Source organism: Cervus canadensis, chromosome 1, assembly GCF_019320065.1.
Source record: "Cervus canadensis isolate Bull #8, Minnesota chromosome 1, ASM1932006v1, whole genome shotgun sequence".
Classification (NCBI taxonomy): domain Eukaryota; kingdom Metazoa; phylum Chordata; class Mammalia; order Artiodactyla; family Cervidae; genus Cervus; species Cervus canadensis.
The window spans coordinates 90,642,974-90,715,062 of record NC_057386.1 but is presented as its reverse complement, the minus strand read 5'-3'; the positions used below and the strand labels follow the sequence as shown (position 1 = coordinate 90,715,062).

The window sequence follows — 72,089 nt, the reverse complement described above, 5'->3', positions numbered from 1 at the left end:
AGTTAACTGCATCCAATCCATTTAGCACACAGCCAGACATAAAAACACTTGGTAAACAGTATACTCTCCATAGCTCCTAAGCTGAGGAAGAGAGTGCCCGGAGACTCCATAACTTACAAGATATTTCTCTTTTTTAGAAGAAAGAAAACCACTAAAAGAACCTGTAACCAAAATTCATGAATTCCCAAGGAAAAGATCTTCTCTTTGTTCTGGTCACTTCCCAAGTGTTGCCTGTCCTCTAACTATCCACTGTGAATCTGAGGTTCACTGGGCAGAGGCTGTGTTTCAGGCTTTGACTACTGGCCTTGTCCAAAGTAGGCTATTTCTTTGCAAATTTGTCCTCTGATTGCTTTAACACCCATGTGTTCGCCTGCTGTTCTCATTTCCCCAACTCCTAAACTGATGTTACTATTCTTCAAATTGAGGGCATCCTGAGGATGGAAACCTACAGGGCAGCAGAATGAATTTAATCCTATTGTTAGTTTCTGTTCTCAACTGCTCAGCAAGCAAAGAGCAACTCCTTATAGAATGTGTTGCTCCTGGGAGTGAAAGCGTAATGAACTGTAAAACCAGATGGTTCCATCCCCTGAAGCCATTACAGGGTTAACTCCCCACAATCATGGGAGCAGCAAGGGTGCCATCTCCTGCCAATTAGCTCTTCAAATTCCTGGGATAACCAACTCACCCTGTGTCTTCAAAAGAACTCGCCTTTGATTGGGAAAAATATTAAAATTTGTTGCAATGAAGAAGGAAAAGAAAAATGCTCAGTTCCTTGCTGTAGAAAACTGATAGGTACTGTTTAATTTTCCTCCCAGTGATTCCAAAGGGTTAACATTTTAATCTGGGAAGGTGGATGGTGGTTTTTTGCTTTCAGATCGAAAGAAAATACAAATACAAGTGATGCTTACAACTATCTACTCTGGAAGAGACTTCATGCTTCTTACATGATTTTTACTGTGATGTTTTTTCCCCTCTTTTACTCTGGCTTTTCTGTTTGTAATTTGAATAAAGAATTCACCTTCACTGCAGGCACAAGTTCCCTATAAAAGGCTAATAAGAATGGTAAATGCACATCAAGGGAAGGCTGTTTTCATGGGAAAAAAAAAAATGAAGCTTTTACTGCAAATAAAATTGAAAATAATAACCCTGGTCCTTTCTGCTTTCTATATATCCTATTTTTAAATAATTTTTTTAGGGACAATAAGTGGGACATTTATGATCTTATTATCAGTTAATGTGGTTCTAAAGACACTTTTTTTTCCTCAGAACTTGAGAAAGTGCGTTCATCCAACAAAGGCAAGATGAGGAAAAGAAAGAGAAATCTCAAGTTTGTTCATTTGGTCTATATTACAACCTGCATTGCCCTTTGGCTTTTTCAAATTGTGGTACTGTGCTAAACCAAACACAAATCTTACAGTATTATTTTCCTTAGAGATTGTTCTCAAAGGTAACTATTCACTTATGACTTAAAATTTCAAAATACTTCAGAAATTTAACTGGGGGAGCAAGTGCCATCACTTTGAAGAAGTGTGTACCTATGTCTCATCTGCAAATCTCAACCTAACAGCTGTAAGTTTCATCACTAGTCTCTACAAGTCTCAGCAATCTGTTCATGGGGATTCCCAAATAAATCACAGGTTCCCACTGAAGGACCTAACCTGAGGTTTCATTTTCCTAAGTAGAATATTTCAGAATATTTATTAGTCTTTGAAGAGAAAGCTTATTGCTAATGCCACTTTGGCTTTTAATCTGCTTTTGTCTATTTCTTATTTATCTCTACTTTACCTTCATTATTAACATGACATTTATGAGTTATAACATTTTGTGCTGCCCTAGTCACTAAATCAAAGTCCACAGCTGTATACACTACAATTAATCCTGATTAGTCAGGGGGAAAAAGAGTCTGCACACAAAAGTCCATTTAGCTATTTTGATGGAATTAACTTGTCCTACGAAATCCATAAACTAGCAATCAGTCAACATTTCGTGAAGGAATATGCTGTTTATTTCAATTAGTTACCAAGACTGAACATGCATAGGCTCTATCTCTAGTCTTAGTCACAATACCAGAAAAAGCAAAAATCTGATATGGCTAAGGGTTAAATCAGAACTATTCACACTCAGTCGTCATCAGTCACAGTAAAAGTTTTTAATGAATGCACTAGGGACAGTTATTTGATTCAAGCCAGTTAATTTAGAATATCATTTGTTAAATTTGGCAAGTCCTATGGGGAAAAAAAAGGAAAAAACAACTCACATTTGTTTGGTGCCTTAGCAAGGGTTTTACATATTAACTCCTTTAATCTTTCCAACCTTCTAGTGAAGGTATTATTATCTTCTTTTTGGGAAAAGGAAATGAAAGCTACAAGAGGTTAAGTAATTTGCCTACAGTCATACTGCTAGGAAATAGTAGCTTCTGGATTTGAAATTAAGGCCAACTTGAAAAGTTCACACCTTTCTCCAGGCCTGAAGCCCAGGCAGGAAACTGTTTCATATCCTTAGCTAATTCATGGGGTTGCAACCAGGGTACACTGAAGTGATGTCCTAATGAGTCATCATGGCATGGTTCCTTCTGATGTACAACTTGGCAAATGGAGCCTACTTACTTGCAGGAAAGAGAAGAGATGGTCTTATGGTGAATGAATAATATTTTAAAATATTGACCTAAAGAATAAGTTAAACGTATTTTTTATTTCCTTGGCTTTTCTTTTTGAATTGAGAATAAGCTCACTTGGTGAATAACTAAAAGGTATTACAGGGCTTCCCAGATGTCACAGTGGTAAAGAATCCTTCTGCCAAGCGGGAAATGCCAGTTTGATCCCTGAGTTGGGAAGATCCCCTGGAGAAATGTCAGCCCCCGCCAGTATTGTTGCCTGGGAAATCTCATGGACAGAGGGGCCTGGCGGCTGACAGTCCATGGGGTTGCAAAAAAGCTGGACGTGACTTAGAGACCAAACAACAACAAAGCAGGCACATTGTTCAGCACCAAGTTTTTTCCTCACAGGACAAAATATCTTGGCGATTCCTTAGTGTTATGTTAGTATATAGAACTGGCTCATTCTTAGTTGCAGTGTTCATTATATGGATAGGCAATAATTTAGTATTTATTCTACTGATGGACATGGTTTCCAAACTTCTTTTTCATTTCAATGTTCATTTCTTTGCTTTCATTTTTGTCTGCCAACTCTCTTTTATTCAAACCATGCTTCTTCATTGAATAAACTTGTACCTTCATCATTTCAAACATGTATAGGCATATCTGCAGATAGAAGTGGGATTGCTGGATCAAAGAGTAAAAGAGGTTGCAGTTTTCTTATCTAGGAAACTGCTTTCTGTAGGGACTGCCACAAGTTTATGCCTATCTGTGATACAGGAGCATGCCTACGTTCTCATGGACTTAAAAAGATTTTTAAAATATCAAATTGGGGGATTTCAGCCATTCTGAAAGATCAAAAAAATGCCATTTTAGTGCACTTCTTTCATTATTTGTTCCTCTTGGTTATTTTGTGTGTGTGTGAAAGCTACTGAAAGTATGTTTTAATTGTGTCCCTCATTGCTTTAAAGAAATCTCTAATTGTCTGTGGTAGATTTTCCAGTTGATTCACTTGAGTATTTCCAAGCATATGACATTCTCTGCACACAGTAATAGCTTTACCTTCTTTAAACTCAACTCTTTCTTTTTTCTTTTTCTAATTGTGTTGGCTACTAACATCAGAATAACTTTTATAATGGTGGTGGTAGTGAATTTTATTGACTTATTCTGACTTTAATGGCAAAGTAACTCATATTTATTAAGCATAAAGCTGACTTGTATACTAAGAAACAAATTTTATTCTATTTTTGTAGTGTTCTTCTAAAGAACTATTGTTGTCATGAGTCATCTGCCTTTTCAGTAGCCGTGAAATATACATGCTTTTCTTTTTAGATATGTAATGAAATGAACTACTAAGTTAATAACTTTCTGGATATTAAGTCTTGCTCGAATTCCTGGAATAACTCTACTGGTTATAATAAAATATTTTTTAATGTGGTGCAGGCTTCTGATTGCTAATATTTACTTAAGGTCTTTTGCATCAAAAATTCATAAGTGAGATCAGTTTATTGGTCTGTTAATTTCTTTTTTGCATAAGCTTTGCCATGATTTGAGATAAGTTTATACATGCAGTCCTCACTTTATGCTGCAGTGTGAAGCTGTAAAAATTACCATGCATACTGAAACCTTACACAGTGATGGTAATAATTCTTGGAATCTGGGTGCAAGTTTCACAGCAGTGTAAATATTTGTGTTAACAGTTTCACCAGATAACTTCACATAAGTAAATTCACACTGACTGCTGAGAATGACCAAAACAAGCCTTTACTGACTGTGAAAGGTCTTTTTTCAGTCTCCTCATGATCCCTGTTTTCTTTCAATGCAGCAACTAATTTTAGCTTTTTCGTTTGAATCCTAGCTAAACTGTTTGGAATTTTCTATACAGTCTCCACTTAAAAGTAGATGCAAATGCTGTTTAAATCATAGTGGCTTTCTGTGTGCTTAGTACATTTTATCCCAATTGTGTGTGTGTGTGTGTGTGTGTGTGTGTGTGTGTGTGTGTGTGTGAAGGAGTGGAATTTGGGATCTTAGTTCCCCAACCAGAATCAAATGCTGTTTAAATCATAGTGGCTTTCTGTGTGCTTAGTACATTTTATCCCAATTGTGTGTGTGTGTGTGTGTGTGTGTGTGTGTGTGTCTGTGTGTGTGTGTGTGTGAAGGAGTGGAATTTGGGATCTTAGTTCCCCAACCAGAATCAAACCCATGCCCCCTACAGTGGAAGCACAGAATCTTAACCACTGGACCACCGGGGAAGTCCCTAGTACCTTTTAGACCAAAGGATGTTAAAGAGAGTTTAGCTTGGTTTGTATCATTATCAAACTTTTTCAACATGGTATGTTCCATAACATCATGCAGATCTAGATCTCATCCTATCTTTGCTTTAATGTTGCCATTTTCACATCTTCTAATTACATCCAACCCACTCTAGCATCATCAATTCCCATGGTGTGACTTTGCCACACTTAAATCTTTTTTCACAAATTTCTTCTTTCCATAATCCAGTTTTGAAAAATGTCTCATAGATTTATCACTGGGAGATAAGGAAGCAACACAATTGCATGTGTTGCTGTCTGTGAATGAAATGAGTAACAGACCAACTGACCAACTGACTACCAACAGACTTTGAAAGAGAGGATATGCTGGTCACTGACATATCTGTTATGTGCATGTTGATTTGTGGACTAAAGTCTTATCCACGAAGTTTCTACCTATATAATTACTCATAGTTAATACACCATGGTGACTGAAAGTTTAACCCTGCTGTTGAGGAACTTGTATTATTTAACTAAACTGTAATAACTGAAATTCATGTATATTGGAAACATGTAGTGTGAAGACTACATGTAAAGTAAATGGAAGTATTTTTAAATAGCATTTTTAGAACAGTTTTAAAAACATTAGACTTTTCTGCTTAGTATCAGATAGAATTCCTCTGTAAAACCATCTATTCTTGCCTCCTTTTTGTTTTCTTTCCCAAGATAGCTAAATTTATTCTATGGAAATCAGATATTTAGATTTTAAAAAATCTTTCTGGGGTCATTAAAGAAGGCTGAAGCACCAAAGAATTGATGCTTTCAAATTGTGGTGCTGTAGAAGATTCTTGAGAGTCGCTTGGACTGCGAGGAGATCAAGCCAGTCAATTCTAAAGGAAATCAACCCTGAGTATTCATTGGAAGGACTGATGCTGAAGCTGAAGCTGAAACTCCGATACTTTGGCCACCTGATGCAAAGAGCCAACTCATTGAAAAAGACCCTGATGCTGGGAAAGAGGAGAAGGGGGCAACAGAGCATGACACGGTTGGATGGCATCACTGACTCAATGGACATAAATTTGAGCAAACTCCAGGAGATTGTGAAGGACAGGAACTCTGGCGTGCTGCAGTGCATGGAGTCACAAAGAGTCGGAGACAAATTAGCAACTGAACAACAACAACAAAGGAAATGACTAATTGCATCCAGGTTTCTAAATTTTTTAAAATAGCATTAAACATTTCCTCTCCGGGTATACAGCAGATATAAGTTGACTGCCTCCATTTGATCCCTTACCTTAAGAAAGTGCACTTTTGCTGTTTTTTGTTATTATTGTTGTTGTTGTTATCTGGGATCTGTTGTCATTAGACCATCCTGCTATCTACTTTTCCTGAAACAATATTTACTGCTGTTCATTGCAGAACAATTGGAGGCAGTCTCACCTATCATGGCAGACCTTACCTTTTTAAAGGAGTCTGAATTATCTGTCTTCTAATTTCACTGAAAATGAAGCATGCAGATTTTGTTAGTGTTCATCTTGTAACTTTTGCATAATATTCAGAAGAGAAAAGGGAAATTGCTGCCTTACATTTCATGATTACACTAAAAGTAGTCACTGGCTTTTTTCAATACAAAGCTAGATAATTTCATTAATTAATATATACATCTAATCAATGACATTGAGTTTTTAAATTGAAATTCTTTATGAATTCTTTTGTCATTGTAGCAACTAGGGGCTTGGTTTGTGGGAAAAGTGTGGTTATAAAAGGAGAGTAGGTAACAGTTTTAGGTGGGGGAGTGGTGGGGGGGTGATGAAACAGTTCTGTATGCTGATTGTGGTGGTGGTTATATGAATCTATGTGTATGAAAAAGTTTCATAGAACTATTAAAACATGGAGAGTGTATGAAAAACTTGTGAAATACAAAGAGGTTCTATAGCTTTTTATAACTATCCCCATATCAACTTCCTGGTTTTAGTAAGTATACTATGGCTATGTAATATGTTATCATTGGAAGAATCCAGATAAAGAATACAAAGGAACTCTGAACCATTTTTGCAAGCAAAATAGAAAGCTTGCTTGCATTTGAGCAAATTCTTGCTCTAATTCTTTGATCGATTTCTTCATACAGAAACATAAACTTTTTAGATAGATATGATTGTAGATAGTAGGAAACTCAATAATATTGTTTAGTCTATGCTCATTCAAGGTTTATAATGTGTTTCATATGTGTCATGGTTGTATTTTCATATAGCATGGTTGTCTCTCTTCACTTGAAAAATTGGATAAAAAAACAGATTGCAAACAATTGGGTTATACACTGCTGTTTTCTATACTGATCTCTGACAAGAAAACAGGAGCATCTCTGTTCATAGCATAACAGGTTGAGAAAGGAAATATGATTCACTGTCCTTTGGAATTATCCAAGTTCACAGTGGATTCCCTGTGGAAATGGAAGTATGTCAGAACAATCAACATGAAAAGGGGAACAAAAAAGTCTTAGAGGTTGGGGCGGGGATGGGAAACTATTCAGCTTGGCTTAAGAAGATTTGTCATATGACTGAGACCAAGTTTTCTGAGTCATTCTGTTACAGGAGGAAGCTGAACTAGATGACCCAAGGCAGTGCTTCACAAGCAAGGCTGAAATCCAGAAAATACTGTTGCTAAAGTGATTCTGATGGCCAGCTGGGTTTGGAAAGCCTTTGATCCAAGATAAATTTTACATTAAAAAGTATTGTTTTAAGCAGGACTATAACAACTTTCATTGCAGAGATAATGTTCCCAACTAATAACCAATTAATTGAAAAAATGTGACAGTTTTTAAACCAATCCATATGTGCATTTCCAGACTTATTTAAAAATTGTTTTTTATCCATTGGAAATTCTGGATCACCTTCGAATCTTCATTCTTAAATGAAGAGTGTATTTGACTGAAATATAAGTAGCAGCTTTATTGCAAGGAAGTCAAATTCTTTTTGATATATTATAAAGTACTGTGAGTAACTCATTACTCAAGATTTGAATAGGGTCACTACCAAAAAAGGAGAAAATACTTTAATAAAGCTTCTATATGTCTTTATGAGTGATTACACATTTCTTGCTTAACATGTTTTATTTTATATTCTCATTAACTCTTCATTGCCTCATTTTCAACATTGACTGAGAAGTTGGTTTTTTCCCTAAAAATATATGTTTTATATTGTTCGTTGTGTTGTTGTGTTAATAGCTTTGTCACATCTGACTCTTTGTGACCCCATGGACTGTAACTCGCCAAGCCTCTCAGTCCATGGAATTCTCTAGGCAAGAATACTGGAGTGGGCTGCATTCCCTTCTCCGGGGGATCTTCCCAACCCAGGAATTGAACCCTCATCTCCTGCATTGCAAGCAGATTCTTTACCATCTGAGCCACTAGGGAAGCCCCTTATACTGTTTAACTAGAACAATTTTAAATAGTTTAGGTAGAAGGATCTACCTACACAGGGTTAACTGCTTTAAATCCTGACTCTTTACTTCAATCTATATTACTGCTCACTTCAGTTTAAAAACGTTTACCTTCAAATTGTTTTTTCTTTAATACTATATTTTACCCTTAAGCCATTGACATATTTTAAAAATAGAAACCAAGAGCTGTTTCTTCAAACATTCCTAAGGGGCACAGTACAAGAGAGACAATGGGCAGGCTAGCGAGAGACGTTGCCCACACTTGCCCATCTTCTCCCCTGGCTCAAGGCCCACACTGTACTCTCATCACTGCCCGTGGGAAGGACTGAGATCTGCACTGCAGAGAATGGCTTTTTTCCTCCCAGGAACCTGTAAGCCTTGACCGAGAAGGCATCTGCATCATATACAGTTAGGCTCCAGGAGGAAAACATCTCAAAGCACAATGACCACAGTCTTCTTTCTTAGGAAATGATGAAAGGCCCAAATGTTACTCTGGGAATTAATACCAAAGAAGAGTTCATTCAGTGCAGCATCACGGGCAAGTGATCTGTCATTAGGCAACGGCAGAAAGCTGATCTCTTGCTTGAATCCCAAACTGAGCTCTGGCTGATCTCAACATGTTCCTGTATATTCTTCATCTGTGCTGTGCTGAGTCGTTCAGGCATGTCTGACTCTTTGTGACCCCATGGACTGTAGCCCGCCAGGCTCCTCCGTCCATGGAATTCTCCAGGCAAGAATACTGGAATGGGTTGCCATGCCCTCCTCCAGGGGACCTTCCCAACCCAGAAATTGAACCGGCATCTCCTGCATTGCAGGTGGATTCTTTACCAGCTGAGCTATTAGGGAAGCCCTTATAGTCTTCATAAATACATGGGTATAATTCTTCAAGCACTACCAAATAGGTGGAGGCACAAACTGACAAAATGTCCACCAAGGATATGAACAGACATGACTCCCAGCATCTCCCTTCCCTCTTACAAAAGCAAGACTGATGAGGCTTGTGTAGCTCACAGGGAGGAGGGTGTTTTGCACTATCAGTGGTGCCCAGAGCCACACAAGTTTCACAATATTGGTCTAAGAGAGAGTCACACCCTCAGCCAGTGTTCTACCTTAGTATAAGGAACTTCTTGCTATGCCATTTATTTCCAGGTGATAATTCTTATAATGTCTGGGCATGGCCTATCTTTACTACAGAGCGGTGATAATAGCCAAAATCTAAAAATCTTTTAGCGTTACATGCATGTCTAACTCCTCATAACTTTTATCACAAATGGGATTTTGACTAAGTCTATAAACACTCCTTACACTTTCCCCCCACAAAGTATGTTATTGTCTTTAACATAGTACATTATTAAATAGCACATTTAAATATAAGTATTTTCATAGAAGTTAAAATTAGACTCATTATATTAAGATAATTGGATAACTGAATGGAATCTTTAGGACATTTTAAATAGATTGCAGCATGCAAGTTATTAGACAATTATTTATTAAGAATTTTAACCTAATACACTAAGAAAACTAACATACAATACTCCATTTGCTATAATGATGCATTTATCAAGTGTTTTTGGTAGTTGTTAAAAATCTTAGGTCTAGAGTGTCCTTTGAGTTAGCATTTGGACATTTCATAATACATAAAGATAGAGCTACTTTTCAGTCACAGCAGGAGAGTCACAGTGATTAGTCATATAGGTACTAAAGCTAGACTGCTGATGTTCACTCCTAGCTTTTTGACTCATCTACTATATGCTCTTAGGCAAATTACTCAAATTTCAGTACAAACCGTGGGTGTCTCACTCGTAAAATGATGATGATACTAATGCTTACCTTTATTGTGAAACTAAATGAGTATATAATATAAAATATCCAAGCCAAGTAACAAGTTGAAATTTCACATTTAATATTTCAAAACCTGTAAGATCCTCCTGAAATAAAAACTATAATTAGAAATGAACAATTCTTTCAATAAGATTATCAGCAGACTGTACACTGCACAAGAAAGTTAATGAACTTGAAGATGGTTCAATAGAAATTATCCAAACTATAAACGTACAGAAAAAAATTAGTGAAAATAAACTCACAGAATAGAGCATCCAACTCTGGGACAATATCAAACAGTCTAATATGTATATAAAATTGGAGCCTCAAAAGGAGAAGAGAGAAGGGGGAAAGAAGTAATTTGAAGGTGGTATAGTCAAGAATTTTCTAAAAGTAATGAAGAAAATCAAATCATATATGCAAAAATCTCAGAAAGTTCCAAGTAACAAGAAAGGAAAACACATCTAGAGACATTCTCCTAGGCAATCTTCCCAACCTAGTGATCGAACCCATGTCTCTTATGTCTTCTGCATTGGAGAGCAGGTTCTTTACCACCTGAAAGTGCCACCTAGAAAGCCCACTAAAAGTAATACACAAAAAGGAAATCTTGAAGGCAGCCAGAGGTTGTGGGGGGTGGGGGAGAACAGTAGGGGAGGTCAGAGGTGGGATTAAATACAAAGAATGACAGCGTTGATCTCACTAGAAACTTTGGAATCCAGAGAACAATGGAGGAACATAAAAAAACACCACCACAGGTGTATATACTCAGGAAAAATGCTTTAAAAAATTGAATAAAAGTGAAATAATAACTTTTCAAGCAAACAAAAGTTGAAAGAAATCACTGCCAGAAAATATGGGCTATAAGAATTGTTAAAGGATTTCTTGATCAGAAGAGAGATGGCAAAAGATAGGAAACTGGATCTGAAAACAGAGAAATGAAGAGTGCTAGATATGAAAAAGGACTTCCCTGGTGGCTCAAATGGTAAAGAATCTGCCTGAAATGTGGGAGACCTGAATTCGATCCGTGGGTTGGAAAGATCCCCTGGAGAAAGGAATGGCTACCCACTCCAGTATTCTTGCCTGGAGAATTCTATCGCAGAGGAGCCTGGTGGACTACAGTCCATGGCGTCGCAAAGAGTTGGACATGACTGAGTGACTAACACCACCACCAGAAATGAAATAAAGGCGGGAGGGGAGTAAATATAAAGGCTTCATTTTAAAAAAGATCTTTAAAAATAATTGAATGTCTAGAGGGAAAATATTTAAGAATATGTTGTGAGATTTACATCATGTTTAGATAGAAAACTATGATAACAATAAGAGGATGGGAAAGAGAAAATGGAAATATGTTATATGTAAAGTGTAATCTTATCTGAAGAAACACAGTGATAAGGTAAAGATATGTACAGTAGACCCTAGAGCAATCATTAAGAAACAAAATTAAGAGCTATAAATAGTAACCAATAGTTGGAATAACATGGAACCATAAAATAATACTCCAAAATTTATTTAGCTCTAGTCTAGCTAAAATTTCCTAGGAGGCACAGGCCCTAGAAAAGCTGGAAAAGGTAATATGGGAGGAAACATGCTATTTCATATTAAGGTTTACTGTAAATCTACCACAATCAAGGTTGGGCAGTATTGGCAGAGTAAGATTTACAAAGATCAAAAGACAGAGAACCCACAGATAGACCCACACAAAGATGCAGAACTGATTTATGACAAAGGTGCAGAAGTGGTGAAGAAAGAATAAACTTTTCAACAAAACTGCTGAAGTAATTGGATTTCATAGGTAAAAAAAAAAAAAGAACCTAACCTAAACCTGAATATGAAATGTAAAAATTGTAAAACATTTAAAAAAAAGGACAAAAATCTTTAGGGTCTCAGACTAAGAAAAGGGTTCTTAGATTTGACCAAAAAAAGCACAAACTATAATTTAAAAAATGATAAACTGAAATGCATCAAAATTTACAACTTTCACTCTGCAAAAGAGCATATGAAGAAAATGCATACAAGCTACAAACAGAAAATATTTGCAAACCATGTACCTGGCAAAGGATTAGTATCTACAACAAATGAAAAGCTCAAAACACTACATTAAAAAAAAAACACCACCACCCAAAATCCAATTGGAAAATAGGCAATCGACACAAACATTTCACTGAACAGAATATTCAGATGGCAAATAGACACATGAAGAGATGTTCCACATCATTAGTTATTAGGAAAATTCAAATTGAAACATGAGTTACTCCTATATACTTATCAAAATGGTTGAAAGAGAAAAACAGTGACAATACCAAATGCTGGCAAGGATGTGAGGAACTGAAGCACTCACATTGCTGACGAAAATGTAAAATGATATAGTTACTTCGGGGGCTTCCCTGGTACCTCAATTGGTAAAGAATCTGCCTGCAATGCAGGAGACCAGGGTTCGATCCCTGGGTCAAGAAGATCCCCTGGAGAAGAAAATGGCTACCCACTCCAGTATTCTTGCCTGGAAAATCCGATGGACAGAGAGCCTGATGTGCTATAGTTCACGAGGTCACAGGAATCGAATATGACTTAGTGACTAAACCACCACCACTAGTTACTCTGGAAGTTTGGCTGTTTCTTATAATATCAAATATGTAATTACCATGTGACCCAACAATGGAAGTCTGGGCATTTATTCCAGAGAAATGATACTCTATCTTTACAAAGAATCTATACACAAATATTAATAGCAGCTTCATTTATAACAACTCAAAACTGGAAGCAACAGCCCACATGCCAAATTGTGAGATGTAGATACCATGAAATGTTATTCAGTAGTAAAAAGAAAATCTACTGACATACACAACTTAGATAAACCTCAAGGGAATTCTGTTGCGTGAAAAACAGCCAATCCCTAAACATTCTATACTCTGATTCTATTTATATAACAATTTTAAAATAATAAATTTATGAAAATGGAGCTTAGATTAGTGGTTGCCAGGAATTAAGAATGGAGGGACTTGGAAGAAAGCAGGTCACACAAGGGAGGCATGGAACTGTTTTGTATTGTGACTGTTATACGGGATACAAGAACCTATGAAAATTAATGTTAGTCACTCAGTCATATCCGACTCTTTGAAACTCCATGGACTGTAACACGCCAGGCTCCTCTGTCCATGGGATTCTCCAGGCAAGAATACTGGAGTGAGTAGCCATTCCCTTCTCCAGAGGATCGTCCAGACACAGGGAACTAACCTGGGTCTCCTCCATTGCAGGCAGACTCTTTATCATCTGAGCCACCAGGGAAACTATTACCAGTGATAAAATTGAATAGAACTAAATGTCCACATGCCTGGACTTACGGGCACACACATGAGAACATGAAAACCTGGGATGAAATCAAGTGAGCACAAGTAAAATGGGAGAAATTGGGATGATTAGTGGATAATCACTATCAATGATAATATCTTGCTTGTGATATTAGTCTACAGTTTCTCAAGATTCTACAGTGGGAGGAAATTAGAGAAAGGGTACATAGGATATCTATTATTTTTTTACAATTGCATATGACTCTACAATCATCTCAATAAAAACTTTAGTCAAAAAGATTGACAATTCCAAGTGTGGGTGAAAATGTGGGAAAACTAGAAATCTCATCCATTGCTGATGAGAATGTAAAATGGCATAACCAACTTGTAAAGATTTTATTAGTTTATTATAAATGCAAAGGTATACTTACCTTGCAACTCAGCAATACCACTCCTAGATATTTACCCAAGACCAATTAAATCAGGTGAAGTGAAGTTGCTCAGTCGTGTCTGACTCTTTGCGATCCCGTGGACTGTAGCCTACCAGGATCCTCAGTCCATAGGATTTTTCAGGCAAGAATACTGGAGTGGGTTGTCATTTACTTCTCCAGGGGATCTTCCCAACCCAGGGATCGAACCCCGGTCTCCCGCATTGTAGGCAGATGCTTTAATTTACCATCTGAGCTACCAGGGAAGCCCATAATTAAATCATATCTTGACACAAATATCTAAATGCAGATACTCATAAGAGCATTATTCATAATAGCTAACAGGTGGAAACAACTCAAAAGTCTGTCAACTAGTGAGTGAATAATAAAAAAAAAAAAATGTGGTATAGCCTTACAGCGGAATACAGCTTAGCATTAAAAGTCATGCTACTTGACATTAAAAGCCAGGCTACATACTACAACATGGATGAACTGCAAACCATTATGTTAAGTGAAACAAGCCAGGCACAACTGCACCTATGTGATTTTATTTATATTTCTAAAAAGGCAAAACTTAAGAAATCAGACCAGTGGTTGTCAGAGGTTGGTAGGTGAAAGGAGAAAGTTGATTTCCAAAGGGCATGTACAAAGGAACTTTTTGAGATGATGGACATATTCTATACCTTAATTGTGGTGGTATTGATATTGTATATGTACGTCAAAACTCATCAATCTATCCTTGAGAAAGGATGAATTTTATTGTATGTAGGTTACACCCCACATAAAAAAATCCAGTAAGACTTATAAATACATGATCAATGTACTGAAATAAACTATTTCTATATATAGCAAAAAATAGAAAAAAACACCATTCGAGGCAGCATCAAGAAGCAACAAATTACCTAAGAATAATAGGTGCACACACGTCTGCACAGAAAACTGTGAGACATTACGGCAAATAAAGATCTAAACAAATGAAAGATATACAGGTTCATTGATTGGAAGACTAAATGTGTAAACAAATCAATTCATCCAACTCCAAATTGATCTGCAGATTCAATGCAATCTGTCAAAATCTCCACAAGTTTCTTTTTAAAATGACAACTGAGAAGCCAATTTTAAAAGTTCTATGAAAATGCAAAACACTAAGAAGAGCCAAGGCAGTCTTGAAGAAATGAGTGTGAAGATTCACACTACTGTTTATTAAAACTTATAAAGTCATAGTAATGAAGTGTGTGTGATATTGGCTCAAGGATGAACAAAAAGATCCAGCCATGTAAGAATATCTGATTTATGATGAAGTGATACTAAAATACAGGGAGAGAAATAGATGATGCTGGGTTAATTTGATATTTCATCAAGGTAAAACAAAAACCGATTAGAAGGAAACATAGGAGACTATCATCATGACTTTGAACCAGGCAAATACTTATACAACAGGACACAAAAAGCATAACATCTAAAAAATATTAAACAAGAACCTCTATTAAATTGTGCCATTATGAGTGAAAGGGCAAAGCACAGAATCAGATATTTGCATTGTGTATATTATAAAAAGAATTTATATCTAAAATACAAAAAAATTCTCTGAACCAAGAAAACCAAGGAGGAAAAACAGCAAAGTTCTTCAGGAGAATCCTGCCTGCAGGTCAAGACGCAACATTTAGAATGGGACATTGAACAACAGATTGGTTCAAAACTGGGAAAGGAGTAGCCCGTTTGTAATTGTCACCCTGCTTAGTTAACTTATAAGCAGAGTACATCATGAGAAACACTGGGCTGGATGAAGCACAAGCTGGAATCAAAATTGCCAGAAGAAATACCAATAACCTCAGATAAGCAGATGACACCACCCTTAGGCAGAATGCAAAGAGGAACTAAAGAGCCTCTGAATGAAGGTGAACGAGGAGAGTGAAAAAGCTGGCTTAAAACTCAACATTCAAAAAACTAAGATCATGGCATCCAGTCTCATTGATAAATGGTAAATAGACGGGGGTAAAATGGAAACAAAGACATTATATTCTTGGGCTCCAAAATCACTGCAGATGGTGACTGCAGCTGTGAAATTAAGACACTTGCTCTTTGGAAGAAAAGCTACAACAAACCTAGACAGTGTATTAAAGGGCAGAGACATCAGTTTGCTGTCAAAGGTCCATCTAGTCGAAGCTATGGTTTTTCCAGTAGTCATGTATGGATGTGAGAGTTGGACCATAAAGAAGGCTGAGCACTGAAGAACTGATGCTTTCAAACTGTGGTGCTGGAGAAGACTTTTGAGAGTCCCGCGGACAGCAAGATCAAACCAGTCAATCCTAAAGGACATCAGCCCTGAATATTCATTGGAAGGACTGATGCTGAAGCTGAAGCTCCAATATTTTGGCCACCTGATGTGAAGAGCTGACTCACTGGAAAAGATCCTAATGATGGGAAAGATTGAGGGCAGGAGGAGAAGGTGGTGACAGAGGGTGAGATGGTTGGATGGCATCATTGACTCAAGGATGAGTTTGAGCAAACTCCAGGAGATAGTGAAGGACAGAGAAGTCTGGCATGCTGCAGTCTATGGAGTCGCAGTCGTACACAACTGAGTGACTGAATGACAACTTCACAAGACAGCATACACAAATAAATGAAATTCATATGTAAAGTGTCTACTTTCTTTAATCATCTGAGGAATGCAAATTCAAACCTCAAATGCAATACTAGTATACAACCAAACACAATGACCACAAAAGAAAACAACTAAACAATACCAAGTATTGACAAAGATGAAGAACAATAAGGGACTATTGTATATGGCTGGAGTGCATAAAAATGGATACAACCACTTAGGAAAATTGTGTGACATTATCTATTAAAGCTAATCATACACATAAGACCCAGTAATTTCACTCTGAAAACAATGCTTACAGATGGACATCAAAAATATCCACAAAAATGTTACTGCCTGCAGAATTTCTAAGAGCCCAAAGCCAAAATAATCCTAATGCCTATTAGTAATAAAATGGATTTTTGAAAGTAAATTCACACAATGCAATGCCATATAAGTTTGAAAAGACAGTAATATATAGCATTGAAAAGGGGCAAACCACTATTATATATACTGAGTGTTTAAGTTTTAGAAACATAACATTAAGGGGAAGAAAATAGCACACACAAAGACATTGTTTGATTCTATTTCTATGAAATTTAAACAAGCAGTCAACACCAATCTATGGCAAAGAACAGTGGTTTTCTTTGTTGGAGGTTATGTCCAGGAAGTGGTCAACTTCTTGATCAGGGTGATGGTTCAACAGGTATGTTCAGCTTTTATAAAAATGCATAGGACAGTTACTTAGAACCTGTGCATTTTTCTGTATACGTTTGTTTACAAACAAAACAGGAGTAACAGACACTCATTAAATATGTAGCATCAGTTCTTTTGGGACACATTTTAGGATGTTTTACTGTATCTTTTTGTGTGTGTGCACATTGTGCTGTTTTATTTTTTAATTGGAAGATAACTGCTTTACAATGTCGTGTTGGTTTCTGCCTTACAACACAGAGATCCTATCTTAAAGATGAGTTAGTAGTAATATTTGCATGATGAATAAAATTTTCCCAGAAATTCGGGAATCTATACCTTTGGTGTGTACCTCACTACCATTAGTTGGATTCCCTCCAACTGTTAGGCAAAGGAGCAAAAACATTAGTCATTGCAAAGTTCCCAGTGTATTTCCTTGAACCGCCAGCTAGAAAATTCCATGTGCGTTTACTTAGTCAGCCAGTTTAAAATTATTCTATGTATAGGACCATCTCTGTTAAAAATTATTAAAAAATTTTAGAGTAAGACTTTTACTATTCTAACAACTTTATAAAGAATGTAAGATAATTACAATAGAACCCTGTAATTACTGTAGAATTACCTATCAGAACATGCCTTGCTGACTTTACAAACTATTTGGAGTATACAGACACACACACACACACACACACACACACATACACACACACGCTGTGTTCTGCTAGAGGAAGCAGAAAGTCATAAAGAAGTGACTTAAGTTTACTGAGTGAAGGATAGAAACTTATTTTGAAAATCAATGACAAGTTTTGCAACAAAACCCCCAATATACCAAATTTAAGATGCCCACAGCGTTCTGAGGATCAGGGAGCATACATGCATACAATTTACTGGATTACTGCGATTTCAGAGGTGGGAAACCTGGGTAGTGAGAGATACAGTATGTTATTGGGGGAAGGGTAGAGAATATTAAGTCCTTATAAAAGCTTTAGGAAGATACTAAGGCTAGATCTTTTTAATTTCTACTTTCCTTTGAAAGTTTTTCTATCTCCTTTTTTCTTTGTAAAGTTTCCAAATTCATCTCCTCAGTACTTAAAAGAAGTTAAGAGATAGTTGTTTCTACTGTGAGCATGTCATGCACCTTCTGCGGATTCAAGGATAAAATTAAAACAAGGTATTCTCTGTAAAGCAAATATATTTATTATGCACTTTCATTTACATATGGATTTTTGCTTAATATAATACAAGGAATAAAATAAAACTTTTACAATGTGAAATTCAATGTACATTTTTAGGCTATTTACATACCCCCAAACCAAGGGAAAAATTCAAAAAGAAAAAGCATTTGTCTGCAACTACATTTGCTGCAAAGTGTAAATGGAGGACATTAAAGTAAAACAAGTATTTGCATAGGCAAACAATATTGGAAAAAGTACTTACTCCTGTTTTTTGAGCAGTGAACTACTTTTGGTGAGGATTCTGGTGGGCATGGGGGGTGAGGGTGAGGGACACAACATAATTGGCTGTATTCTGCAGAACCCACTGAGTTCTGCTCCATTTTCCTTCCAAAACCTTTCTTACACGCACGGACATTTTATTTTTCATTACTGTATTTTTTTAAAAATCACTTCCTCTGCTATCAACTCATGACTTTTAGGAAAGGAACACAGATGGAGGGGTATAGAGCTGTTTAAAAGCTCACAGCACCATGGCTGTATCGTGGCAGCAGGTGATTTACAAAATTTAATGTTTTTTATTTAAAAAATAGTTATTTAGGAGTTTTCTATTTATGGGACTATTTTTACTCTCAATGGAGCAGAAGCTATTTTCAGTCATGGTATTAAATAAATCCCCACAGCAACCAATAAGCAGGGCTTCTTCTACCCCCGTATTAGCCTTACCCTAAGTGAAAGCCATTGCTGTTTTATTCCAAAACTTAGTTCATATAAAAACATCCAGAGGAATATTTACTTCCAAAAAGCGTATTTTTCCAACAGGTTCTCTTCCTACCAACTGTTTCAAGTGAATGTAGTATGGATATGAAAACACTGAGCTCTTCAGAAAACAGAAATCCCCTGTGTCACGAGTCGTATCTTTGCCCGCTGGCCACAAGGTGCCATTATTGTAAAAACAATAAAATTAAATAAATACAATTCCAATAATTCAAGGTTTAATAGAAAAACTGGCAGCTTTCAAGATTCTCTTTCTAAAGAAAAATACACCTAATAAGAAATTAGAGCTTTCTCTTCTAAATTACGTAAATGCACTGTACTTGAGATATGAGTAGAGTTGGTTCTAATAATAGGATGTGTTCATAGTTATTAACAGAATCATTAACACTTTTAAGGCTACTTTGCAAGAGTCCTATTAAGTGTATTTAATAAATGTCCCATAGGGACAAAAATTCAACACTTGAAACATTCACATTCGAGTTATAAATATTGCCATGTCACCTTAATATAGATTGAACTTATCTCCTATTCTGATTTTGACTTACCAATGATATAAACACCCAAGTTTCGCTGACTTTAAAAAACAGAAGCAAAAACAAAAGCCTTACAGGAAGATCAAGTGAAACATTTATCATGACCAACTACATATTTCTGTTTCTGTGAACAATGCATCATGCATGTGTCCTTCATATATGAAGATGACATTACTGACCTCAGATACTAAGACATTTTCTAAAGATTTTTTTCCAGTAGCTGCAATGGTTTTGTGCTGAATCTCCAAATTCTCTTTCCTATTCCTCTTCATCAACAGCACATGGAAAGAATAGAATTTCTGGGTTTTGTAAGATCCCAGGGCTTTTGTAAAGATCAAACCTGCAACCTTGGTTCCTAAACAATAAATGTGAACCTCTCCAGACATGCATACACCAATCTAGCTCAACTGGTTTAAGTGTCCATCCAGGAGGTCAAGGCAGTGGGTCACATGCTCATCTGAACAGCTGACTTTGTTTTCCTTGGTTACAGACTTCACCCCTAACCCTGGCATCTATCATTCTAGAAGTGATTGTCCAAAGAGTAAAACAGGAAAGAGTATGTGGACAGAAAAGTGCAAATCCATTACTACTGTTTAGCAAATAGCAATAAAAAAATACACCTGTGCTATAGCCAATAGGTTAGTGGTGTCATCTGTGAAGGAAAACACATATTCATCAAGAATAGTCATCCAACTAATCATTAAAATTGATCCAATTGATTCTGAGTGGGGGGCTATTTCAGACATGCAGTGATTTACAAAATACAGAGGACAGAGAGAAGCTGGCATCACAATTTACAGTGGTAAATGTTTTACATAACTGGATGGAGGAAAGAAGGGTAGTCAGTGAATTGTTCAGGGATCAAAAATCTACCCTCAGATAGACAGGTGCATCTCCCTCTATACACATGCCACTGAGGCCTGGCTCTGTCCCTGAGAATTTTCATGCCTCAGGAATGATCATCTGTCTTCTTGGATGTGGAATGACAAGTGAGAGGAAGGTGAAACTGCATCCCAGTGAATGAAACAGAACTTTGTTCTGCCTATAGTCTGTGTGTGGGTTTTCTTTTTCTTTTTTTTTTTTCACACCTTTAGCTGAAGATTAGGAGGATTACACTGAGAAGTCCAAATTTAAACTACTTAGAGCAGCTCCCTAAAATACTAGACTTTTAGAAAATCTTTCATGAAACTATTTTTTCACCTTGATGTAGCATTAAATAGAAACACATTTTTAACCAATGCTGAAGGTGTAGTGAACATAAAAGAGTTGCATGATTTATTTTATTGAGTGACATTTTTAAGGATACAGGAAAACAAACTATACACTACAACAAGGTAAATGTGACTGAAACAGTATGCTTAAGTTTCGTTCGCCACAGAAAGAAAAAAATAAATACAAGGAACACTGCCTTTTCATATATATTTGATCATGGCACATGCACACTTATCAAATATTAACTTAAAATACTAAAAATATTTTTCATCTTTTATCAGGGAACTGCAGTATATATCTGCATTTAAAAAAAAAAAAAGTGCTTACTCTTGGGTAGTGAATACAAAGCACACAAAATGAAATTTTTTAAGCACAGAGGGTTACATTGAGAAGGCAGCCTTACTACTTAGGCACATGACAGTATTTAAGGTAACTGTACTGCAGGTATCACATTCTTCTTTTTTTTTTCAGCAAATCAACAGGCATTTTATGTTTTCATCCAGTAGCTGAAGAATCACTCCAATCACAATGTCTTCTGTTTCACAGAATAGGAAACTAATATAAAAGTTAAAAAAAAAATTAATTTCTCTGTTATACTTTTTAAATATAACTACATATAGTTTTAAAACTCTACGTAAGAAAGGGTTCCATCCCTAGGTTGGGAAGATCCCCTGGAGAAGGGAAAGGCTACCCACTCCAGTATTCTGGCCTGGAGAATTCCAAGGAGTGTATAGTCCATGGGGTCGCAAAGAGCCGGGCACAACTGAGCGACTTTCACTTTCACATAAGAATATATATATACACACATATATATATATTTACTATGTAAAGCACAAAAGGAGACCTATTAGAGATTCACTAAGTATACATTACTTAAATATTTCACAAGTGCTCACCTTAATTCATGTGTTTTATTGTAAAATATATACCCACACTTAATATTTACAAAAGATATCATGAGAGTTAGAGGGCTGTACCATCAGAACTAAGTATTTTTAAAATAAATCACATTGGAGAATGAATGAACTACCTGTCTACAACTCATGTTTGAATGAGATTTCACCAGTCCTCCATATATTCAATTTGAAGGGTGTTTATTATTAGAATGTATAGGAAATACTTGGGTATAATTAAACACATGTACAAACATACTTGTGTATAATTTAGCAAAAATGCCTAATGAAATCTTGAATTTATCTCAAATATGAGAAATGTATTTCTGAAAAAGTATCCATAATATAAAATTATAAATCAATTTTCCCATTAACCTCCTCTCTATAATTAGAATAGTATCCAGTGTAGTAGAAAGGAGAAAAAGTTTTTATTTAATAAATATAACTTTGAGGTTTAAAACAATTCTCACACCTAAATATTGGGCCCTGAATACCGTAAATATATGCATTTATCTACTTTTGATATGTGTACATTTCACTTGAAAGATTCTTAAGAGATTTGTCATAATAAAAATTACCTTTTATGATTAAATTTTTTATTTCTTCCAGGGTGAAAAATGGAAGGAAATTAACATTCACTACCTACCTACTAAGCATTACATACACTACTTTATTCAAACCCAAAAGGGAAATAGCCCCACCTCTGTTATCATAAAAGAACTTTTAAGGCGGGGAGAATGATTGTATAGGAAAGAATCTTTAATCTGAGATCCATAAATAGTATATTCATTCATTCACTCATAACAAAACATTTTTACCCGAGAAACTACATGGGTCCAAGCAGTATTCCAAGTACACGGAACACAGTGGTAAACAAGAGAGATTAAAAATCCCTACCCTCACAAGGCTGACATTTCAGATGAGAAGGGACAAATAATAAACATAATAAAGTATATAAACCATGTTAAGAAATAAGTACCATGGCTAATGTGAAGCAGAAAAGGGGGAAAGGAAGTGGTGGAGGTAGGAGAATTCAAATTCCAAAGGGTAACGAGGGGAGGGTCTTGCTGAGAAGAGGACAGGGATAGTGATGAGGTGAAGGAACAGGCCATGTGGATTAGGGAAAAGAGCATTCTAAGGGAACAATAAATGGAGGGAACCATACTTTGGATGTTTATTCTTTATGTTGATGAAATGTTACCTTTTATAATGGTGTTTCCTTTTTATAGTTGAAGCTAGGGTCAGAACCCTCAATCTGAAGCTTCAGAGCTTGTTTAAGGCTTAATTCCGTCTCCGAGGAAGGGTATCCTTCTAACACTTCCTGATGCCCTCTGTCTTGTATTGTCCGTGGGACTGAAACCCTACCGAGAAAAACCTGGTTGCTCTGCAGATGATAATTTGGATTTGTCATTATTCCGTTTCTCTTCTTCTGTTCCCCACTTTGTTGGTGAATAAGGAACTGCTGTTGAGATCGACCTATTTCTGGCTGAGCTGAAGGAATCATGATTTTACACTGTGAATCTGCTGGCATCTGCTTAGATGGTGCACTGGTCCCAGATTTGGCTGTGGGTCCTCTTTTATCAAACTGAGTCATTTCATATTCTAAGACCTTCGGCTGTGAAGAATTATTTTGTTTAGCTTTTTTCCCAGCTGACCCAGATCTGTTGGAATTTTCTGATTTCCCCCCTTTATTCGTCTTCGTTGACTTCAAGCTGGGCTTGACTTGACTCCACTCAAACTCACTACTCGGTGAATGATGGCTCTGGCCCAAGGGCTGGGCTGTGGAAGACGGGGAGACAATGGACTGGCGACTCCTGCTGCGCGGCAACGAGTGCTGCTGAATTTGCTCCGTAAATGACAAGCTGTGGACGCTGTCGATTGGCACCGTTTGAGCTGTTGCTGTAGATGAAGTAGTTCTCAAAGAGGAATTTTTCGAGCTTTTCAAGGAATTATTTGACAACGATGACTTTTGCCGATCAACTGTCGAGTCAGGCGATTCTGAAGGAGAACTGAATGCATGAGCTGGCCCGTTTGGTAAGCTGCGCAACGAAGGCTGCGCGTCCCCGCCACCAGTGCTGCCCGAGCTGTTTGATTTAATGGTTAGGGACTGCATCTTCGAAGACACTGACTGGAGAGGTTTTTGCTCCATCGTGTGAACAGGAGATGGAGAACAGCCATTCAAACTGGATGCACCATATTTTTCTAATAATTTAATTATCTGAGAGTGTCCATTTTTGGCTGCAACTCGCATAGCAGTACGTCCAAATTGATCAGCATGGTTTGGATCGGCACCGTGCTCTAATAAAACCTGCACGACGTCAATGTGTCCTTCCTGGGCCGCAATGCAGAGCGCGGTGGCGCCCTGATTACACGTGTGGTCCACCACGGCGCCATGCTCAATGAGAAGCTGCACCACTTTTACGTGGCCCTGCCAGGCTGCAGACTGCAGTGCAGAGCGCTTCTCATTGTCGGCAGCGTTGACATCAGCGTGGTAGGTGATCAGAACCTGCACCATCTCCAGGTGGCCTTGCCAGCACGAGACATGAAGTGCTGTTCTGCCTTCAGCATCACTTGCTTCCACATTTGCACCATTTTCCAAAAAATACTCCGCCATTGTAAGCTGATTTTCTAAGGCCAAAATATAAAGTGTCGGCCTACCATCAGCATCTTTGTAGTTAACATCAGCTCCGTGGCTAAAAAGCAATTCAACAATGTCCCGGTGTCCTTCTAACGCAGCAACCCGCAGAGCATTTCTTCCGTCGTAACCTCTCTGATCAATGTTGGATTTATTCTCCAGTAATATTTGAACACAGTCATAATGACCCTCTTGTGAAGCTAATATGAAAGGTATCCGCCCATCATTGTCGATCTCATTTGTTCTAGCACCTTGTTCAATAAGTGCTTCACATATTAATCTGTGGCCTTCAAAAGCTGCCATGTGCAAAGGTGTCCATCCAGCATCATCTCTGTGATTTTCATCTAAGCCCCGGTCCAGCAGAGTACGGACTACTTCAACATTTCCTTGGGCTGAAGCTATGCTAAGCACTGTTCTCCCTTCACTGTCAATGCTGTCCACGGCAGCACCCCAAAACAAAAGCGTGTTTACAACTGAGGCATGACCCATAGAAGCGGCAGCTAGGAGGGGTGTGCGCCCATTGTTATCCGTGTGGTCGACATCAGCTCCCCCCTCTAGAAGCAAGTCAACCACATCGACATGTCCTTCATAGGCAGCCACCAGCAGGGGCGTCATGCCATCTTTATCGCAGTGATCCACTTCAGCACCTCGATCAATCAGAAGGCTAACGACCGACGCGTGTCCCTTACTTGCAGGAACACAAAGTGCAGCCACAGAGAGGGCAGTCCGGCCGTCGACATCCTCGTGATTCACTTCCGCTCCGTGATCCAGCAGGTGTTCCACGATCTCTCTATGACCCATGTAGGCAGCCGCTATCAAAGCCGTTCGGCCTTCGTTGTCGGCTTTGTTGACTTCAGCACCGTGCTGGAGCAAGTTCAGCACAATATCCTCGTGTCCTCCCCAGGCTGCTGCTCTCAGAGCTGTTCGGCTGTCGGCATCTGCACAGTCCACTTTTACGCCAGCATAAAGCAGTGCAGACACAACCTCAGTGTGACCACCCCAAGCCGCGGATCTCAGTGCTGTCCAGCCATCCTGATCGGTGTGGTTAATATTTGCTCCACAACCAATCAGACAATTAACCACCTTGGTATGTCCTTGTCGAGCAGCCAGGGTGAGTGGTGTGTGTCCGTGAGCATCTTCTATTTCTAAGTCTGCTCCCCTAGAGACCAGTAAATTCACCACGTCGAGGTTGCCACTGTAAGCCGCATTAGCCAGTAATGTTCTCCCATTAGAATCACACTGATTTACTGAAGCTCCATTGTCTAATAATGTCCGAATGGAATCCTCTCTTTCTAAGGCCTGCCGAACGATGCATGATGTGCGATCATCTTCACTGTTGACGTGAGCGCCAGCTTTCACCAACAGCTGCAGCACTTCTTGTTCCTTGGGTATTAAAGTAGACAGGGAGTCTCTGACAGGTGTGCCATTCCATATCATCCACAGAGCTAACTCAGCTGTCTCTAACTGTAAGTTCGAATTAATTAAGTGCAGCGCAAATTCTTGTGCTTCCAATGGTGTTAAATTCTTGGCTTGACAGGTATAACTCATAGCCAACATTCGGTGCCCTTCTGCTGCATTGCATAAATACTTTTGAGTGCAGTGTTTCACATCCAGGAGCCACTCTGCAAAACTGTAGTGAAATAGTATTTTAGTATCTCCAAGTCCATCAACAAGAAGTTTGGAGAGGACATCTAACTTGCGTTGAAAGTCTTCCAAGGTTAATGACATATTTTTTGTCCATACTGCATGATATAATTCTGTTATGGTCAGAGGCCGGCAGGCTGCAAGAATCACATTCAAGATAGGTTGAACCTTTGCAAACTGTTTTCTTACAAAAAGTCTTTGACACAGCCAGAGATACAGACCATTTAGAGTTCCTGGGATGTCACGAATCTCTCTCAACATAATAAAATTTTCTACAACTCCATCGAGAACTCGTTCTAGATAAAGAAAGCATCCGCTGCTTTTAATGTGCAGTTGATTTAACATCTCTGCAGTTTCTTTTGTGAGGTGTTGTCGCAAAGCTTCTTCTTGATCTAAACGATGGAGGATGTACTGCTGAACATCCTTAACGATATATGCCTTCCGAAGGTCATCTAAACTTATTTTTCGAAAACCTAAGGACAAAAAAGTAGGTGTCAATTGAAAATGATTATCAAAGTTGCCATATTTCAAAGAGAATGTGTTCAACATGTGATAAATTAATAATCAAATAAATTAATAGTAAGTCAATTAATACTAATAAACAAGTCAATGAAGACCTAGAAATATATTATAATAATCAGGTTTGTTTTTTTTTTCCTTCTGGGAAAACACGCTGATGGCAGATAAATGATTTCATTTTACTATCCACAAAGGGAGCTATTTATTTGTTTAGTGGTTCAGTGCTCCTCTCAACTTCAAGTAAACTCATCATTATAGCATTAGACGTCTTTAGCTATATCCAAGCACTTTTGGAAGTTTTTTTGATCCCTCTCAAATGATTAGGAAAGAAAGTTGCAGAAGACATAAATAAGATTTGTTTTTATATGCTGATCTTTTCCATATGAAAAATTTACATATTTCTATCCACATAGCCGAATGTACACTAGTCTTAATTATGGAATTGAATATCTGCATACAACTAGAATAGCACTTGTCACCACCTTTAAATTACATTATTTTACATGCTACCAAATTTAAATAGTTAAATCTTAGATTGTCAAAAACAGTTCCAATCTGAAGATACAACTTGGTTAAACCATGTTAACAAAACTTCAGCACTATAAAAATAAAGCAGCTTAATAAAATTCAAACCAACCTAAAAACATACTAGTTAATAGCTACTCAAAACTCACTTTAAGTTCTTTAAAAGGAATCATAATCTCATTTTTGGAAGGGAGATGATATCTTGTTTTATAGATATGGATTTACTAGACAATTGTGTAATTCATCTTCCAGAAGAAAAAACTGCTGAGTGAATGAACTCTTTCTTAAGAGGAATAAATCTAGAAATGCAGCAAAGATCAGTGATTGTCAATTAATCCTGAGTAAAATACTCTCACTCAATTGAATAAAACAAATATGAATACACACACACCCACACACATATATATATATAAAACCTACTATATTCCAGGTACTATGTGAAGAAATGAGACTTGGATTTTGTGATCAGAAGTCAGTGAGAACCAAGACAATAATGTGAGCAGATTTGTATTCTGAAAGACTATTCTAACATCACTAAAGACACACAGCTAGAGTGAGTCAACACTTGAGGCAAAACTTTTTACAGAGTCTGTATTAAGGTCTACATAAGAATCACTAAAAGCTGCAGATAAATAAAAGTTGGATTTGGGAATCAGGAGAAGATCATTCCAGTCGGAGGGAACATCAAGCACAAGCCCCTACAGCAGAAAAAACAGATCTGAAAATAACAAATGTTAACTGACAAAAATATAGAGAAAAGGGAAATTTCATGTTTTCCTGGCAGGAATATAAATTATTTCAAGCACACTAGATAGCAGTTTGTCAAAATTAAAGCTCAAAATGTACACACTCTCTTCCCTAGTAATTCTACATATATTTTTATAATATAAACTTATATCATGTGTGCAAGAAGGTGTGTTTAAGCACATTCATGAAGCATTTTTTGTAATAATGAAAACCTGAAATAATGTCCATAAATAGGATAATGGAAAAACTAGAGATTTATTCATGGGAAGGAATAATATACAGCAGTTAAAAGCAATGAACTGGGTTTAAAAGTAGTCATAGAAACAAGGCTCAAAAACATTGTTTTTGAAATATTGTTTTTGTTTTTTGATTTTTTTTATATAGTGAAATGATAACAATAGTAGTGATACATTTATAAAGCACTTATTAGGTACTAGGCATTGTTCTAAGTACTTTACGTGTAACTTGACATTTAGACTCACACACAAAAATACCCTATGGGGAAAGTAATAGAAACACGTAATAACCATCAATGCATAGATGAGGGCACTGAGGCACAGACTGTATTGGAAGCTGCATAAGGTCACACAGCCAGTGAATGCGAAGAGCTAGGATGGTGCATGCAGTGTTTCATTTATGTAAAATACAAAACTAGACAGAATGAAAAATATGAGATAAAAGGACAAAAATAAACTAATAACACTGGTGGTCTCAAATGAAGAAGGGAAAGAAATGGGATGACATAGACCAAAAGGGGCTTCAACTTTACCTGCATCTGACATACTAAGAGATATCTAAGTTCATCCTATACATTCCCTGACTTTTATCAACTCAATTTCCAATAACAACAGAACAGAATAGCATAATGGAAACCAAATCAAAAGGTCTTATTAGCAAGGCAATCAAAAAGAGAGGGAATAAATCTGGTTAAAGGAAGCCATTTTAGCAAATTAGTAAGATTTCATCCTTATGTAAGATGTACAGAACTATTTTAAAGTGATATAGCTAATTAACCAATAACTTAATTATTATCTCCCCAATTACACTATAAATCCTGTGAGTGGTCCTTGTTTTATGCTCCTTTTCATTCCCACAGCACAAAAAAAAGTGCTTTACATAACTTAATATGAGTATGCACTTTACTGTGGTAGTTAAAAAAAATAGGAAAAAAGTAAAGTCAGGAAACAAGAAAAGAAAAAAAAAACCTGATCATGTACTTTTAATCATTACATCACGTACTTTTAAACATTACATATATTGCTTTCTCACACATCGGAAAAGGGTTTAAAAAAATAAATGATCTACTTCAAGAGGTACCCTAAAAGGCTTTTGACTCTGTCTCTCCTATAAAACCAGGAAAAACATCTTAGACAAACTGCCATTGATTTTTAAGGAGGAATCTTCCATACTCTCAGGATGCTCAGTCTAGTTGGAAGAAATATAAGCCGATCAGGAAACATCAGCATAAAATATGTAGCCCTCACCTTTGCTAAGGAAGTTATTAGATAAAGAATCTTGAAAAAAGAAAGCTACTATTAAATTAACTTAAAATATTTTATGGCCTGTTTTTAATACCACTTTAAAAAGTTGAAAATCGCTAACAGAACAGAACAGCTGAGAGAACAGCAGAAGCAAGGACCAAATTTTCAACTGAATACTCTCCTATAAGAAAGAAGTACAAGTCTTAAGTTCATCAATGAAAAACATTTGCAGATGGTAGGAATTACACTTACCAGTAAACATTTTAGTAACAGCTTTGCTCTGTTTTCGGGCAGAACAGAGAAGCAATAGCCACGGTGGAAAGAACTCGTGGTGACCAGCCAAAAGCTCTGCCACAGTCCCAGATAAGCTGGTGGACATCTGTTCACCCTCAGTAACGTTACACCCTTCGTCCACAGAATCCACGAGAAGATAGAGGCTTTGCTGGGGTGGCTTCATTCCCAAAAGCGGGAGCAGGACACACCTGTAAACCACATCCATAGAAGCACTTTCAGTGTTATTGGCTATATTAAGATTTATTATCCGAACACTAGAACTACAGGTTATAAATATTGTTTGAAGAAAGATGAAGTTTTAGAATAAAAATACTGTACAAGTTTCAATTCCATACCTTAATAAGAATACTGATCCTAAATAGTTCACTTTTTCAAAAACAACAATTTCCACAATAAAGTGTATGAGGGTGTGAGTGAATTAGTGATTCAGTGTACTCTTGCCTGGAAAATTCCATGGATGGAGGAGCCTGGTAGGCTATAGTCCATGGGGTCGCAAAGAGTCGGACACAACTGAGTGACTTGACTTTCTTTCTTTCTATAGTTCCTTTTGGAGAAAGAAATGGCAACCCACTCCAGTACTCTTGCCTGGAGAATCCCATGGATGGAGGGGCCTGGTGGGCTACAGTCTACGGTGTTGCAGAGTTGGACATGACTGAGCAACTAACACACACATACTTCAGAAAGACAGTAGGAACTTGAGAACACAAGACTTCAATATTCCTTTTCTGATTTTTTACCAATAATAAAAGCTTGAAAAGTGTATAACAAAGCTAAAATGTGAAGAAAAAAAAAACCGGGGATCACTGCCATAATATAAAAAAATATCAAAGTTTCTTTATAGAAGATTTTATCATAGTGTCTCTCACAAATAAATTGCACTTGATCTAGTTTGTCACACACAAATTTTATTTTAAAAGACTTTTCAAAGATAAACTGCAGTCTAGGTCCCATTGATGTATGCTCAAATTTCAATGTAAAGAATAAATTATTAGGTTTAATCCCACAGCAGAATACATCTCCTACTCAGATTGTTTATACTGAAGTTGAATGCAACTTTTTCATAACTAAAATAATACTCATTCATTTTCAAGAAATATGTATAGGAGCACTCCATTTGCTCGATGAAGTACTAAAAGATACAATGGTGAAGAGGGCAAACTCCATCTAATTATGAACACCAGAAGTTTACAGATGATCCTTTCTACAACTCTCTTCTTAATCTTTCAATCCCAGTAGCAACCAAGATGCAATTTATCACTAAGTCTTGTCAATATTTCTTTATAAAATTATCTCAATCCCACCTTGGTCTGTATTATCACTGTATTCCAAAAACTACTGTCACGTCTTTCACCCGGGAACCATAACAACGTGCGTCTTCACCCACTCCCTCCAGAGTTCCTACGGTGGCAGAGTAAACCTTTCACAAGGTTGCTCCAGCCACGCTAGCTTCCTTTTGCAGACCCCTTCTCCCTCCTGTTTTTGAGATATATTTGTATACATCTTGTGACAGCTCTTAACAAGACGAGAACTTCTTCCCTTTGCAGGCTGGTGTATCCAGTGTTTAGGTTTCTAGAAATCTCCTTATGAATCAAGAGTTATGGGCATGAACAACTTCTTTGTGCCTTCTTAACTCTCTCCAGCCAATTAAGATGAGAAGCTGTGGGGATGTACATAAGGCAGCCTTTCTCATCACAACCGCCTCCCCACAATCCTCAAATGTCTGATTCTCACATATAGCTCGTGTATGTGACTCATTCTTCCCTGCCCTCTTTATTCTTCCTTTCTGCTTAACTGGGTCCAGGGAAACTTCCAGTCTAAGTCTCCTGTCTCCATAGTTCCAAATGAGAGCCTTTGTGTTCGTGATAATGTTCATGGTATGCATACAAAAATGTTCTGTCAGTTTTGTCTGCACCTCCATTTGACATTAACTTCTACGTTTATCTTGAGGTTGGGGTTTACAGGTCTCTTATAGTTTTACTTTCTTGCTATTTGACTGTTTCCCAGGACTCACTCAGTCATGTTAAAACCATAAGTCAATCTAGGGCCTTAAAAATGTTGAGCAATTTTTCCTAGCCTTGACCTCACCCCTAAACTCAAAGCTGCCATCTCCTTGTGGAAGTCCTACAGGCATCTCAGATTTAATATGTTTTAAAAAGTATTCTCTTTCAATTTACTCCCTAAGTAAGTTCCTCCCCACTCATCTCTCCATGTCAATTAGTGGTATCCCACCCCCCCTAGTTTCTTAAAATCCTAGGGCTCATTCCTGAGATCTCCCTTTTGTTCCAGCCACACTGCTGTCCTTTCAGTTCTAACACCAAGCTTTCCTCCAGTCAGGGTCTATGTACTTGGTACTCCCCCTGCCCAGAAAGCTCCCCCAGGCAGAACTGCTCTTCCTTCAGGTTTCAACACAAAGTTTATTCCTGAAGAGGCTTTCCCTGATCTGCTGCTGCTGCTGCTGCTAAGTCGCTGCAGCCGTGTCCGACTCTGTGCGACCCCATAGACGGAAGCCCACAAGGCTCCTCTGTCCCTGGGACTCTCCAGGCAAGAACACTGGAGTGGGTTGCCATTTCCTTCTCCATTTCCCTGATCACCATATCTTAAATAGTCTTCATCATGTACTGCCGTCGCCCTAACACCTGATCCTGTTTTCCACGCATTGCTGATCATATTCTCAAAGGAACTTACTGCATTCCTTGTGTACTGGTTTCACTGTAAGGCTGGAGCGAAGCTCCTCCACTTCCATGCTGCCCCCCCACCGGACAATGCCTCTCCTCTGCTGCCAGAGGCCCAGCACTCAAAACCATTATTAGCACATCACCAACACTCAATAAAGTTTGCTTCATGAGTGAATGACAATTAATAGGAAAACTGCTACTTCAAAACACTAGATAAAAATTTTACTAGACTCAGAATTCCCATCTTCAGTTTCCTTTCATTTATTTCAACAAAGCACCATATGGGGATACCTACACCACAAAGTTACACACAGATCCACTTTTTCTACCAGGTTACGTTTTATCATCTTCTAAAATGACAATCCCATCAAAGTATGTACACACAAAGCCCAGAGTACTTTAGAGAGTCTAAAACAGATCTTCCTCTGTTTGTGAATATATATGTGTATACTTATAATCTTCAAAATGAGATAATGTAATAGTACTTAGGTTATCACATTCAGACAAAGAATACCACCATCTTTAAAAGCACCAGCAGGCTACAGGGTTTTTACTTTGTATATGTATGTTATTAAATGTCCCATATTTCTTAGCTACATTACTAAAATTTAGAAAATAAATATTATATTCTTAATATTTTGAGTTTAATTTAGAGTCCTGGAGCAGCTTTCCCATTTGCAATTCTCTCTTGAGTGTAAGCGCCGGCAGCACCGCGCTTCTGTAGCTGGCCTTCTCATTTCCAGGTCAAAAGGCAGCTGGAAGACTATCAGGGCAATTCTGAAATGAAATTCACTCTTTTTTTGTTTTTAATACAGTGAATTTACCTACTGCCCCTTTCTCAGGAGGCTAACTAACTTTTAAAAGCTGTTACAAGTATTAAGGAATATACTAATAGACACCACATGTACAACAGTTTCCTAAGGTTTTCACTGTTGAACATGGGGTTTCATCTCCTTCTCTGGCTTGCTCTCTCAGGTGCAGACAACTAGTTACACCTTCCAGTCTTACAATAAAGGGCTTTCTTCCTCCCTGACAACCAAGTAAGCCCGAGAAGCTGCACGTTCAAGACTTTTCTTAAACCCATGAGAGCTTAGGTCAGAGGGCAACCAACTAGCCCCAAATCAAATCGAAGGTGACACAGACTCTGTAGGCAGGCATAGAAGACACATCTGCTTCCCTGGGCAGATGGTCCTAGACACTGGAAAACAACCTGAATTAAAAGTAGGCAAAACACCTGAACTGACAGCTCACCAAAGAAGCTATACAGGTGGCAAGTAAGCATATGAAAAGAAGTCCAACATCATATGTCATTAAGGAACTGCAAATTAAAACAAAAAGCACTGCTACATATATTTTAGAATGGCCAAAATCCAAACACTGACAACAGCAAATACTGGCAAGGATGTGGAGCAACAGGAACTCTCATTCATTGCTGGTGGGAACGCAAAATGGTGCAGCAAGTCTGGAAGACAGAGTGGCAGTTTCATAGAAAACTAAACATACTCTCATACAAACCAGCAATTGTGCTCCCTGGTATTTACCCAAATGAACTGAAAATTTATGTCCATGTAAACCCCTGCACACAGATGTATATTACAGCTTTATTCCTAATTGGCAAAATTTGGAAGCAACCAAGATGTCCTTCTGTGAATGTTAATAATCAGTTAACAAATATCTGTTAATAAACATCCAGACCATGGAATATAATCAGCTCCGAAAAGGAAACGAGCTATCAGGACATGATGAGGCAAAAAGATAGGACGCTGAAAGAGGAACTCCCCAGGTCAGTAGGTGTGCAATATGCTACTGGAAATCAGTGGAGAAATAACTCCAAAGAACGAAGAGACAGAGCCAAAGCAAAAACACCACCCAGTTGTGGATGTGACTGGTGATAGAAGCAAGGTCCGATGCTGTAAAGAGCAATATTGCATAGGAACCTGGAATGTTAGGTCCATGAATCAAAGCAAATTGGAAGTGGTCAAGATGGCAAGAGTAAACGTCAACATTTTAGAAATCAGCAAACTAAAATGAACTGGAATGGGTGTATTTAACTCAGATGACCATCCTATCTACTACTGTGGGCAAGAATCCCTTAGAAGAAACGCAGTAGCCATCATAGACAACAAAAGTGTAGGAAATGCAGTACTTGGAGATCAAAAATGACAGAATGATCTCTGTTCATTTCCAAGGCAAACCATTCAGTATCACAGTAATCCAAGTCTATGCCCCGAGCAGTAACACTGAAGAAGCTCAAGTTGAATGGTTCTATGAAGACCTACAAAACCTTTTAGAACTAACACCCCAAATAGATGTCCTTTTCATTAGAGGGGACTGGAATGCAAAAGTAGGAAGTCAAGAAACACCTAGAGTAACAGGCAAATTTGACCTTGGAGCACAGAATGAAGCAGGGCAAAGGCTAACACAGTTTTGCCAAGAGAATGCACTGGTCACAGCAAACACCCTCTTCCAACAATATAAGAGAAGACTTTACACATGGACATCACCAGATGGCCAACATCAAAATCATACTGATTATATTCTTTGCAGCCAAAGATGGAGAAGCTCTATACAGTCAGCAAAAACAAGATCGGGAGCTAACTGTGGCTCAGATCATGAGCTCCTTATTGCCAAATTCAGAATTAAATTGAAGAAAGTAGGGAAAACCACTAGACTATTCAGGTATGACCTAAATCAAATCCCTTATGATTATACATTGGAAGTGACAAATAGATTTAAGGGGCTACATCTGACAGACAGAGTGCCTGATGAACTATGGACGGAAGTTTGTACAGGAGACAGGGATCAAGACCATCCCCAAGAAAAAGAAATGCAAAAGAGCAAAATGGCTGTCTGAGGAGGCCTTACAAATAGCTGTGGAAGGAAGAGAAGCAAAAAGCAAAGGAGAAAAGGAAAGATACCCATTTGAATTCAGAGTTCCAAAGAATAGCAAGGAGAGATAAGAAAGCCTTCCTCAGTGATCAGTGCAAAGAAATAGAGGAAAACAATAGAATGGGAAAGACTAGAGATCTCTTCAAGAAAATTAGAGATACCATGGGAGCATTTCATGCAAAGATGATCTCAATAAAGGACAGAAATGGTATGGACTTAACAGAAGCAGAAGATATTAAGAAGAGGTGGCAAGAATACACAGAAGAACTGTACAAAAAAGATTTTCGCAACCCAGATAATCACAATGGTGTGATCACTCACCTAGAGCCAGACACCCTGGAATGTGAAGTCAAGTGGGTCTTAGGAAGCATCACTATGAACAAAGCGAGTGGAGGTGATAGAATTCCAGTTGAGCTATTTCAAATCCTGAAAGATGATGCTGTGAAAGTGCTGCACTCAATATGCCAGCAAATTTGGAAAACTCAGCAGTGGCCACAGGACTGGAAAAGGTCAGTTTTCATTCCAATCCCAAAGAAGGGCAGTGCCAAAGAATGCTCAAACTACCGCACAACTGCACTCATCTCACACCCTAGTAAAGTAATGCTCAAAATTCTCCAAGCCAGGCTTCAGCAATACTTGAACCGAGAACTTCCAGATGTTCAAGCTGGTTTTAGAAAAGGCAGAGGAACCAGAGATCAAATTGACCACATCTGCTTGATCATCGAAAAAGCAAGAGAGTTCCAGAAGAACATCTATTTCTGCTTTATTGACTATACCAAAGCCTTTGACTGTGTGGATCACAATAAACTGTGGAAAATTCTGAAAGAGATGGAATACCAGACCACCTGACCTGCCTCTTGAGAAACCTATATGCAGGTCAGGAAGCAACAGTTAGAACTGGACATCGAACAACAGACTGGTTCCAAATAGGAAAAGGAGTACATATATTGTCACCCTGCTTATTTAACTTATATGCAGAGTACATCATGAGAAACGCTGGGCTGGAGGAAGCACAAGCTGGAATCAATATTGCTGGGAGAAATATCAACAACCTCAGATATGCAGATGACACCACTCTTATGGCAGAAAACAAAGAAGAACTAAAGTGCCTCTTCATGAAAGTGAAAGGAGAATGAAAAAGTTGACTTAAAGCTCAAAATCCAGAAAAGTAAGATCATGGCATCCGGTCCCATCACTTCATGGCAAATGGATGGGGAAACAGTGAGAGACTTTATTTTTTGGGGAGCTCCAAAATCACTGCAGATGGTGACTGCAACCTTGAAATTAAAAGACTCTTACTCATTGGAAGAAAAGCTATGACCAACCTAGACAGCATATTAAAATGCAGAGACATTACTTTGCCAACAAAGGTCCATCTAGTCAAGCCTATGGTTTTTCCAGGAGTCAAATACGGATGTGAGAGTTGGACTGTGAAGAAAGCTGAGCACCGAAGAATTGATGCTTTTGAACCGTGGTGTTGGAGAAGACTATTGAGAGTCCCTTCGGCTGCAAGGAGATCCAACCAGTCCATCCTAAAGGAGATCAGTCCTGGGTGTTCGTTGAAAGGACTGATGTTGAAGCTGAAACTCCAATACTTTGGCCACCTGAATGCAGAGATCTGACTCTTTGGAAAAGACCCTGATGCTGGGAAACATTGATGGCGGGAGGAGAATGGGACGAAAGAGGATGAGATGGTTGGATGGCATCACTGACTCTATGGACGTGGGTTTGGGTGCACTCCAAGAGTTGGTGATGGACAGGGAGGCCTGGCGTGCTGCGATTCACGGGGTCTCAAAGAGTCGGACACGACTGAGCGACTGAACTAAACTGAATCTTAAAATTTATTAGAGTGAAAAAAGTCAATATGATTTCTGACTGTCAAACATTCTGGAAATGGCAAAACTGGAAAAAGAAGGCTCACAGGTTGCCAAAGTACAGGGCGGCAGTGATGAGTAGACAGAACACAGAGGATTTTCAGAGCAGTGAAATGTTGTGTAGTTTTACCATACAGAACTATACTGTAATGGTATATACATGTCATTATACATTTCTTAAAACCAACTGGATATACAATACCAAGAGTGAACCCTAATGTCAACTATGGACTTTGGATGATAATGATTTGTCAATGCAGATTCATCAATTATAACAAATACACCACTGATGCAGGATGTTCATAGTGGAGGAGGCTGTGTGTGTGGAGGTACGGGGATAAACAAAAACTCTCTGCACTTTCCACTTAAGAAGAAAGCAGTGAACCTAAAAATGCTCTAAAAAATGAAGTTTACAAGTAAAAAAAAAAAAAGTATGGTATTTGCAGAATACCATAATGACACATTAAGTCTAAAAACAAACCAGTGTAAATATAGGAAGCTGATTTTTCGCAGTGTTGCAAAGATAATTCAATTGAGAAAGGAAAGTTTTTTCCAACCTAAAAAATTATACACAGTATTACTAGATTACCCATTTTGAATTCTGAAGTCTAAGAAATTACTACTAGGCTTCTCTCGTGATCCCATGGCTAAGCATCCTCCTGCCAATGCAGGCGACACCAGTTCGATCCCTGGTCCAGGAAGATCCCACATGCCACGAGGCAGCTAGGCCTGTGCACCACAACGACTGGGCCCGTGCTCTAGAGCCCTCAGGCCACAGGGACTGAAGCCCACACACCCTAGAGCCTCTGCTCCACAACAGAAGCCGCCACAAAGAGAAGCGGGAACATTGCAACCAAGAGCAGCCCCCACTCGCTGCCAACAGAGAAAGCCCCCATGCAGCAACGAAGACCCAACATAGCCAAATCTCTAAAAAATTAAAATAAATAAAATTTTAGTACTACCTGGTGAAATCTGTCATCAAAATATTATACATTTTAAGTTTACCAAGAAGGTTAATCCTGTATACCTAGCACCTTTCCAAAATCATCTGGAAGTACAATGCTGACATTCCAGCCTGTCATTTTATTAATGAAATATTAAATTCTTTCAAAAGGCTATGCTTGAAAATAAATGCTTTAAAAACATGAGAAATAGAAAAACTAAATCACTAATAATTCTTACTTAATATATCTTGTCTTAGGAAAACAGACCCAGGTTTTTACTTTTCTTTTTCTCCAGTTTAATTAAGATATATACTTGACATACTACATTTTGTGTAAGTTTAAGGACTATAACACACATATGTACATACTGCAAAATGTTACCACAGTAAGATTGGTTAACACCCATTATCTCATAGTTATAATTTTTTTTCCTTGTGATGAGAACTTTAAGATCTATTCTCTTAGCATCTTTCAAATATACATTATTGCTAACTATAGTCACTCACCATGCTGCATGTACACTCCCAGGACCTATTTATAACTGGAAGTTTGTACCTTCTGACCACTTTCATCTAATGCCCCCAACTTCTAACCCCTGCTTCTGGGAACTACAAATCTAATCATTTGTATTTCAATGAGTTTGGTTTTTAGATTCTGAACATAAGTGAAAACATACAATATTTGTCTTTCTATGTCTGAGTTATTTCATTCGGCATAATGCCCTCAGGATCCATTCATGTTGCCACAAATGTTTCCTATGGCTGAATTATGTGTGTGTGTGTGTGTGTCACAACTTCCTTATCCATTTATCTAAAGCGATGCACACTTAGCTTGTTTCCGTATCTCCTTTCAGAAATGAAATTACCCTCCAATAAATTAAAGCATGTGAAAATGTGGAATAGGGTATAACTGATACCTCAAACCAGTCAGGGATCACATATTATATAGTTATTAAAAAATCTAACGAGTATAATTGATAATTAAAATCAGGGCAGGACTTCAGCCAAAATATAGGGTGAAATTCCTCTCTAGACATTGACCAGGATATTGTTGGGACTTCATGAACTGTTTCTCCATTAGCTAAAATATAGCAGGGAATTATGAAATATTAAAAGAAGAAGAAAAAAGGAAAATACCAGAGTCAAAAATAAAATAAACATTTCAAAGTATCAGAAACAGAAAAGAAGCAAAATGCTATAAGACCAAATGAGCCTAAAACTTCATTCAGCCTGTCAAACAAGTCTGCAATGGCAGCCCGGAGATTAGATGGTGGAAGTAAAAACTGTGACAAGTTCTGCTGCCTCTACTAATAGGACTCAGACTCACTGTTTGAAACCAGGGGCTGGAAGAGGGGCTCTCCCTACGAATAATGAAAGAAGGAAACAAAAAGCACAGACTACCGCCTAGGGCTACGGCTTTTAAGAAGCAGCAGGGAGGGCAAAAAATTAGCCTCCATGGAGACAGGAACTGAACCTAAAAAGATCATGGGTCAGTGACTAAATCTACAAAATCACTTGTAAGGGCTTGGAGTAGGAGCTTCATATCTCAATTATTGACCTTCATCCTAGACTGTACTGATGGTAGGGAGTGGTGGGGGCAATCAGCAATTAGAGCAAGAACAGAGGTAGAAATGGTGATTCAAAAAGGAGAGTGAAAAAATTAACGAAATTCTTAGCGCTTTGAAAGAAAGCAGCAAATGGAACAATCAGAATTTGGGTTCATGTCCAAATGAAAGTAACTTATAAAACTGCCAAAGAATTTAAAGAAAACCAATCTGTGATGTTCAGACAAATAAAAGATTATTTTATTTATTTTAAAAAGAAGTTACTTAACAAGCAAAGGCACAAATCAAGTAAAACAGGAGAGAACCAGAGAAATTTTCCTCATAGGGACTTTCACTGCCAGATAAAATGCAGTAGGTGGCAGCAGCCCAAAATTCCCACTGCAACAGCTAGAAAATAATGTTATCCATTACAAAATTTACATTTTTAAAGACATGAGAAGGTTGTTGAAGCAAGAGAGCAAAATGAATTAGAACTCCAGAGGACAGGAATTCATCCAAAAGGAACAAAACAAAAAGAAACTGCCTGCTGATTTCTTCTAAGGGGTCATTTGCTGATTTGAGGCATGTAGTGATTTTAGGTATGGATTAAGAATCAGACTTGGGCCACTGCCAAAGAAATAAAATCACCCCAACTTTTACAGGTCAGACATTTCTCTTTCAGAGAGCAGAGTCAAATCTGAAGTGTCCCTAACAACAGGCTGATTTTCTCCACGGTATCTCTGCTAAATTCTGGGTTGTACTTTAAAAGTTGGGGAACTAGGATGACTGTGTCTAAAAGTCCCCCACAGTCTGTATGCTAAAGAGAAAATTCTACCAAAGGGAGGGAACTTGCTTTAAACACAAAAGCCACCCTCTTCAAGACATTTGTTAGAATTTGAAAGTATAAAGGGCAGGAAGTCAAAAAACTAAATGAATATTTCTTCGAGAAGAAGTGAATTATCAACAATCCTTTTGGAGCTCTCAATCAAAAGCTGAGAAGGTCCACACCAAAATGAAAGAAATAAACTAGCAGTCTCAGTAAGACTTCAAAGGAGCCCCAGCCCAGCTCAAGCTCTACTCACAGCAGCTCCTCACTCTCTCTGCCCAAATGAGAAAAAAGAAAACCTCTGATGAAAGATGTTGTCTGGAACTCTATAGCATTTGACACACTGTCTGACATACAATCAAAAATTATCAGACAGAAAGAGGGCAGAAATATGTGATTGGTAATTTGGAGGAAAAAGAAACAATAAATACAGATTCCAATCTAGATACTATTGTTAGCATAGACTAAACTAACCATAATTAAAATGTTAAAGAAAACAGATTGGGGAAAAAATGGATAAAAGATGAAGAATTTCAAACAAAAAAACTCAGAATCTATAAAAACAAAGAATTAAAATTCCACTTTAGAACTAAAAAACTGTATGTATTTGATGTCAGAAATTCTTTGGGTATATTCAACACCATCCTGATAACAATGGAAGATGAGATTAACAAATTCAAAATAAAGGCCAAAAGAAAATACCCAAAAATGAGAAAAGAAGGCTAGAACAGAATAGTGTGGAAAACACATGAGGAATGCATTCGAAAGATACAACTTATACACAATTGTGGTCTGCAAAGAAAGAGAATCAGCTCGAAGTAAACAGATGAGACTTTTCTAAAACTAATGAAAAAATCAATCCACAGATTTAGGAAACACAGTAAATCCAAAAACAGGAAAACTACCAAGAAACTACACTTACACAAGACAAAGTCAAACTACCAAAAAGCAAAGAAAAAACCACAAATACAGGAAATCTTAAAAGGAAACCAAAAAAAAAGAGAGAAAGAAGGCATTATCAAGGGAGCAAAAACATGTCTTCAAGAAACTTTTCAACACAAATGAAGATGTATAAGACATGCCAAAGGCATTTTTAAAATGCTGAAGGAAATGCGCCCATGCGCGCGCGCGTGCACACACACACACACACACACACAACACACACACCTTCTAAACCTCTAACTCTGTACCAATCAGAAATATATTTCAAAAGTGAAAGTGACTAGAGAATAACAATTAAGGAGTGGACTGAACAAGACTGCTTTGTGACAATGTCAATATGTAAAAATCATTTGAATCCCTACACACCAACGTTTTAAAAAACACATAAAACAGTATTTACAAATAATTTACAATAGTATCAAAAAAAAAATCAAATACTTGAAAAATCCAATCCAAGATGTACTGGACCTATATAGTGGAAACTATAATACACTGCTGAGGAAAACTGAAAACAACAACAACAACAAATCTAAATAAGTTGAGATGTACCATATTCATGGATTAGGGGATTCACCACTGCAAACAGGTCAATTTCCACAAATTAATCTAAAATTCAATGCAATCTAATAAAAATCTCAGTCAGAATATTTGTGCACTCAATCTCTCATGTGGCCCTCACCATACCCTCAAAAGAGAATGAGAGTGAAAAAACAAATACTGTGTTATGTGTTAGTACTGTTTTTTTTTTTAAAAATTGACCTTGCAGGGGCCTACACCACTCTTGGAGAAGCACTAAACCATCCCTGCCCCACTTGCCTAGAGGAGTATTTTACACTTTCCTCTTCTCAAAGATCACTCCCAACTACTGACCTTGCTTCTTAGATAAAAAATAATTTAAACACCTCTCACTACCTCCACCACTTCACCGAAGTCCAAGTATTGCCTCTCACCCTTGACTGCTGCACTAGCCACATACTGGTTTCCTTGCTGGCATGTTAACCACCCCAGTTCTTAACACGGTAGCTAGTGTGACCCTTTAAAACCGTACGTCATATGATGCTTTACTACTCTGTTTCAAAGACTTAATGTCTTCTCATCTCCTCAAAGTAAAAGTGAATATTCTTATAATGGCCTCCAAGTCCATGTATTCTGTGGCTCCTAACTACATCTCTACTTGTCTCTTAGTTTCCCTTTGTTTTTCTTGGATAATTCTAAGCCAGTTCCCACCACTTGGAATTTCCTCAGTCTGGATACTTCCTACAGAATGCTCTAACTTTCCCTATATAAACAGCAACTCTTTGGCCCCAACCTACTCAGCACATCACTCCTATCATCCTTACTCTGTTTTGATTTTCCACATACCAACTATTATCTAGTGATATGCTATATATTATACACGGTCTTCTTAACTTTTCACTTTTCTACCAACTACCCACCCCAACCAACCCTCAAAATATAAACTCAATAAATACAAATGATACTTGCCACATTTTAACTAATATAACCCAGTATTAAGAATGCACCTGGTACATTCCTGCTATCTAATACATATTTGATAAAACAACAAAAGAATGAATAAACCAAAGTTGAATAGAGAATTCAGAAATACATGCATGTGTGTTTATGTATATGTGTATCTGACTGCAGTAGTATTAAAATCAATAGTGAAAGATGAGCCATTCAACAAGTACTACTAGAACAATCAAGTAGAAAACAAGTTTTTAAATTTTAAGACCCAAAAGGCCAAACTATAAAGGAAATCATAAAAAAACTGATATTATATTCATTTTGTACATTTCAAAACAAAAATTGCACAAGCAGAATGACAAGGCACAGGATCAAGGATATTTAAAATAATAAGATACCATTTCACATTCACCTTCTAAAACATAAAGAACTCTGACAATATGGCAAGTGTTGGAGATCTAGTAGAATAATGGAAACTCAAATTACACACTCTTAGAAGAGTATAAACTGAGGAAATTTTAAAGAGTAGTTGGTACTGTCTCTGAATTGAAGATGGATATACACACCTTAAGATCCAAAATTTCAGTTAATACTTGAGTATTTACTTCAACTTGGAATCACCCTTCATTTCTTTATTCTTAATATATGCACACTAGATACCCAAGAATGTTCTTAACTGTTTGGTAAAGTTAAAAAGTTGAATACATCTTAAATGAGTATCAACATGATGATAAATGAATTATAGTATAAAAAATGAAATTATATACTGGATAGTGGGTTTGCCAGGTGGTGCTAGTGGTAAAGAATCTGCCTGCCAACTCAGGAGACCTAAAAGACACAGGTTCGATCCCTGGTCGGGAAAGATCCCCTTGAGGAGGGCACAGCAACCCACTCCAATATTCTTGCCTGGAGAATCTCATGGACAGAGGAGCCTGTTGGGCTACAGTCCATAGAGTCACAGAATCAGACAAGACTGAAGTGATTTGGCACGCATGCATGCATACTGTATAGTAAGTAAACCATGTAGATCCACATGTAACAACATGGCTAAACAAACAAAAAACAATATTACAAAGAATATTGCAGGATAGTACTAGCAACACAATACTATTTATACAGAACAATGTTTTTCAAAGTGTACTATGGGATCCCTAGAAGTCCCCAATCAGGGTCATAATAAAACTAAGATGTTATTTGCCTTTTTCACTCTTGTTCTTTCTCAAGGATAAATGGATTTTTCCAGAGCCTGCATGCAGAAACATAAGCATGATAGCCCAGCTGTCTTTTATTAAGACTAATAGTAAAAAGATTTGCAAAACAATGTAAAACAATGCTGCTATGTGTTTTTTTTTCCTTTTGTCTTGGGCAATTCAGGTATTCTTTCATTAAAATATTATGTTAATGTATAAGATTTATTACTATTAAATATGTTAATATATATTAAATATTAGTTTAAATTTCAAATAAACAAATATTGATACCCAGACATAATCCACATAAACAAATTCTTTGTGGTAGTCAATAATTTTTAAGAGTATAAAGGGGACCTAGAATAAAAAAGTTTGAGAACTGCTGATATGGAATTAAAAATGTACAGAACTAAAGCATGTAACAAGTATGTATAAATACATATGTATCTCCCCATGTATATAAACTAGTCAAACTACATATGCATAACAAGTAAATTCACAGATGGGACACCTAGGGAGTCACCTAGATCAGAATTAGAATGGGATACCTCGGTGGCTTCCAATGTGGATTTTTTTTTTTTTTAAAAGAAACAGAAAACTCAGATTTAGAGTAAATGTGGCAAAATGAGTAGGTACATGCATGTTTGTCTTTCTAGTTTATTAATTTTCCTGTATAACTGAAGCTTTGGGGATGGGAGAAATCTATCATTTCCTCTATAATTTATTTTCTACAATTTCTTCCCCTTTAGTACCATTATTGTTTACCTTTCAATTCCTGTAAAGTCCACCATTTTGCAAGTTGCTTCTCTCCCTAAAGTAGCAACTTAACAAACATATTAACTGAGATTTAAACTGCAAAAGTTTTTTCTCCTTTCTAAGTGAATATGAATTTTAAATGATAATGTCTGAAAGAACGATAAAAGTTTCAAGATGAAACTATGGATTTGTAGAAGAGAGGCAAGAGGGACATATGACTCACATCACATAACATAAATCTGATGTTGTTAATAAGTTTCCATTTGATAAAAATTAATTTCAACATGAATTGTAAAAGACACTAATAAAGTCATCAAAATGCTGATTTTAAATACTTTTCATCTATAACTATTTTATCTATGTGTATAGATTATTCCACAGGAAAACAGAGTATTTCCAAGCTGAATATGTTTAGAGCAAATTATCAACGTGACAAAATTATTAATGCAAGAAGTAATGAGTCTCTGCTATATTCCAAGCCCTAGAGATATAAAGGCACAAGACAGACAAGTACTTTGCCTATTCCAGAGGCTAGCTAGAAAGTCAAAGTATGCACAAAATAATTCCCAATCATGATAGACACTGAAAATTAAGACAAAAAGAAAGCAAAGTGGGATGATGCGATTTAAGAAAATGATTGCCTAGGGAGACTCAATGGACAAAGGCAGCTCTCCAAGGAAGAAACATTAAAGCTGGTACACCTAAGTGATATCAGAGCAGGGAGCTGTACAGATATCTGTTGGCCAGAACGTGACCTATTATAGAACAATAATAAGGACAATGGCGATGAGGAATAAAGAACAAGGCTGAGAATAGCACAGGTCAAAGTCCATGGCTATGCAAGGGCCAGACCATGTAAAGCTTAGAATTTATTATGAAGGTAATGAGAAGTGATCTGCAGGTTTTAAGCAGAGAAATAACAAGATCTGATACCCTTAACTAATCTGTGAAGATAAAAGGGATAACAGCAGCAACAAGAAGACCAGTTAGGGCATCACTGCAAGGGATATGGGAGTAGCAGCAATGGAGATGAAGAAAAATTGAGGTATTTATCTTGGAAACAGAACAAAAGTAGCTGACAGAATCAGGGAAGGGGAGGAGTGAAACAGGGGATCAATGAAGACTCTCAGATTTTTTATGAAAATTAATGATTTCCTATTTGAAATATCATTTCCTTCATTTTTGGATTGTTAGTTTTTTCCACAAGAGTGGTATACCACAACCACCTCAAAACTCAGGAGCTTAAAATAACAATCATTTATACTTTGTCCTGTGTCTGTGCATTTGTTGTATTCCAGACTTAGAGTCAAGCTTTGAGTTGGGTCAGGACTGTACCACATCCCCCTCATGCTCTTGGGACCAACTAGCTGGCCAGAACATATCCTTCTCAAGGTGATGAGCCTCAAAGAGGAGAAGCCCAGTCACTTGTGCGCGTGCTAAGTCTCTGTCTGGATCATGTCTACTAGCATCCCCCATATCACATGGCTGAGCCAAAATCAAAAGGCAGAGGACACTTCTCTAGTAGAAGCACTGCAATATCACATGGAAAAGACCAAGGATACATAGAGAGAAGAACAAAAGCAAATAATTCAATGCACAGCAATATCTACATATTCACTTCTGGAGTCACAACTGTAAAAAGATTACAAGTTCTTGAAACATTCCAAATCGTTTTTCAAAATAACTACAAATAAGATATAATTCTCTTAATTAACTCTTATTTTCATTAAGTAATTACATGAACATTTTCAAATTCTACATTATTATCAAAGATTATTTAGCTACACTGGGCTTCCTGGGTGCCACCTGTGGTAAAGAATCCGCCTGCCAATGCAGGAGACGTAAGAGAAGTGGGTTCCACCCTTGGGTCAGGAGATCCTGGAAATGGCAACCCACTCCTGCATTCTTGCCTGGAGAATCCAGTGCCCGAGGAGCATGGTGGGCTACAGTCCATGGGGTTGCAGAGTTGGACACGACTAAGCATCTGAGCACTGCATTTAGTTATATTACATGGGTTGTAGAAAAGAAAATGATAATAGGGATATTTCTGAAATTAAGATAACATGAAAGAGAAGTTGGTTTGAAATTTAAAACAATTATATATAGTATAGTCAAAGACAGGACTTTCCTGGTGGCTCAGACACTAAAGAATCTGCCTGCAATGCAGGAGACCAGGGTTTGATCCCTGAGTGGGGAAGATCCCCTGGAGAAGGAAATGGCAACCTATTCTAGCATCCTCGCCTGGGAAATGCCATTTACAGAGGAGCCTGGTGGGCCACAGTCCATGGGGTTGCAAAGAATCAGACACACTGAGAGACTAACACACTAACACAAAGAACTAAAACAACTAGAGAATAAAGACAGGCAACTGATCAGAATACACTTCAAAGATTTTTTTAAGGCAAGAAGCATGTTTACTTATTTTACTTTATAAAATCAAATCATTTCATTGTATAGAAACCATTTAAGCAAAATTGCTAAAAACAAAGTTAAAACTGAAAAAAATCTGCAACATGTAACAAACAAAAGGTCCATATTCTTACTAAGTATATTAAGTTCTTACTAAACAGTAAGAAAAATGAGAATATTCTTATTCATATCTCTTATCAACTTTAACATTGTCTCATAAGCTTAAAAATATTTCCTGAAAGAATGTGCTTAATGTGTTCTGGTGAAGTCTGGAAACATAATACATACTTTAGATGGAACAGAACCAAATTGTAAAGAACTTTTAAAGTCAAGTAGACAAATTTAAATTTGTTGTTTACATTATCACAGGCTCAGAGGAATGACCTAAAGAAAGCACTGTTTTACTTTGGCTAATTGGCCATTACCAAAAAGAATCACAATATAGAGATGCTAATAAGTAGAGCACCTAGGAGGTAATGAACAAAAATTCTAGACTAGGATAAAAGAATTCATGAACCATTCCAAGAAAAAGATGAGATACCATGGAATAGAAAAAGATAACAGAAAAAAGTCAAAAGAAAACTCTAGTATCTATCCTGAGCAGTGCTTCTCAAACTTCAATGCGCACAGAATTCACTTAGAAATCTTTTTTAAAGGCAGATTCACTTCAGTAATTTAAGATTCTGCTTTAATAATAACCTCCCAGGTTATGCCAATATTGTTGATCTCAAAATCATACTTTTAAGTAGAAAGGGTTTAGAAAATAAGAGGAATTACGGAGCAACTTAGATAACAATCAAGCCTTATATTGTATGTTTTCTTACTGGCCTGTGTCCCTCCTTCTTAGCACTTAGCAAAGCTGCATTTTTTAATTTTTGTGATTATTTGTGCAATGTATTTCTCCCCACTTCTCAGTGTCCTGTTTGGTTCACCACTTCAGTTCTGTTATCTGCATATTAGCACACATCTGGCACACAGCAGGTGCTGACTTTTTGTTTAAGAAATAAATCAGTGTCAATGGATAGAAACGCTAAAAGAGATAATGGGTTGAACAGAGGCAAGTCGGTGAGGGACACTCCAGTGAAAAGATATATGTTGATCAGAATGAAGAGAAAGGTTGTTGATGTAGACTGGATTGCTATCATGTTAGACACAAGCATTGGTAACCATGTAAGTAAATTATTGAAGGAGTGTACAAACAAATGGAGACCACCTAAAGGGGCTTTGTTGGACAGCCAGAGAGAACCTAGAGAAAGCACCATCAAAGAATATAGTCAGACAGAGGATTCTGAACAGAAGAAAGCACTAATAATAAAAAAAGTTACTAACATACATCATCTAATGCTAAAGATAGATTAAAAGTGGATTCAGAAGCTCTTAGGCTTAAACATCTTTCTGTAAATATGTAGATATCAGATTTAGTAGTTAAGAGCACTTATCTTAAGTAGTCTTAGATATACAAAACAGATAATGGAAAGGAACTATTTTGCCCTGAAAATACCCCACAACTGAGGGTAAGAAAGAAGAACACACCCCAGTCCCATTCTGTCGTTTGCCCCTTTGTTGAATCTGCCAAAAATACTTGGAGTCAGTTGAGACAGAAGATAGACATCTCTATCTGAACCAATGCCAGTCATACATGCTAGAGAGCAGACATCAGGTTAATAAATTAATAATCACTATATCAGCCTGGTCTGCATTTAACACTCACTTAAATGATGTAACATTTCAATTTCCTTTCTTACACAAGAGCTTCAGCTGTCCTTCAATCAGGTTCAAACATATTCTAGATAGGTAAGTAGCAGGATTCATTCACTCAAATGATACTCATACAACACTTACGATATGCAAAATGCTGCTCAAAGTGCTGTCAGAAACATAAAATATTAATCAGTCATGAATAATGTTATGAAGAAACATATGCCTAATAGAGGAGATAACAAAACATGTATGCATAAGTAATTACAAAAGAAGTTAAGAATCTGAAGAGCTATGAGGAAAGAAGTACAAAATGTTTAAGGAGGAGATAGAAAGATTAGAAAGAAAATCCCACTATTCAAGGATTCCTACTCAACATAAGGAACAAATGTCAGAGTCCAGTCTTCTAGCTCCCAATCTTTTTCTAACAAGCCATTGTTACACTTCACCACTTTTCATAAAATTTTTGTGCTACACTCTCAAAGTTTAGAGTTGTTCATCCTTAATTCTTCGTCACAACTTTATTCCATTTATACTTGATTTGAGGTTACCACTGAAGATGTTTAATAATTCCTATCAACATTACCTGTAGCTCAGATGGTAAAGAATTTGCCTACGACGCAGGAGACCCAGATTTGACCCCCGGGGTTGGGAAGATCCCCTGGAGAAGGGAATGGCAACCCACTCCAGTATTCTTGCCTGAAGAATCACAGGGACAGAGGAGCCTGGTGGGCTACGGTCCATGGGGTCGCAAAGAGTTGGACACGACTGAGCGACTAACACTACTACTACTATCAACATTACAAAGAACAAAATCTTTTTACCCAACTTGGAAAATTGACATCACACAGAAAGTTGACATCTGGCCTTGCAGATTGTTAACTAGAAATAATAATATCTACTAGGAACAAAGCTTTGTACTTCCACTCCACATCATCTATCTCTCCAAAAAGACCCTAGCCTTGGGGATGGGGGGTGGTTGAAAAAATAACTATCTTTTATTGTGCTTCTGAACCAATCACAGGATCTAAAACCACTAACCCCTCCCTCATTCCTTAACTTGATCCTTTGGTCAAAAACAACTGGAATTTGTTTTACAGTTATAGGGCTACTAGGAAACTATCTCTACTGCTAACTCTAGAAAAGTCAATTCAATACAAAATGCAAAGATTTCCCATATAAGCCTGAAACAGGAGGCAGAATGAAATATATCAGCTTTTGGTTCTCTAAACAAGTAAAAATGTAATGGTTGTCATCTTAGTTCCATCAATAGAAATAGAAGAAATATATATATTCTAAGTGTAGTAACAACAGCTTTGCATTTTAACCAGTGAAGAAAGAAAAATGGAAAGGAACAAAAATAAGAAATTAATGTGTCTTCATCATTCCTTTTAATGGATGATCCAGTTCCATCAGTGTCAAAATGTGTGTGTGCTGCATCTACACAATAGCAAGTATTTACCCAAAGTATTATTTTTTTATAGAAATAAGATAAATGTTAGCATTAAGAACTTAAAACTCCATGAAGACAGTGTATTTTGTCTGTTCTATTCACTAATTTATCTATAGCTGAATTCTACCTAACACATACAGTTCTCAATAAATATCTATAGCTGAACTGTGCTTAAAACATAAAAAGTTCTCAATAAACATTTGCTCTAAGAATGAATGAATGGATATCAGAAATTTCTTGACAACTAAATCTCAGAATCAACAGAGTATATTCTACTATGTCAGAAAAAAAAGAAAGTAGCAATATTTAACTAAGCATGAAGTTATTTTCAGTCTTTTTTAATCATGAAAAAAATGTGATTTCAAAAAATTGGTAACAAGTTACTACTTAAGCTATGTGACTCCATGTAAGAAGTTAGTTTGCAGCAGTGCATATTGTACCCAGTATCATTAAGGGTAAAAAAACAAGGATAAAAAATTAGGAAGTAAAACTGAAGAAAAGTAGATAAAAAGCATCAGTTACTGAATCACTCTGAAATTTCCCCAATTTTATGGATCTGTGAAGAACTATATCAAATTACTATTACCATTAAATTATTGCACACATAAATATATGAAGTCATCAGTATTGATTATCAAGTGTTAGATGTTAAGAAAGTAACAATACACAATCTGGTTTGGGAGATTGTTTTTGTCAAAAATGAAAAAAATAATTACTTTTCTTTGTTTGTATTTTACCTCCCATCATGTTATGATGAACTACATCCATCTCTGTCTCCCTCAAAATATTGTTTAACTCTTTGAAAATAATGACCTTTTGTTCCATTGTCTACTTGTTGAATTACATCTATCCCTGCCGAAATCAAATATATGCCTATTAAAATTCTCCAAAGATTTATTTAACAAGTCAATCAAACACCAGTAAAAGCCACAATAAAATCTAACTATTTGTCCAAAAGCAAAGGCCTAGATCATCTAATGTCATAGACTATGTAAAACTATCTCTCTAACTGTTAAGTATGTCTGCATTTGACGATGGTTATATTACCGCTTCACAGTCTCAAAGAACCATGTAGCTCTACGAATTATCAAAAACAGCTTTTCCAATACCAAGGGGTTACCTAGTTTATTTAATGACTCAATCATCACTGTGCATGCTGTCTCAGTCATGTCTGACTCTTTGCAACCACATGGACTGCAGCCTGCCAAGCTCCTCTGTCCATGGGACTCTCCAGGCAATAATACTGGGGTAGGTTGCCATTTCCTCCTCCAGGGTATTTTCCTGGCTCAGGGATCGAACCTGTGTCTCCTGTGTTTCCTGCATTGACAGGCAGATTCTTTACCACTGAGCCACTTGGAAGCCCACTGATTCATCACTTAAGTGAAAAAGAAAGTGACCCAAGTTTTTGAAAGACCCAGTAGAAAACTATAAGAGTACCAGAATGGTACAAGTAGAAATACTAGACTTTCCCTCCCTAAGTACAGACTGGGAATACTAAATGATTAGATCCTTCTGTCAATCAGAAAATCAATACTGATGTGGTTTTTACACACAGCTGTATCTGCTTCTTATTCACCTTCAATTAGTAACTAAAATTCACCCGGGAGAGAAAAATATAGAAAAATGATCTGAGTAGAAGGATCTTTTTAAAGAAAATCTCTGCTACTATAGAGAAAGATTTGCTCATGATCAGAATATATCAAAAATACACAGCTATCAGACTTGATTTTAAATATTTTAAAATATTAAAAATTTACATAACTTATTTAACTACTTTCAATCAAACTACATAATTACATACTTTAGTTAGACTAAGTTCAACTTAGACCAAGCTTTTCAAAACATTTTCTAAGATTTCAATAAATCCACAATTTATGAAATTACTTATCGGAAATGAAAAGTCAGCTCTTCGAGTGACAGTACCTCCAGAAAAAGTAGTAAGTCAAGAGGAAAAGATTCGTTTATGCACACTTACATCTCTTAAAAAGTAGAGTCTAATCTTCAGGTTTGCATTATTGATTATTCCGTATTGAACACTGTCCATCAAGCTTGGCATCTCAAATTTGTGATACAGGTATTTGCCTAACAGATGTGCTCATTAATTTCAGAATGATATAACAGATTTTGATGGCTAACAGCAGAAGAAAATAGATTTGCCCGAGTTTTACTGGATGGCACTCACGTGTTAAAAAGTCTGCAAGAATACCACACCTCTCTAGGTTTCTTTAGTGCTTCACACTCTGTTATTAAACAAGTAAAAGATATACTTTTAATTAATATCCCTACAATACAAAGCTTAAATTTTGTTTCCTTCAACATTCAAAGTATACAAGTGTTTCACAACCACAGATTATCCCCAAATACACAGAGTAAAAGTACTCGCAAAGTTAAGAAATACAAAACAGAAAAAAAAAAAAAAACCACATTTAATTTTTGCAAAGAAACAGAACACCATGACCATGACTTATTTGTTACCTTTTAAATGCTTCCGCTGGGTTTCTCTCACATTCCCCGGGTTGTAGGAGGCTTTGAACTGCTGGATCCCTTAGTTTGTCCTCATATCCTTGGAGTAGTCCACTACGGCAGATCTGAGCAACCAGACCTCTAATAAACCCTCCAACACACAAAGTATCAGAGTCCTGCGCTTTGCAGAAATGAAAGGCCAAAGCCTGGCGATGTAAACCTCTCTGCAAGCTTGTAGGTGAACTTGGCCACAAGAGTTCAGTGCATAAGGCTGTCTTGCCACTACCAGGCCCTCCTACCAGTAACACACCCCAGGCAGCTCCTTTCCCAGAGACAACACTAGCATTATTCCCAGAATTCATTACAAGGGGTGGTGTGTTGACAGCACTGTTGCAGCAGTTAGTCTTCTCCTGGAGGCAATGCTGAAGCTTGTGGAAAACCCACTCCCTACAGTAAAACTGCTTCCCCTGCAGTAAACTCGTTTGAGCCATTTTGCAGACTTTCTCTTCCCAAGGATTAGTCATAATAGGTTTCTTATCGTCAACATTTGCTAGCATCTGGGTACATCAACACAGATCTTTACATCCATTTGGACGGAACTTGCATATTAAGTTGACTTTGAATGGCAGAGTAACCAGTTACAGTAAAATTGAACAGCCACAGAGTCCATCTGCCAACAGAATGTGCATGACTTTATTTGGCTCTTTATTCCTGATAATCAGCAGAGAATATATGTTTATATTAATTGTTGAACTGGTGGAAAACTGCCTGGTTCCGAACCTTGGCCACACTTTTCCTATATCTTGATGGGTCGCGTAACTCCATGGTTACATCTGGAGTTTATGTGATTGTGGATATTTCAAGTATGCAGATGAGACAATACATCTGGAAAACTGAAGAGAAAGCCCAATCTTTCAATTTGTATAAAATGCTTCTCCAGATTTCCAGCGTTAACTCTGTATCTGAAAATTAGATGCAGAAAAACGTGTCCATTACAGTTAAATGCTATCAAAGGGATTACATTTACACAGTAGATTCTTAGTTCTATACTTCTTGCTGAAGGATAGTCAAAGTACTAGACCCTGCAGGTTTTAGGCATCTGGACAACTGCCAGAGAGTGAACTGTTTCAGATTACTGTCTCTTATGTGGCAAAAATGGCAAACCACTGTTAACACCTTCTTAATTCAAAGCATTCATAAAATGCATTTTTCAAGATAGATTCTTAATGAACCTGTTCACAAGTTTCTGCGTTTAAGATGTCCAGGTAATCAATAATTCCCACTAGCAACTAAATAAAACAAAAATATCTTCGTGCAAAATATCACATGCTAAAAAGCTTATTTGTCAAAGAATACAATTATCCAGTTACAGTAATCTCAAAAACTCATACACTTCACCTTTGGCACTTTCAAAAAGTTGGATAACTACACCAAAATCATAATTACATTTTCCTTTCTGTACTTCTCTTCCTCTATAGTTAGGCTTCCCAAACAGCTACATTTGAATCAAGTTACCCTGGATTTTTACAACCTCACTGTAGAAAGGAGAAATAAAGACTTTAGGCACATGCAGTATCATCCTTAACTCAAGCCAAAAAGGTCTTTCCGACAAGCTTGGCCAAAGAGCGCCAATTAAGGAAGCTCTATCAACTTACACAGACCAGCCACTAAAAGGGCTCTGTTGACTGGCCACACTCCTTTGTTGATAGTTTGCAAAATCTAGCGGATGAGTATCAGGGTTGCGGCTGGATGGGAACGGGTTAAAAAGAAAAAAGGGGAAAGGGGTGAGCTTACATGAATAATAAAAATCCAAACACAAGGTACTACGCGAATCCTTCGTTCCTCTGCACCAAAGAGGAAGGTTTCGGAGAGGGGGTGAGGCATGAAATCTACTTCTGTGGCCAGAGAAAAGGCTGCCGGGGAGAATTCCTTCCAGGCAGGAAAGGGATAAGGAATAGATGGCTTGGGCTGGTTGGTGTTTGCCTACAGTTCCGGCCTCTAGTTTCAGCTGATAGACAAAAGAAACTCCGGGATTCCCAGCGACAGGAACCTCCTTCGGGTTCAGTGGCCCCAAGGAGCCACAGGAGGGCCACCTCGGAGAGGCCACGGACCGAGGTGCAGCCTGCACACTGAGGTCTTCCTTCAGAAGGCTGGGAACGCCTAGACACCCGCCCCGCCCCGAGATCGGGGTGTGTCCTCTGAAGGGGGAAGGGGTGCCCGACGTCCTCGCCAATCCTAGATGTGGGGTCGCCTCGGGTCGGTGTCCAGCTCCGCGCCCCCAACCCCGGGCGCTGCTCCCGCCCCTGCCCGGCCCGCGGCGGAACGACGCGAGAAGTCAGGTCTGGAGCCCGGGGCTGAAAAGGGTGGGTGGGTGAGGTCCGAGCCCAGCCACAGCCCCCGAGATTCCGACCTGAGGGTGGGGCCTCGTTTCCACCGCAGCTGCCGCCGCCGCCCCTCGGTTACCTCGGTCCCGGCGGCCGCCGCCGCCGCCGCCGCTGCGGAGTCTCAGTCTCAGACACTTGCTTTGCTGAGAAGCCACCGCCGCCAGCGTTCCCTGAACTCTCACTGCAGCCGCCTCCTCCGCCCGGCCCGGAGAACGCTCCCGGCTCCAGATCCTCCTCTTGGCCCCCGGCAACTGCCAGTTCCAGCTGCCCCAGCAGCTCCGCCGTGCTCCTCCCAACCCCCACTGGCCAACCGCCGTCGCTGCCGCCGCCGCCGCCGTCAGGGCTGTGACTGTCTCAGGCAGCCCGGGACCGGCCGGCTCCGCCCCGCCCCGCGGCCCCGCCCTCTCTGCCCAGGCCCCGCCCCTCCCGGCCGCCCGGCCTTTCTTCGGCCGCCGGCTCCGCCCCCTGCCTCGCCCCTCCCCCACTGTACCGTCCCGTCGCCGCCCGTGCCTGGGCGTGTGCAGCCGCTTGGGACCAGCTGCTTTGCACCGCGGGGAGACCTCTCGGAGGGCTGCCTGGCGGCTCCGCCTTTCTCGAGGATGGGGGCGGAGAAGGGGGCGGGGGCTGCGTTCTCACGTCCCCGAGCTCACGCGAGTCGCTGCCCCCACCCACCCCGTCACCACTCGGCCCTGAGCCTTCCTTTGTCTTCCATTCTGAGGGACTCGCTGGCTTTTGGGGCCGCTGCTAGGAGGGGCACTTGAGCTTGGAGAGTTGCCCCATGCCACTCCCTTAACCTTTTTGTCCCCAAAGGGCACTCCAGGCCGGTCCTTTTCTTCAGTCATCCGGGTCCCCCATTCAATCTATTAAATTCCGGTGATGGTTTAACTTTCTCGGTCTGGGACTAAAAGAAACAAGTAAGGACCGGGAAGGAGGTTGTGAAAACTAAAAATAGTAGGGGTATGGGGCGATGTTCCCACTTGCCTCATGAAAAGGACATGGCCTCCATCAGATCTAGTTGAAGGCTATCACTATTGGATCTCAGGCAGCTTCCCTTCTGGACAGATTGATTACTCTCAGAGGCCACTATGGGCGAAAAAGACCGCGATCGAGGTCAGAATGCAGAATAAGATGAACTGCCCTGGAGGACCTGACCACAAGCAGTTACTTTTGAACTAGATGAGCCAGTTTGCATTCACGTGAACCTGGATTAGATTCCAAATTTCTGCTGGGAAAGTACTGTCAACTGATAGATTAGGAAATGTAGTATCTTTTTTATTATTTATGCTAAAACCATCAGCTCTCCTGCCAGCCTCCATTAATTTAAATGTGCTTCTATCTTAAATGCTGAACCAGTCTCCCATCTGTTTTTAGGAATTTCGAAGTATAGATATCACTCTTAATTAGAAAATGAACTGTACTTATGCTTACTCTTCCATTGTGTTTATTCTCAAGCTATCTATGGCAGTTGAGTTTTGCTGATCTTTAATTTTAATGCATTTGTTGCAAATTCTGAGATTTTTTTCCCGAGAACAGAAGCAAAGTGTAAATTCTCCAGAATTACTGATAAAAATTGATTTTCAAAAAGATACAACTTTGATGTGCATTTTGCTTAAACCGTTTTAATTACCACTTAACTGGTCATACATTATTGCCATTGGAAAAGTTGACTCCAGTTTCATGGTTGTAAAATTATATGTTTAGAGGAAATTGTAAATACCAAATATGTACATTGTATAATCATTTCCATTAAACTATTTTTTAATATATTAATTAAAATAATTTCTGTCCAATAGAGAAGTTACACAAACTTTTGGTTTACTGAGCCTGTTTTTTTTCAGGTAACTAACCATCATGGAATTCTGTTTTAAATAACTTCAGCAATAACTAAGCTATAATCTTCAGACTCATTTAAATTTTTTTCCCTTAAAATTTATTGCACGTTTAATTTTTATGACTTCTTGCTTTCCCTAATAGAAAAACTTCTGAAAAGAAAGGACTATGCCCTCCACACCCTTGTAGGTTTGTAGCAAGTTTCCCTGCATGTAAGGCATGTCTGTTCTTTTATTCCACACTCAACTTACATAGAGATTTTCTACATACGCGGTATTGTGTTGCGCATAGTGGTAACTTATAAAAATGGACAAACACAGTTTCTTCAAGTCTGGGAGGCTGTTGCAAGGCAAAGGTAACTTGGGACTGCTCTAGCCATTCTTTCTTTTCAGAACACCCATTTATTTTACCAGTTTTTATATGAAGCAATGATGTCTTTTAAGCTCTTTCCAACTCCTCTAGCCCAAATTACTGCCTCGGTCACCCAAAGTTGGAAGTCTCCACTGTTGCAAACAAGCCATATGGTGGCTCACACAGTAAAGAATCCACCTGCAATGCAGCAGACCCAGGTTTGATCCCTGAGTCCAGAAGATCCCCTGGGGAAGGGAATGGTAACCCACTCCAGTATTCTTGCCTGCAGAATTCCATGGACAGAGGAACCTGGCAGGCTACTGTCCATGGGGTCACCAAGAGTCAAATACAACTGAGCAACTAACACTTTCACTTTTCATATACGGCTTAGTGGGCCTATTAATTGACCCAACTGGGACATTTTTTAAGAAGAGAAGGAACTAATAAAAACAAAACTATGCAGTTCTTAGGTATACTTATCTAGTGACCAAAAATTTGGTTCAATGATATTTGGTAGAGCTACTAAATAGTTCTATTTAAACATTATTTTCAAAAAATAACAATAAAATATATATTAAAACATAAATATGTATTTACCTACCAGATTTTACAAAGTGTCTTTTTGTCAATTACCTAAATGCCATTTTTTTTAGCGTTTGTACTTACTCTCAGTACATTTTCACATACTTTAATCAATGTCTTAGCATATTTTCTCCACCACCAAATACTGGTATTTTTCTAAAAAATACATTTTCTTAAATACAATTTTCCTTTTTTTAATTTATTCATAAAATTGCCTGAAATCTTCTTCATGGATACATTAACATTATATCATTGCCATCTTCAATGAATGCTTCTTTATAGATCATAACATTTTTTTAACTTTTTATTTTGTATTGGAGTATAGCTGATTGACAATGTCGTGATAGTGTCAGGTGGATAGCAGAGGGAGTCAGCCATAAATTTACATGTATCCATTCTCCTCCAAACCCCGTCCCTTCCACATAACATTCCTCTTCCTCTGCCAGATGACATTGAGCAGAGTTACCAGTGCTATACAGTAGGTCCTTGTTGGTTATCCATTTAAATATAGCAATATGTACCTGTCCATCCCAAACTCCCTAACTAACCCTTCCCCCATCCTTCCCCACCCCTAACCATAAGCTCATTCTCTAAGTCTGTGAATCTGTTTCTGTCTTGTAAGTTCATTTGTATCATGTCTTTTTATATTCTGCGCATAAGGGATATCATACGATGATTCTGCTTCTCTGACTTTCCTGAGAATGACAATCTCTACACCATAATGTTTTTAGTTGAAAATTTTCTCTATAAGTACTGAGCTACCTAGTAAGTTCAAAGCAAAATCTGATTTTAAAAAATATATTCTTATGAAATATATTCTAATTTCTTTATATTGAAATGCACAAATTTTTCAACTCAAATCTTTTTACAGGTGTGTCTTTTTTAAAACTTACAGTAGCATCTCTCAACAAATATTTTTTCAAAACAAAGCTCCTTATATAAATTTTCCTTTTGTTTACGTTGATGGTTTCAATTAAATTTAGATATTTCAAAATTATAGGTCTTCTGGTTTTTAACCCATTTGGATACAAAATATAATTTTATCCAGTTAAAAACAGCAGCTCCATCAAAAGATTCTCCCCACAAGTTGAGATATTCCAAAGCCCAGTTATAAATTTGAAAACTAGATCTTTTACAATGTTTGTATACTCATGTAATATGTTTAATTTCTTTTTTGATTGGTAGAGAAAAATTTCAGTATCTTCCTATTTGCAACCTTTGTAATTACAATTCTTTAAAAAGCTGAGGAAGACAAATACTTTGATTTTAAAGTTTCAGTGATTTTAAATGAAATGCTGTGAAAATTTAGAGGACTCATTTTAGACCTCTAATTAGTGTAGGTCACTCAGGTTGGTTTACAGAGTAATTCATTTTATTAAATTGAAATAGAGTTGCTATGCAATGTTATATTAAATAAAGTAATTTTAGTTTAGGTGTACAACATTCAACATCTTTATAGATTATGCTTCATTTAAAGTTATTACATAAAAATGGCTATATTTTCCTGTGCTGTACAATATATTCTTGTTGTTTATCCATTTTATATGTAATAGTCTGTGACAAAGTAATTAAGAACTTATCACTGGCAGTCTTTCAGATTCTATCACACATCTAAAGAACTCTTTCATTGAACAGGAGCGTTCAGTCTTGATATATGCTCTATTACAGGGAGACTCAGTCTCTGTTCACAAGTTTCAGATATACCTTACCTTTACTTTTCCACATTTACCACTGATTCTCAGAAGTGGCAGCCTGGTGGGTTCATGAACGTCTAAGGTGGCAGCAGCAGGCTAGGACACACCTGACTAGCACACCAAGGACCTGGTAGGATCTGCAGGCTTGAAAGTTTCACTGATTACTCCCAAGAGGAGGAGTTAGACCACTTTCCTGGTGGCTCAGAGGGTAAAGAATCTGCCTGTAATGCAGGAGTCCCAGGTTCAATCCCTGTGTCAGGAAGATCCCCTGACAGAGGAGGGGATAGCTACCCACTACAGTATTGTCACCTGGGAAATCCCATGGACAGAGGAGCCTGGTGGGCTACAGTCCATGGGGTCACAAAGAGTCGGACACAATGAAGGCACCGGAGCACACACGCAGTCTCTCCTATCAAGCCGAATTTTGTTTTTTCAGCTACTATCCTGCACACTAGCCCTGAAAGGAAGGGGTGAGTTACTTTGCATCTGGAAAGAGTCCGGAAAAAGTTATTGCTGGCTGTCTTTCAGGTTTCCCCACACATTTAAAGAACTCTGTTCATTGCTAATGTATCTCACACACTATTAAACATGACCATGGCAGAAGCTGGAAATAAATATGAAGGTCTACCAAACCCATGCCAGGTTATTTTAATACTGCTGTTAATAACAGTGCTTGGTTTACACAAACATGCGCAGGTTACGTTAGTTATATTAATTGGACTTGATGTGGTGCTAGACTATAGAAAGTCTTTGATTGACAGAGGAAGCGTAATGATAGGAACATCCGGCTGTGGCTGCCCTCTTAAATACCCTTCTTAAAAGAATGCTTATTTAAACCTTACATGTTCAAATTACTGTCGCCAGCTCTATTTGTTCCTGTTCTTGAAAACAAGCCTAAAAATAGTTTTGTGCTTATAAAATGTGTAAGGTAGAGGCCTTTCCTTCAAATAATTAAACAAACTCCAAAATAAGATGCATTTTGCAGAATTCCCAGCCAAAGGAAATCCAGACTCACTAGCCGTGGTTATTAAGTAGCTGGTTACAGCGCTCCACCTTATCCTTCAGGCTTTTAGAACAAAAACTCTCAATAGACTCCAAAATTACACCTGCAGTCCATATGCTAGAATGAATCCAAAATTCATCATCTTGTGCACCTCTCCAATACAAGAAGGAATTTAAAGAAGCAAATTAAGATCCTCTAAAATACGTCCCTCCAATGGATTCTCGTAATTGCATTTTCCTACTTTTTCTTCCAGAAGACCACACCCAAACACAGAGTCACCATCACCTTTTCATCAAATATTTCTTTCTGATAAAGATCATTCATGAAGTATTCTCTGAACTTCATTTTGAATATCTGAAGACAGTGGAAACTGATACAGCAATATTACCTTCCTGACTCCTATGTAACATCCTTATATGTAAAAATAGCAGTTGTTCAGTTGTTTAGTCACTAAGTTGTATCCAACTCTCCGAAACCCCAGAGACTGTAGCCTGTCAGGCTTCTCTGTCCATGGGATTTCCCAGGCAAGAATACTGAATTGGGCTGCCCTTTTCTTGTTTTCCTTCTCATTTCTTCTGAGAAGGTCCTTCTTGGAGAATCTTCCCAACCCAGGGATTGAACCTGTGTCTCCTGCTTTGCAGGTGGATTTGTACCACTGAGCCACAAGGGAAGCCCCCCAAAATACCAATTAGATATAATAACAGTGATCTGAAACTAATGCTAAATGTCATTTTTAAAAGATGACTTCCATAACTTTATTACCTCCACTATGCATTCTTTGACCAAATTACAGTGAAATACTAAGTGCAATTAATTTCTTGATTTGCTGCACATAGTTATTGACTTAGGTTCCTAGGTAAATGAGATTGTTTTATTTATTGTCCTCAGTCTTTCTGGTCGTCTAGAAGCCTACCTTGTTTTGTCTTTTTCCAGGCCTTGTCACTCACTAGGCCAACATGCCTTGGTATTTGCAACCTCTGGGAGGTAGGTTGTATTAATTTGGAAGATAAATATTATATACTTGAAAGCATAAAAAGAAACTGAACAAAGTGTCTGTGGGGGTACCTCACCTTGGAAGGCATTTTTCTAAGGTCACGGAGGCTCCTGGGAATCCCACACTTCCCATCCCATGCACGTTGCCAGGGAACTCATTTATCTTGATAATGAAGATGGAAGCAGAGACAGTTGTGTCACACAGCAGCACAAGAGGCCTATGGCAGGGAGGTTAACGTCTCAGAAGCTCATTTTGTTTTGTTTTGTTTTTCTCTCTGTTAGGCTAGATGTCAAATAACCTCCATAAGGTAATTGATAATTTTCTTACTAGTCAGTTTTATCTGGGTGTCTATGTTTCTTATTTTGCCTTTTTGTAGGCAAAAGTGCTGAAGAATGTTCAAACTACTGGACAGTTGTGCTCACTTCCCATGCTAGTAAGGTTATGCTTAAAATCCTTCAAGCTAGGCTTCAGCAGTACTTGAATCAAGAACTTCCAGATGTACAAACTGGGTTTAGAAAAGGCAGAGGAACCAGAGATCAAATTGCCAACACTCGTTGGATCATAGAGAAAGCGAGGAAATTCCAGGAAAGCATCTACTTCTGCTTCATTGACTATGCTAAAGCCTTTGACTGTGTGGATCACAACAAACTGAAAAATTGTTACAGAGATGGTAATACCAGGCCATTTTACTTGCCTCTCAAGAAACCTGAATGTGGATCAAGAAGCAACAGTTAGAACCTTATGTGGAACAACTGACTGGTTCAAAATTGGGAAAGGAGTATGACAAGGCTGTATATTGTCACTCTGTTTATTTAACTTACATGCAGAGTGAGTGCATCCATAGTTAAGTTGCTTCAGTCATATTCGACTCTTTGTGACCCTATGGACCGTAGCTTGCCAGACTCCTTTGTCCATGGGATTTTCCAGGCAAGAATACTGGAGTGGGTTGCCACTTACTCCTCCAGGGGACCTTTCCTACCCTTTCCTACCCAAGGATCAAACCCATATTTCCTGTGGTTCCTGCATTGCCGGTGAATTCTTTTCTGGGGAAGCCCCTATATGTAGAGTACATAATGAGAAATGCCAGGATGGATAAGTTACAAGCTGGAATCAAGATCGTGGGGAGAAAAAATAACAATAATAATAAAAAAAAAAAAGATTGCTAGGAGAAACATCACAATGTCAGATATGCAGCTGATACCACTCTAATGGAAGAATATGAAGAGGAATTAAAGAGACTCTTGATGAGGGTAAAAGAGGAGAGTGAAAAAGCTGACTTAAAACTCAGCATTTAAAAAACTAAGATCATGGCCTCCAGTCCCATCATTTTATGGCAAATAGATGGGGAAAAAGTGGAAGCAGTGACAGATTTTTCTATTCTTGGGCTCCAAAATCATTATGGATGGTGACTGTAGCCATAAAATTAGAAAACGCTTGCTCCTTGGAAGAAAAGCTATGACAAACCTAGACAGACAGAGACATCACTTTGCCAACAAGGGTCCATAGAGTCAAAGCTATGGTTTTTCCAGTAGTCATGTATGGATGTGAGAGTTGGACCATTAAGAAGGCTGAGCACCGAAGAACTGATGCTTTCGAACTGTGATGCTGGAGAAGGCTATTGAAGGTCCAAGGCAAGGAGATCAAACCTAAAGGAAATCAGTCCTGAATATTCATTGGAAGGACTGATGCTGAAGCTGAAGCTGTAATACCTTGGCCACTTGACTCAAATAGTCGATCTTTTCATTGGAAAAGACCCTGATGCTGGGAAAAATTGAAGGCAGAAGGAGAAGAGGGCAGCAGCAGATGAGATGGTTGGATAGCATCTCCAACTCAATGGACATGAACTTGGGCAAACTCAGGGAGATAGTGAAGGACAGGGAAGCCTGGAGTGCTGCAGTCCATGGGGTCACAAAGAGTCAGACATGACTTACTTAGCAAATAAACAAGAACAACAACATATTTCTTATTAGCACTCCTCAGTTAGCCTAAAATGTGATCATTCCTTTATATTATTCCTTATATTTTCATTTAATTTTGAGTAATCCCCCTCTGTTTTTAAAAATTCTTCTGACAGAAAAATGTAACTAACATCCTAAATCTGGAACTGAATTGGTTGAGGTGCTCCATATACCAAGTCTTTTAACCATGAAAGATAGCAAATACTCTCCCAGAGATATTGCTATACTGGAAATATACTGAAATTACCATCCAAAATTATTTTCTGAAAGCCACATGTATAGATCCCCACTCTCCTAAAAAAAGAAAAGCAATGTTTTTATGTCTTTTTCCAACTATGAATACTACCAGTCCAAACTAGGTAGAACAGAGATGCCCCCAAGGAACCATACCTGATGACATTTATACCCTTAAACAGGTGTCTCGCATTGTATCTGGTCTGACCTGTGACTTGCATTAACCAATAAAATGTGGCAGGAGTGATTTTATATTCATTCCAGACCTTGATCTGAGAAGGATTGGTAGCTGCTATGTCACACTTTGGAATGCTCACCTTTAAGAATCACTATTAAAGAAGTCTGGCTACCCTGTTGAAGGGACCATGTGGAGAGACCATATAAGAAGGCCATATGGAGAGACCTTGAGGTCAGATGGAGAGACAAAGAGACCCAGCCAGGCCAGCATCTAGTTGGTCCTCCTGATGGCTCCAGCCCCAGCCACCATTAACTGCAACCTCACAAAGAACCCCAAATGTACCCCATGGAAACATTGTCAGCTGAGCCCAGTCAAACCACAGAACCATAAGAGATGTCAAAATAATTGCTGTTTTAAGCCTCTAAGTTGTGGAGTCATTTCTTGTTGATTAGTGGCTAAGTTGCACCCAAGTCTTTGCAAGCCCATGGACTGTAGCTTGCCAGGGTCCTCTGTCCTTGGGCTTCTCCAGGCAAGAATATTGGAGTGGGTTGCCGCTTCCTCCTCCAGGGGATCTTCCCGACCCAGGGATGGAATCCATGTCTCCTGCATCCCAGGCAGATACTTTACCACTGAGCCACTGAGAAGCCCGAGTCATTTGTTATATAGTAATACACAGTTAAAACACTACCCAATGAAAATAAGAAATATCCTATTGTTCTGCCATTATTACATTACTTTTCTGTCTCTCTCTTCATCTTGTCCCTTGGGCAATTGAAACAGTTCTGAAGAACCGAAACATTATTCATACCATCCCAGTTTCCTATACACTATCCTTTTGAGAAATAATTAAAGAAGTGAGGTAGAAGTTAAGTGAACTTTTAAAATTATGTAGACTGAATGAGAAATTGTATTTATCTCCAAGTGTCTTTTCTCTCCACTGCATATTTCGTATCACATTAGAGGCCTTTGCTCAATAAGAACATCTCTGGTTCTAGCCTGCCAGACAGTCATATAATACTTTCAAACAAAAAACATCTGGTTCCAGCCAAGTGCCTTATAATAAATGAGAATCAGAAGCTCTACTCTCAATTTACCAGCATAGTTTTACATATAATTGGGCTGGTGTGTCAGGGGGTGATCTGAATCAGAAGCACATTCTCTCAATAATGTTGATTTAATTTCTGAATGCCTAGACATTGACTACTTCAAAATTTAAAAAGAGTAAAACATTTTGGTTTAGACTTGGCCTTAAGTAATGAAAGCTTTTGTTTCATTTCTGTTTCTTTTTTTCTTAGGAGATACTATACTTCTCAAAGAACACATTATTAAGAAATTTAGGCAGATGAAAGATATATCTAAGTTTGGGATGAACAAGCTCATTAATAATTTATTCAACATTTTAATTAAATTTTTAATTAAATTTTTTTAAAAATTTAATAGTAAAACTGAATATTTTTCAATCGAATAAGGTGAATTAAGAACCCAGATGAAGTGGAAAGAGAAGTGACCAGTTTTATCCTGGGACTATGGTTTGGAGATATTTTGAGAAGTGTATCAGCATTGTCTGTAAGGTTGAATCATGGTTGGAACATTAGGAGGTTCACAGCTTTAGCGAAGTATAGTTTGGGTCGGGGTCACCATATACAGTTGCATAGGCTGTTCACTGCACAACTGGAGGTGACACCTTTCATATGGACTGTGATCCGATTCAAACTGACCAGATTGTATCAAGGTAGTGAGTGCAGTTAGAGATCATGTATGAGCACATGTAACAGAACCCACATTCAATGGTTTGATACATAAGGGCTTATTTCTCTTGTGTAATAAAAAGCCTGATGATATGGCTTATAGTAAGTAGCTCAGCAATACTTAACCCTTTTATCTTTCTCTCTGCTATCCTAAATATCTTTTACTTCATTGCCCCTCATGATAAGATGACCATTGTGTCTTGGTTTTAAAACTGAAAGTTACATAGCTGAGAAACCTCCTTAATCCCTGTTAAACCAGGACTGTTGGTCAGCCTACCTGGGCTCAAGATGGCATTCTACCTCCAGCTTCTCATATCCACTGGGGCCAGGAAGAAAATGAGGGAAGAATTAAGGGATAAGAAATGGATGGCACCTGTATCAGAAAGGTAAAACTTTTCCAGTAATTCTCAGCACACATCTAATTTACCCAAACTGTAGAAAGTAGCCTGGGAAATTGTGTTAGCTAGACACATTGCTGCCCTGAAGAAAATCAGGGTTCTATTTTAAGAAGTGGAGACAGTTCATTAGGAAGACAATTAGCAGTATCTGCTTAGTTTTGTGACTTTTTCTAGGAATGCTCAGCATTCTTGGAGCAGGAATGAAAAAACAGACAAGGAGGGCAAACCAAATTTGGTGATTGTCAAAGAAAAATATCAGATAGCAAAGGAAACACATTATTTTAATGTATGCATGTCACTATTGAAATGGCTCATTATGCAGTACAGATTGGGGAAGAAGTTCAATAAAGCTAGGAAGGATGTCACCTCCTGAGAAAAATGATAGAAGACTAATAATTTGGAATAAAACATCATGATTTTTTTTTTAATCCTAGGGAAAAAAATTTGACATGAGTCAATAATTTCTTTCATTTTATTGGCATCAGATTATTTTGCTTCAACTTAATATTCATCAAATAGCTCTATTTTATTTATTTTAAGATTCTGAACTTTAGGGAGGAAATTTTACTTAAATTTATCTTAAAACTATAATATTTCTGTTACACTGATAATAAATCAATAGAGATATTAATGATGAAAATTGAATATAAAAACAGGTGGTGAGTTCATAACTGAAAGGTTCTCTAATTTTATTTTATTTTATTTTATTTATTTATTTTTTCTCTAATTTTATTTTAATGCAAATACATGTGAAAAGCTAAGTTAAGCATTTTGATGTCACTGGACAATTGAATAAATGATAGATTGAAAAGCAGCTCCATTTATCTGTAAGTCATCAGTGACAACTGAATTGAGATCACCTTCTATTTAAGTTAGACCACATTTGAATTCATATTATATGCATGTATTCAGATTAGGAATAAACAGGTGAAAGAAGATATAAAACAGATGGTCTAAATATATGATTATTTTCAAAGGCACAGTGAATATAAAATGATAAATTTTTCAGAGGGAGAATCATTGCCTAAGATAATTTTTAAAAGTTCAGATTGGAGATTCTATGTTTGCTTAAAGAAGGGCAGGAAATTCCACTAACAATGTTGCAAGTATTTGAGATGAAAATTAGTAAGACACGCTTCCGAGTTACCTTGCATTACCTGGTGGCTCAGATGGTAAAGCGTCTGTCTACAATGTGGGAGACCTGGGTTTGATCCCCGGGTGGGGAAGACCCCTGGAGAAGGAGATGGCAACCCACTCCAGTACTTTTGCCTAGAAAATCCCATGGACAGAGGAGCCTAGTGTACAAGGGGTCGTAAAGAGTCAGACATGACTGAGAGACTTCACTTTCACTTTCTTTCCTAGGTATCTAAAGAAAGCAATGTCATAGGTGTACCTTGGTTTTCAATCTGCAGGAGGAGAAGGGGACGACAGAGGATGAGATGGTTTGATGGCATCACCAACACATTGGACATGAGTGTGAGTAAACTCCAGGATTTGGTGATTTGGTAAACTCCAGGACAGGAAGGCCGGGCATGCTGCTGTCCATGGGGTTACAAAGAGTCGGACACCATTGAGCAACTGAACTGAACTGAACTGAGGCGGGTGGATTGCTTTTCCATCTAGAAAACAAGTTTTCCTAGATGGGTGTAGATCAGTTGGACCCCAAAGGATTTTTTACTTCTCTATGCCAAGGAGGAAAAAATCAAGAAAAAAAAAGAAATCAGGCAATAATTGGAGCAGAGCAAATATTCAGAGAAGCGGAATATGGATTTAGGTCTGTGAACTTTAAAAAGAAAACTTATTGATTTACTGATTTATTTTTAATTGGGTGCACTGGTTCTTCGTTGCTACATGATGACTTTCTCTAGTTTCAAGTAGTGGGGGCTGCTCTTCATTGTGGTGAATGGGCTTCTCATTGCAGTGGCTTCTCTTATTGCAGAGCACGGGTTTCAGTAGTTGCAGCTCTCGGGCTCCATAGTTGTGGCTCAAGGTCTCTAGAGGATGGGATCAGTAGTTGTGGTGCATGGGTTTTAGTTGCTGTGAGGCACGTGGAATCTTCCCATACAAAAGATCAAACCCATGTCCCCTGCATTGGCAGTCAGATTCTTAATCACTGGACCACCAGGGAAGTCCAGGTCTGTGAATTCTTGTATTGGTAAAATAATCCTGGAAACTTTGAATTCTTCAAAGGAAATTAAATCTACATCTAACTTTTATTTAATAAAATTTAATTTTAAAATATTTTATTACAAAAGTTTTGTAAGGTAATGCATTTTTCTGAAAGTCAATACTAAGTCCTTTTGACTTAGAGAGTAGAAGAGAAATATTATCATCAAATGCTGATTAAAAGTCCCCTTTTTTAGCACTTGTCAAAAAGTCTCTGTAGTAAAGTGAAAAGATTTGTAGGAGAACTTGCTTTTTGCCTCTAAATCAGTTTTTTGTGGAGTGTTAGATTTTCAGTGTATCAGTCATCTGTTGCTACATCACATACCCTAACCTAAATGGAGGCTTAAAATCACACTGATTTATTGTTTCTCACAATTCCTTGGATCTAACGGGTGGATCCTCTGTTGATCTCCTCTGTGCTGTGTGTGCTGTGTTACTTCAGTCCTGCCAAATCTGCGACCCCATGGACTAGCCCGCCAGGCTCCTCTGTCCGTGGGATTCTCCAGGCAAGAGAACGGGAGTTAATTGCCATCACTCCCTCATTTAGGTGCATCCAGCTGATTTCTCTCTGACGTTTGAGTCACCAGCTAGGTTGGCTGCAAAGAATGAAGTGACTTTCTCCATTGCTTCTTCACAGCAAAATGTCCGTGGAGTTCTGTGAGAGCTGAGGCAGGATTTGGAATACCTCTGAGGCCATGCTCTGGAAAACACCCAGTGTCCCTTCTGCCATATTTTATACGTCAAAGAAATTCACAAGGACAGATTCAGGGGGGTGGGGAAAGACTCTTTTGATGGGATGGTCATGTTCTTTTAAGTACGGCAAACAAAAATCTTTAAGAATTTGACAAATGACATAAGCTCTTCACCAGAAGAAAAAAGAATGTACATATACACAAAGTCTGCGTTAATTTTAAAGCAATAATGCCATTCTATGTCCAAGGACTCAAGAATAAGAAACTAAGAAACTCTGATTTAAACATCTTCCCCTAAATTCAAAGTGCCACTTAAAAGGAGTAAACAGGAATACAGTCAAAAGATAAAAAGCATATGTCCATTGCACTGACATTTTTTCAGTGTTAGTTTTTGTAGTTATAAAAAATTATATTTTTATTCCACGTAACAGGAATTTGAGGAGCTAATCCTCAGAAAATGTGAATATCAGAGTTGAACAGAGATGGGTGATTGTTTGACCTTGAATGGAATATTACTTATATAAATTAATATATAACAAAAGACAATATTCTTTTTCTAATTCTATAAATATTCTGCTTATTTTAATCAACTTATTCTATCTCTAATTAAATTCTTTTAAACTATGAAGGTTAAAAGGAACTATTTATATCTTCTTTAGTTATGGTGGTTGAAGGAAATTCCGTCTAACAGGACAGTGAAGTAGAATTTTTGCTTAATTTTAGTCTTTGTTTAGCTTTAGTTAATTATTAAAGAATTAACTGGTGTATGTTGAAAGATACATCAATGTGAACATTTTTCAAAAATAATTACTGAATAGTTACTGAGTATGTAATTATTCAGTGGTAAAGAATTTGTCTGCCAATATAAGAGATATAGAGATGCAGGTTTAATCCCTGGGTTGGGAAGATCCCCTAGAAGAGGAAATGGCAACCCACTCCAGTGTTCTTGCCTAGAAAAATCCCATGGATGAGGAGCATTGGTGGGCTACAGTCCATGGGGTCACAAAGAGTCAGACATGACTGAGCATGCATGGGTGTGAACTGATACCAGCAATATCTTCTTAAGATATATTTCTTATTTAATATAACCTTTGTAATGTTAACAGGTATTATAATATATGGTAGTTTAATTTGGCTAACTTCCAATTAAAATGAATATGAAAAGTTTTTCCTTGTATTTGTTTATATACATTCATTATTTGCTTTCAGAATAATTTAGAAATGTTACGTAAGTAAGAACCTGGCATTTCAGTCTATAATCTGTAATTGATTAGATGAAAGCAAGACTTTCAGGTAGGTACACAGTTTACATAAAGGAAATTCTCACCCAGTTCCTGAAATTCAAGTGGAACAAGGTGCTGTTATTTGATAACAAGAGCAAGAGCTAGGCTAGAAGAAAATATTTAATCAAGGTTTGCTCTCAGATGAAGCAGAAATGATTATTGAAAAGCCCATGTGGGGAGGTTACATCAGAACCAATGTCCACAAATTATCCGATAACTAGAAATGAAACACCACAGTTGAAGCCTCACAATATAACTAAACAATTGCCAACAATAGATGGCAATTTTCAGATAGAGTCGGTCTTTTTTTTTTTTTTTTTATACAGAGAGCTTGGAGTCAAAAGGATTTAATGCACCATTGTTGCCTGTGGAGAAGGACAGGGTTGTGTGCTAGGACTAGAGAGTGACTGCGAGGAGCTAAAACTACCCCACAATACTCATCTCACATGCTAACAAAGTAATGCTCAAAATCCTCCAAGCCAGGCTTCTATAGTACATAAACTGTGAACTTCCGGATGTTCAAACTGGATTTAGAAAAGGCAGAGGAACCAGAGATCAAATTACCAACATCTGTTGGATCATCGAGAAAGCAAGGCAGTTCCAGAAAAACATCTATTTCTGCTTTATTGACTATACCAAAGCCTTTGATTGTGTGGATCACAACAAACTGTGGAAAATTCTTAAAGAGATGGAAATGCCAGACTACTTGACCTGCCTCTGCAGAAGTCTGTGTGCAGGTCAGGAAGTAACAGTTAGAACTGGACATGGGACAACAGACTGGTTTCAAATCGGTAAAGGATTATGTCAAGGCTGTACATTGTCACCCTACTTATTTAACTTATATGCAGAGTACATCATGAGAAATGCTGGACTAGATGAAGCACAAGCTGGAATCAAGATTGCCAGGAGAAATATCAATAACGTCAGATATGCAGATGACACCACTCTTAGGACAGAAAGCAAAGAACTAAACAGTCTCTTGATGAAAGTGAAAGAAAAAAGTGAAAAAGTTGGCTTAAAACTCAACATTCAAAAAACTAAGATCACAGTATCCAGTCCCATCACTTCATGGCAAATAAATGGGGAAACAATGGAAACAGTGACAGACTTTATTTTCTTGGGCTCCAAAATCACTGTAGATGGTTGCTGCAGCCATAAAATTAAAAAACACTTGCTCCTTGGAAGAAAAACTGTGACAACCTAGACAGTATATTAAAAAGCAGAGACATTACTTTGCCAAAAAAGGTTGGTCTAGTCAAAGCTATGGTTTTTCCAGTAGTCATGTATGGATGTGAGAGTTGGACTATAAAGAAAGCTGAGTGCTGAAGAATTGATGATTTTGAACTGTGGTGTTGGAGAGGACTCTTGAGAGTCCCTTGGACTATAAGGAGATCCAAACAGTCAATCTTAAAGGAAATCAGTCCTGAATATTCCTTGGAAGGACTGATGTTGAAGCTGAAACTCCAATACTTTGGCCACCTGGTGTGAAGAACTGACTCATTTGAAAAGACCCTGATGTTGGGAAAGATTGAAGGTGGGAGGAGAAGGGGATGACAGGATGAGACGGTTGGATGGCATTGCTCACTCGATGGGCATGAGTTTGAGTAAGCTCCTGGAGTTGGTGATGGACAGGGAAGCCTAGCGTGCTGCAGTCCATGGAGTCACAAAGAGTTGGACACGATTGAGCAACTGAACTGAACCGAACCTGGGACCTGCTCGAGCCTGTCTGGACTTCTGATATGTAGAAATTGTGAGATACTAAGTGGATGCTTTTTTAAACTCCTAAGTTTGTGATCATGTATTTTGCAGCAAAAGGAAACTAATACAGATTTTGCTACCAAGGGTGTCTCCATAACAAATGCCTAAGGGACTTCCCTGGTAGTTCAGTGGTTAAGAATTTGCCTTCCAAAGTAGGGGACCTGGGTTCAATCCCTGGTGGT

At 38.0% G+C, this 72,089-nt stretch overlaps 2 protein-coding genes across 5 annotated transcripts; one reads left to right on the top strand and one right to left on the bottom strand.

The window, feature by feature from the left end:
* Positions 1–18,267: 18,267 nt before the first annotated feature.
* Positions 18,268–55,261, bottom strand: ANKRD50 (ankyrin repeat domain 50). Of its 4 annotated transcripts, none has more exons than XM_043486814.1 (5): positions 55,118–55,261; positions 52,667–53,616; positions 29,484–29,713; positions 22,882–26,432; positions 18,268–21,342 (listed from the first exon to the last, which is right to left on the bottom strand). In XM_043486814.1, exons 2-4 carry the CDS (start codon positions 53,209–53,211, stop codon positions 22,885–22,887), a joined length of 4,323 nt encoding a protein of 1,440 aa, XP_043342749.1. In that variant the 5' UTR covers positions 53,212–53,616; positions 55,118–55,261; the 3' UTR covers positions 18,268–21,342; positions 22,882–22,884. The 4 variants fall into 4 exon arrangements, with proteins under 4 accessions (XP_043342749.1, XP_043342764.1, XP_043342755.1 ...); XM_043486829.1 differs by having other exon boundaries at positions 55,065–55,200; XM_043486820.1 differs by lacking the exon at positions 55,118–55,261 and adding an exon at positions 54,449–54,732.
* LOC122439587 (formin-2-like) lies at positions 54,449–55,515 on the top strand. The gene is made up of 3 exons (XM_043464808.1): positions 54,449–54,590; positions 54,695–54,993; positions 55,094–55,515. The coding sequence occupies exons 1-3, from the start codon at positions 54,449–54,451 to the stop codon at positions 55,385–55,387; spliced, it is 735 nt and encodes a 244-aa protein (XP_043320743.1). The 3' UTR covers positions 55,388–55,515.
* The last annotated feature ends 16,574 nt before the right edge of the window (positions 55,516–72,089 follow it).

Bases quoted from the DNA above. Each gene is read 5' to 3' on its own strand.
- ANKRD50 (XM_043486814.1), bottom strand. From the start codon at position 53,211: ATGCTAGCAAATGTTGACGATAAGAAACCTATTATGACTAATCCTTGG. The intron at 29,714-52,666 runs GTAACAAATAAG...TGTGGTTTACAG, and splicing joins CCAGCGGAAGCATTTAAAAG to GTGTGTCCTGCTCCCGCTTT. The intron at 26,433-29,483 runs GTAAGTGTAATT...TTTTGTCCTTAG, and splicing joins TGTTACTAAAATGTTTACTG to GTTTTCGAAAAATAAGTTTA.
- LOC122439587 (XM_043464808.1), top strand. From the start codon at position 54,449: ATGAATAATAAAAATCCAAACACAAGGTACTACGCGAATCCTTCGTTC. The intron at 54,591-54,694 runs GCAGGAAAGGGA...CGGGATTCCCAG, and splicing joins CCGGGGAGAATTCCTTCCAG to CGACAGGAACCTCCTTCGGG. The intron at 54,994-55,093 runs GTCTGGAGCCCG...TTTCCACCGCAG, and splicing joins GGAACGACGCGAGAAGTCAG to CTGCCGCCGCCGCCCCTCGG.